Source organism: Sinohyriopsis cumingii, chromosome 17 (assembly GCF_028554795.1).
Source record: "Sinohyriopsis cumingii isolate HCF-2022 chromosome 17, ASM2855479v2, whole genome shotgun sequence".
NCBI lineage: Eukaryota > Metazoa > Mollusca > Bivalvia > Unionida > Unionidae > Sinohyriopsis > Sinohyriopsis cumingii.
This window is the reverse complement of record NC_142977.1, coordinates 91,806,678-91,878,766: the sequence shown is the minus strand read 5'-3', so window position 1 is coordinate 91,878,766 and position 72,089 is coordinate 91,806,678. Positions and strand designations below refer to the sequence as shown.

General features: G+C 35.6%; 1 protein-coding gene and 1 pseudogene across 2 annotated transcripts; one reads left to right on the top strand and one right to left on the bottom strand.

The window, feature by feature from the left end:
* Positions 1-14,709: 14,709 nt before the first annotated feature.
* On the top strand, positions 14,710-48,936 carry LOC149779420 (INO80 complex subunit C-like). 2 transcript variants are annotated; one of them, XM_089940079.1, is made up of 5 exons: positions 14,710-14,812; positions 19,008-19,115; positions 32,497-32,605; positions 36,303-36,370; positions 45,346-48,936. In XM_089940079.1, the coding sequence occupies exons 1-5, from the start codon at positions 14,717-14,719 to the stop codon at positions 45,472-45,474; spliced, it is 510 nt and encodes a 169-aa protein (XP_089796205.1). In that variant the 5' UTR covers positions 14,710-14,716; the 3' UTR covers positions 45,475-48,936. The 2 variants fall into 2 exon arrangements, with proteins under 2 accessions (XP_089796205.1, XP_089796206.1); XM_089940080.1 differs by lacking the exon at positions 14,710-14,812 and adding an exon at positions 14,820-14,954.
* Positions 39,723-41,392, bottom strand: LOC149779421 (uncharacterized; annotated as a pseudogene).
* Positions 48,937-72,089: the final 23,153 nt, after the last annotated feature.

Genomic DNA, 72,089 nt, shown 5'->3' with positions numbered 1-72,089 from the left:
GTTGCGGCATTTATTGACAGGGTGTTGGATCAGCTGACCAGTGATGCCGCCATTAATAACGCTTTTTGTTCCACTTGTTAATGAATAACTGCTTCAGAATGGCATTACGATACCCTCGTCTACGCTCAAATACAATCTTGTTAGCGGCCAAATAGAAATAGACTGTTGGAACCACCGTGATGCAGCAATACCAATATGATGCCAGATTGGAGTAATCGCATTAATGCGGAAAAATGCCCAATCCTTGATTATGCCACCAGGCACGAAAACACTAAGGATTGCTTCTACAATGAGGAAGTGGAATTCACTACCGAATCCACCATGTTGCACATTCCAGTGAGTATTTTACATCAACATTGATTCAACTAAGAAATAAACGGACACGACTGTTATTTAACAAGGATGCATTTGTCCTTGTAACAGTTATTGGGCGAAAGCAAGAACGATCATTTAATACATCAGGCATGAGTCTGGACATGGCATGTCTGTCCTGCAGTTGTGTTACGCAATTACATTATTAATATAAGTCATATGATATACTCTCAATGTTACAGACGCGAAAAATATTTGAAATGGAATAAATCGCGAAGAGATTTTGAAATACAAACAGAATGATGTGATTGTAGATCATATTTGCTAGCATGATGAGGCAACACCAGTGGTCCGAGAATCACTACAACGAAAATCATCATAGGTGTACCAATCGAAATTATTGTCCGGGTTATATCCATAGTAACATGTGCCTCTCGTGGCGCCTGCAAACTGTAAAATATTTCTATACGATTACATTCATGTATACGTATTTATTCAGAACTTCTCGCAGCAGCACAAACTTGTCTCAGTACGATTACTAAACTGCTTTCGGTGCCTTTTGAAGATGAACTAATTAGCATGGCCGAGTTCGAGATTGTGTTGGCTCAAATGGAAAATCACGCGCGACTCCGAGCACAAATTACGAAACAGTGAGGTAGTGGATTTACAGACAATAAAAATTGAGTAATTTCCTTTTTATAAAGTGTATAAATACCAAACACATTTTGTCACGTCACAATATCAAACACGTTTACCTTAGAAGTGCGAGAATGTATATTTTGTGGCTACTGACATGTGGGTCATATAGGTCACCGCCTTCAATTCCCCATGACCATGACTGTTCTCGGTTTCGGTCACATATTTATCACTTTAACTGATTACAATCCCTGGGTAGAGGATACACAATGGCTTTTTCCCGGATGAACAGAGGACATGGCTGATACAAAGCCGTGACCTATTATCAATTCTATGTCACTAACTTTAGTCTAAAACATACATTCCCACACTACTTCATGGATAGGTTTTTCCACTTTAATTATTATTATTATTATTATTATTATTATTATTATTATTATTTAAAATTTATCGCACCAACTGTAAGCTTACGTTTTGAAACTGCATGCTAATAATCGTCGATCACCCTAACTTTATGCCCATGTTCTTTGCTTATCTTCACCTGGAACGATACCTATACTTCGCAGTGACATTAAGTGTTGATTAAGAAATCCTGGACGAAATAAAATTAAAATACATATGTTACAAATCTATGGTCTTTATAAGTAACAGAAAAATAGTAAAACCATCAAGATTTGTTGTTGTTGTTGTTGTGGGGTTTAACATCATTTTTCAGCACACGATAGGCTATACATGACGGCCAGTATTAATGGTGGAGGAAGAACTCGGGAAAACCCCAGAAAGAACCACCGACCCACGAGAAGTTACAGGCAAGCTTTCTCACATACCCACATTGGCTGAATCCGAGACTCGACCGGCCCAGACAGAGGTGAGATGGCAGTGATCCGTAACTGAGAGCGCTTTAGACCACTCGGCCACTCAGGGCCCCCATCAAGATTTGTAAAATTCAAGAAATAATATTTTCCCCTGGAATACAAAGTGAAAATTTAAAAGGAACTTACATTATTGCGAATTAAGTCCCAAAACAAGCCTAAAAGTTTAAAATAAGTCCAGAAATATAGTGTTCCGAATACATTCCAGTGGTGTTCAAAAATAAATTCCAATCTTGAATGTGCTGGTGTGACAATTGTCTTGAATGTGATAATGTGAAAACAGTCTTGATGTATCACGATATTATAATGCAAAATGTCCTTGAAGGAAATCACATTAATTCCAAAACGATGACTTAATCCTGAAATCAATGAATACTTTGTAATCCAATGAATAATTTGAATAAATAAATCCCCTAAAATTATAACTGAACACAACTAAAAGAATGATTCCACTGCAGACTTTAAGATAGGAATAAATAATTCTGATGTGAACAAACCTATCATACAAACTTAAGACATAATAAGAAGATTATGATGAGGGTAAAGCTTCCATTTCCTGTACATTGTAAGTTGTAAACAAAATCAGGTCTTTTGCGTAAATTTTAGTAAGCTACCTGGCAAAAGTCAGGTAGACCCTGTTTTTTTCTAGAGGAAAACTAATACCCTGAACCCAAATCTAAGTAAACATTGTTCTAACAAATGACATCAGTCACAGAGGTCCAAAATCCTACCTTCAGTTATTGACAAAAATTAATCTCACAATACATATTATATATGCATAACACATACTACACTTGAAATGAAAGAAAACACAATGGGAATGTCCAATTTCTGTAATGCCATAGTTTGTGATCCTTGAGTGAGTGTTAGCTGTTCATATCAGGGCCGCTGTTCACATGTCTTTCATTAACCCCCCACTGAGATTTTTGTGAATGCAAAGGCAATGAGCGGCGGTGGGGGGATGGGTAACTCCGACAAGGGTACGAGCATGGTTATGCACAAACAATGGTTGGAATCCTATAAGGGTACGAGCCTCGTTTTCGAAAAAAATAAGAGGAAGCAGGAGGGGCTCCAATAAGGATACACAAGCTTCGTTTTCACAAAATGAGATGAACAGAGTACCATTTATAAACTGCGAAGAAGGTATCACCTGGTAGGTGTTGATAAAAGGTTTTTGTTGTTGTTGAGTTTAATTATAGTGGCGTGCGCACAATTGTGCATGTGCCACTTTTTTCTGACTGCACCGCAGCCTGCTAGTTGTTCCTGGGGAAGGGAATGGTGCCACCTCCCCCCAGGCTTTTATGGATTATAGGAACCCTGATAGTTTGGCCTCAATCTGTGGGTCCATAAAGATCCCTTACAGTTGAATGGTTGGCTGTCATTAGTGGGAAGGAGAGCTCGGGAACAGTCCTGCTTGCTTTACATCGCTGGTTTCTTGTTGCATTTGCCTGGTGTTTCTTACGATTTTTTTTCGATTTTTTTTCCCTTCAAAATGATCTAAAAAGGGGGGAGGGAATGTTCTATGCTGTTTATAGAGGTTCTTAGTAGAAATCATGTATGAAGAGAGATTTTCAAGATTATTATGGTATTACTCGTCGCGGTGTTTAGGGTGTGCTTCCTACGTTATGTCATTTATAAGTTTTTAGATATTGCCTCTTTAAGTTATTTATTTATTAATGTTTTTAGAGATTGAATGTTATTTATACTTAGCAAGAGACCGGAGTCCTAGCCGATTACACGGTTCGTTAAGGACATCTAGGACCGGAGTCCTAGCTGATTACTCGGTTCGTTAACGACATCGAGGACATCCAATTTTGCGGTTTCCTTAGTTTTTTATATGTGCTTCGTAAGTGAATTATTTATTAATACTTTTATAAAATTGAATGATATGTTATGGGGTTTTATATGGTGGCTTCTAAATTTATTTAGCTAGTTACTGGGCTTTTGGTTTTGTGGGAATAGTAATTGCATTTTGTTCCTAAGTCCTGCTGAGTCAATGAATTTATTTATATTTTTATATGCTGATTGTTTATTTTTATTAGAGTCCATAAGTAACTCTGGGTATGTGTGTTGTGATCCAATCTCTTTTTGGTTTTTGATAAATATTTTCCGAGCGGGTTCATATTTTGGGCATATATTGAATACGTGGTGTAGATCTTCGGTGGTGTGGCAGTTAAAGCAGTTAATGGTTGCTGGTTTGGGTCCTGTAAACCTTCCAAAACTGCTTGCTAATTTAGTTTTTCCAGCTATTATCCTGTTTATGGTTTCTGTTCTAAATAGGTACCCTTAGGTAGCTGTATGTTCCTATCTACGGTTTTTGGGGTTTCATGGTGCTTTTACCTTTTGTGGAGGAGTTCCAAAAATCTTGCCATGTTAGGTCTATAGATGTTTGTGCGAAGCTTATTGCTTCTGTAGAGCTACAGTTAAGCTTGATATAGTTTTGATCTCTTAGTTTGGTTTGTTCAACTTTGTCTGCTGTTTCGTTGCAGAGATTCCAATGTGCGACGGTATCCACATGAGCTCGACTAATTGATGTGCTGTGGTGATATCGTCGATTAATTGGCATGCTCTGTCGAGGAATTGTTCCCTAGTGTGTGTATTGTGATTTTGGATCGATTTGATAACGCTTAGGGAATCGCTCATAATGACTGCTTTTGGTATTTAGTTGTCTTTGATCCATTGTAGTGATTCAAGTATAGCCCAGAATTCAGTGGTGTAAATGGAGCAATAGTCAGATAATCTGGATCCCGTTTGTATATTGAATTCAGGGATGACTATTGCTGCTGCTGTTCTTGGTGGGTTGATTGTTTTTGATCCATCGGTATATATTTTAACATAGTCCGGGTATTTTTGGTTGATTTCGTTTACCAGTACAGGTTTTAGTAAGTTTTCTTGTCCTTCTTTATTGCCTAATTTGGTCGCTTCAATGTTAATCCTTGGTGGTTTTTGTAACCATGGTGATTTGTTCTGGTCTGTATTGTTTGTTACCTGTTTTTTTAGTACAGGTATCTTTTCTCTTAGTTCAAGGATTACTTTGCCACTTGGTGTGGTGGGTATGATTTTGGGTTTGAAGACAAGTTTACACTTATTTATATATATTTTGGTGGGATGGTTGTCTGGGTGGGTATATCTAATCGAATAGAGTATCGGAGGAGCAGTTCTTGCCTACGTAATTTTAAGGGTAGTTCTCCTGTTAGTGTTTGTAGTTCTTCTAATGATGTTGAGGGGAGTGTTGCTGTGCATAATAGCAAGGCTTTTCTCTGGATATTGTCAAGTTTTTGTAGTACAGGCTGCTTAGCCGAGTTATATGCTTGGCAACCGTAATCCAGTTTTGATCTAATTAGGCTTTTATATATCGTGAGGAGGGTTTCCTGGTTGGATCCCCAGTCAGTCCCTGTGATGTTCCTGAGTAAATTGAGATCTTTGTTGCAATTCTGGGTGAGTTGTTCAATGTGCTGTTTCCATGTGAGGTGGTTGTCAAAGAACATTCCTAGGAATTTGACTACTGTTACGTATTTGATTAATTGATTTTGTATATAGAAGTTTGGATAGACTAGGTTGTTATTTCGTTTGGGGGTGAATATGATTGCCACAGTTTTTTCATGAGATATTTTGAAACCCCATTTGTCCGCCCATCTCTTTATGTTGTCTAGGCTCTGCTGAATTTCTTTAACTACTGTGTTATTGGCAGGATTTCCATTCCTCCATATGCCACTATCATCTGCAAATTGTGACAAGTTTATTTTTGCGGAGGTTGTATTCAGGTCAAGGTCATTTACCATTAGGTTAAATAGTAAGGGACTTATTACACTGCCTTGCAGTGTTCCATTTTCAAGTGAAAATTCTTCCGAATGGGTGTTGCCTATTCTTGTGGTAATTTTCCGGTCTGCGAGGAAATCGCCAATCCAGTTGAACAAGCGTCCAGTTATTCCAAATTGGCTTAATTTGGCCATTAGTCAATTGGTCCATACTAGGTCGAATGCTTTTTCTAGGTCTAGAAAAACCGCTATGAGGTTGCGATCGATTTTCCTATGTGCGTTAAAAGCGAGTTTGATGTCTGTTTCCAATCTGAGAAGTTGGTCAGTGGTGGACCGTTTGTTCCGAAAGCTGCATTGATTTATGGAGAGTAGGTTATTGGTTTCTAGGTGGTGTTTTAACCTATTTGCGATTATTGTCTCCATTATTTTGCAAATATTCTTTGTAAGTGAGATGGGTTGGTACGAATTTATGTTGTTGGGATCTTTACCTAGCTTGGGGATTGGTATTATTATGGCCTGTTTCCATTTGGTGGGTAGTTGGCCTTTATCCCATATCCTATTAAAGAGTTGATTATGGCTATTGTTATATTGATAAGTAGCTTTTTGTAGATAATGTAACCTAACTGATCCTTACCAGGGGATGTTTCGTTTTTTGGATCGTAGGGCTATCTCCCATTCATGTACTGTGATGTCGCTATTTAGGTGAGATTCTTTTGTTCCTTGGTCTTGAAACATTTGAGGTTGGGTTTCCTCCATTAGTTTTTTTGTGTTCTTGAAAGTTTCTGGTGTGATTATTGTTGCCACTCATGTTCGAAAAATGCTTCGCTAGGAGGTCTGCCTTATCTTTATTTGTTATGGCATTTTTAATTTTTGGGGCTGAGGTAGTTGCTTTCCCTTTGATGGCTTTTATCTTGTCCCATATTTGTTTTGAGTTTGATTTTAGACTCAGTTTAGAGCAAAAGGTTTGCCATAGATTAATTTTAGCAGTTTTTTTAGTTTGTTTTAGTGCTTTTTCTTTATCTTTATATTGCTGGAAGTAGATAGAACTTTTGGTGCGTTTATATTTATTTAAGGCCCTTTTTATGTCTTTATGTGCTATAGTGCACTGTTAAGTCCACCATGGTACAGGGCTTTTATTTTGGATATTAGTTGTCTTTGGGATGCATCGGTTAGCTGCCTCTATAACTGTGTCTGTTATGTTATCATAATACATGTCAATACTTGGGTTTTCTAAATTATCTGGATTTACTCTAGTTAGTAATAATTGAAATTGGTCTCAGTCTGCCTGTTGGTACCTCATTTAGGTGGGGTTTCGTTTGGAATGTGTTGAGTTTTTGTTTGAATATTGATTGTGATGGGATTATGGTCACTTCCTAACGTATCTTCTTGATCCACCCACCAATTTGTGATTTTAGCCAATTTTGGGGTAGTGATGGTTAGGTCTATGGCTGAGAGAGTGCCATCCTCATGGTTTAATCTAGTGTTCGACCCGTCATTTAAGATGACCAGATTGTTCTCAGTTATCCATTTTTCAACCATTTTCCCTCTTTGATCTTTCTTTTTACCTCCCCATAATTCACTGTGTGCGTTGAAGTCGCCACAGATAATTAGATTGTTGTTGTTGTTATTAGTGATTGCCTTTAGTGAGATTAGGTTGGTAGGGCAGAAGGTACCCCCTGGATGGTATGCATTTATTATTTGAATGTTTGTGGTTCTATATTTATCATTACTGACATCATTTCGATGCTATTATTGATAAAAGATAGTAGCATGTTGATCAATGATGTAATTTAGTAGTTGTATCAATTACAATGAGTGATTCTGCGTTATGGAATCTCACACACACACAGAGCTAAACTATCTCTACAGCGTTTAGAGGCAATTAAGAAATATCTTCCCGTCCGTGATTCTGTGAAACAGCAATTGCAGCAACTTCAGTATAGAACAGTTATTTTAAACCAATTATCGAACCAACCAAGAAAATCTTTACAGTAGCTTAGGCAACACAAATAGCTCTTGAGATAATGCCTGCGGGCATTGTTGGTCGTCTTCAACCCGCTCAACTACCACCCCAGCAACCTCTTCAAGCACAGCCCGAAGTTCAACCGCCACCCCTACCAAGGTAGAACTAACTTAGTACATACATTTACTGTAGAAGGCTACCATGGATCCAACCCAAATAATTGATAGTGTGCGTTTGGATGGGGCCTAATAGATCAAATATGTAAATCCCGAACATTCTGACAATCTAAAATTTGCCGATTGGGTCAGAGATGTATAACGTGTTGATTGTAATGTTTAGCAAATCATATTTTAAGCTCTTTAACCAAGCAGTAGATGAATATGTCGAAAGAGTACAACAGGAAAAGGAAGAAAAAAGGGAAGAAATGAAGCGTCAACTTTAAAAATCAACAAAAGGAAGGAGAAAATCCTGCGTAAAAGCTAGATCTGAAGCAAAGATGAAAAGCTGCGTCAAAGGTACTCAAGCATTGCGCTCTGGAACCACAACCAGATATGCATAATTTGAAGATATACAATTACAATTTAATGATACAAACAGAAATTATATTTCGTGTCCGCTATGGCATCCTTTCCGATCGAAGGTCAACTTCTGAAAGCAGATAATACAGGACATGGAATTGGAAATCGAGTTGGTTTTGTTAACAATGGTATTATGGCGTTGTTTAACAGTGCAACATAAATAATTGATGAAAAGAATATTGAATCATGTATAGAAATGTTGATATTGCTTCGACGATTATCGAGCTAGGGTGATACAGTGATAATTATTAGCAGTCAGCTGGTCCGTCAATGATGTTTGCCAAAAATACCACTGATCAACCAGTGAGTTAAAACGTAAGAATGGCCGCCATTTGAAATGCAGTCGCATCGATGATTGAAAATGTATCCAATGACTCGCACCATGTTGATCGATGTTAAACGATAAACAAGAATTTTCATGCGCGATTCCACTATCACACATCTTTGGATTTCGCAGAAATGTTAGAAAAGTTATTTTCGGTGCTAAACATACAGTTGTACTTCTTCCAAAATCCTCTAACAACGATGCAGTCTGGCGCCCCGATACCGTTGGTGCTAGTATAGTAGGACTGACAAAACTTTCGTTGTGGATGCCAACGGCTGTTCGCTTTTATTTATGTATAGCGGCGGCAAGTAAGCATTGCCATGGTTTACGATGACCACAGACAATATTCAAACGTAACGTTGCTGGTTTATTCACATAGCAATTACAGAAGAGTTTCAGCACTACGACATATATTCATAGCGCTTCATGATAACGCCAGAGTAGATTCACAGACGCGAAACCCAGTGGTGTTTGATACGCACGGGGTTAGTGAAATTTCTCTGAGAATAAATGGACATCAAGAACCATCCGAAAAAGTGTTACTGAATTTTGAGAATAATCATGTTGGACGTGCGTATCATCGTCTGATGACATTTAATGGGTGTGATCAGAATTTTGATTCTGGTTTGCAGATAACACAATGAGATTTTACATCATTATATCCTATTCATTATTTCTCACTGAAACACTTGGATTTGTTCAAATAATCAGTCGTTGACATACTTTATTCGAGCTCGTACAGCACCACCAGCTATTATTGCTAATTATAGAGGAATCTCTTAATATTTTTAGACAAAACAATGCTGCTCGAAGGTGTCGTTGGACGAATTAGAGCTGCTGATGCACCAGTGGAAAATATGTAATTGGATCGCAAGCTATTTGCAATTAAATCATTCATAATGCTGTATAAATGTCATATCAACACGTTAATGTTACCCTGACACCTGATCAGAATAAAAACCACAATCAGCGGTACGGTATTTGCATATCGAAAACAAATCGAAGCATGGTTACCAAAATCGGATAATAACAACATCGAAGTATCACTCGGCAAGGGCATGGTTTGAAAAATCATTGGAAAATGTACACATGGAGATCATCAGGTAATAAGCGCTGTTGTACAATATTAATCGTGCATCAAGCTGAACGTGATTTTATGATCGCAGATACAACAAGAAAGGTTAATTCGTGGATGTTCAACATGTTCATGTAAATGATGTTAGAGCGGTCGTATCATTAGATATTATGATGATGAATGGTCCTGGTGGATCTAGTAAAACAAGACGTGCCATGGAGTTATTTATGAATTCTAATTATAAAGATATTATTGTGCTAGCCCCCACACATCGATTTGCCAGAGAAATGGAATAAAGGGGTATTAAAACACATACTTACCATAGTTTCTTTCGATGGAGCGGCAGTACCTGGACGCCGAAGAGAATGGGTGATAAACTTATTCCTTGGAGTATCACCTGCGATAAACAAAAATTGCACGGTGTCTAAAGATACTTGTTAATTGTTTATTGATTGGTTATCAACGAAATCAGCAGCGAATATTATGTGCACAGTTTATGGTCAACCTCCTCCATATACAGGTGAATCGCCACATTTTTGGTTAAAAGAATAGTTGATTATTACGAAGAGATGTTGGACGATAGAAGGTGCATCGATGATTCATTGAAGCAGTTGAAAATGATGCTGAAACTTAAATCCGACACGACTCAATGCGAGAAAATGTGCTGTGTCATTCCAGAGATTGTGATCAATGATTTCTGGAATCTGTGTCACCCTATTCATCTGATAGCTGCATCCAGCAAATGTTTCGTGATTCACTTCAAACTAAATTATTTAAGCTACATAAGGAGAAATTTACAGATCTGCCATTCCCATTATGTTATCGCCCAGCGGTTACATCGTAAACAATATACTGACTTCCGGGATTCATAGAGAAACAAACAAACGTTCATAATGATATTAATACTGTTCCCCTTGATGCTGTCGATGAAACTTTAAAAGAATCATCATGATGGACTCTAGTATATGCTGTAACCATTCGTTCGTCGCAAGGACTAACAATCTCAGATAATAATGTCTGGATCGTCGATGATTGTATCGAATTGTCAATTTTAGGGTATTTGGCAGTATACAGAGTTACCCGAATGTCTCAATTACACATGATAGTTTATACCGTGGACTATAATCAATGGGTAACTAACGAGACAATCCTGTACATTGTAAGGAAAAATTAGCTAACCATCAGAGAAATTACCGGAAAAAACCGAGTTTGATCTTGATCCTGAATTCTTCACAGAGTTGAAACAACGACAAAACAAACATTGCGCGATTTGTAACACTATAATGTCACGACAATATTCTCCTAATGACCCACGACAATTTACTTTTGACCGAGTTGATAGAAGTTTGGGCCATTCACGCGTGAATGTCATACTGCTCTGTCTTGGATTAACAGACGTCGAGGAGCTAGTGCCCTTCAGCTAGATCCATGCAGGTGGCAATTGGGTATCTTCAGAAATTACATGTAATTGTTCACGGACAAATCTACGTTGTGGAGCTTTCGAATCTAGTCTGTAGATTGTAGGGCTACCCGTAGATGTAACCACACTGGAAATCGTATGTGCAGTTACACTCCAGATAGGAGAGGTCGCTCTCTTTTTACCACCTTCAATAAATACCCTACCGTCACCTTACCGACTAATGGTTTATGTGAGGTAGAGTCGCGCTGCATAACATGTATATGTTTTTTTCGCGATTGCATCTATGGGTTTCATAACGCGGCTATTACACTTGGTAGACTTGCAACCCATTCATGAAATGTCGTTTCTGTGAAAAGTTCCTAAGCATACTGATGACCAAACAATCGCTCAGCATATGTCCGATTAAACAGCTCCACGATGTATTGCGGTGTGTCCACTTCTGAATTTAACATTATTTTGTTGCATCAGCGAATATGCTGCACCAGGAAATTCTTTGCCAAGATCAGCCTGTAGCAATCGTGCACATCGTAAAGTTCACGCCAATAAATTCGTTCAAACTTCAGGTGCTGTTTTAGTTGTTAATGGTTCCGCTTATTTGCATCTACTTGCAACGTCGACAACCATCAATGCATATTTGTATGTGCGTCTCTGCCGTTCGAGTTTACGTACTGCGCTAGTTATAATAGTATCATGGGGTAAAAACAAGATATTTGCCTCATAAACTTTGTTTTGGAGTGCTAACATCAAATCATCCATATTTAATTGCTGTATGTGGTGGTAGATATATTTGCCGTATTGCCAGTCTAGTGAACCAGTCTGATGCAACCTTACGCCTGACACATGCGGCATCAGCAAGTTTGCTAATCGCTGATGTGCCTTTCTAATATCCTCTTGGACTATAATAAATCGTTTCCGTTATTAAATTATCGGATAATTAATTCTCCGCGGAGGCTACGCCCCCACCTCTAGTTTTACCGTTCATCGTCGATCTTTTCAACCATTTGGTGAGCAATTCTCTTTTAGATTTTTATTATAGACTTCAACGTGTGAATCAACTTGACATCAGCAATATGTCGTTGTTGGAGGTCATGACGCACTAGAAATTCACCAGCTTTTCGTTGATTTTCCTCGTCGAGTCTAATATCAAATCGAGTTTAGGGCCACAATAATTATATCCCTAAAAATGTATGTAAGCCAGGATACTTAGCCCATGATGTTCCTGGCAATTTATCTAGTGTCGCGGCGTTTTGACGTCTTAGGATACGCCACAGATTAGTAAACAAATGTTGGTACCCAATTTCAAACATTTAACTCTAAGAGCCCGTCTACGATTCTTTGTCGTTATTGTTTTTAATCCATTTGTATCAGTGAATGTCGTACAACGAACAAAATATAAACTTATATACATATCATATTTGTACAACATAAATGTGATTGACTTTTCAACAAGAACCAATCAAACATCATCTGTCATTGCCAAAGTCTATCCTTGCTATTATCGTTGGTCCATCTGGATCTGGTAAAACTCAGTTGTTGCTTAACCTGATAATGAGATGGCTTAAATGGGATAAAAAAATTTAGTGGCGGAAGATGACCAACGATGCAATAATGTCCTCAAGGAATTCAATGAATTGCAAAATCTTTAGAATCCAAGGATAATAATGATGTTATTGAATTTATCACTGACATTGATGATGCACCATGAGTCGAAGATATCGAAGGCGATATCAATAATCTTGTTGTCTACTATGATGTTATACTTGACAACAAACAGATCCAGTCATAATAGACATAAAAACACAGACGGCATTTACGTTATGTAACGAGACGAACAGATCCCCAAAGTGATCAGATATAATTGTATTTATTTAGTTATTTTTAACGGTGTTGATACACATACGCTGCGAAATATTCAACAGACTTGGTGCTGTGGTGAACTGTACGTGGTTAGGTTTAAAAACTTCTTTGAAAATGCTCAGAGAACCCCATATGGATTTGTCACAATAAATACACACGATTCAAGAACACGATATCACATCGGCCTCGAAAAGATATTTGGTTAAGTTTTACCATAATACCATTATATTGTTCTGTAATTTTCTTATTCTCGACCTTCAAATGTTTGATTTTATTCAAACGTTTTATTTATAGGTTGTTTTTAAATCATCAATCATCTTACAATACTTATAAAACTTTGTGCCTGGAAATTCATCTTTGCTTGTTCAAGTTCTTTTTATTTTGATTCAGATAATCTAGAGAGATTTTTTTAATCGAATCATGATGCCGCTGTTCATAAAGCGCTTTGAGCTCCCTCTCCTAATCAACATAATTCTTCGACGTTAACGTTTCAACGTCAGACATAGCAGGACGTTGCCCAAGTTCTTTGATTTTTCTGTAGGTATCTCACGCGATGTTTCTTTGAAATATCTCTGACTATTCGGTATAATCGATTAATCCCAATTTTATACTCATGTGTGATCGCAATCATGTCTATCTTTCCAACACTCGCTTTGATCTGAGCGATATCCTTTCACTGAGTTCGATTCCGCGCGGCATATTATTTGTTTATTCCTGATAAAACAAATATTTAAAAATTAAGAATTGTTAAAAATTATGAAATACGCAAATAAATCGCGATTAAGATGTTAAAGTGCGTTTAGATAGCAACAAATATGATTAAGTATAAACTTAATAAGAATCTGACTATTATAAACATACATAAAAATCCAAGTACCTTTACAGTTTTATTATTATTATTATTATTATTATTATTAAAGGGTAATATTTTTTAAATAAAATTTTTTAAAATATAACTTAAGGAATATTTTATCGGATATATTTAGAAATATTCTCAGATAATATTAAGATCGATCAGAAAATATGCATACTTTCTGGGAATTATCAAGAACATTACCTACCTGGTGATACCTTTTTCGAGGTTTATAAATGGTACTCTGTTCATTTCATCTTATTTTCTGAAAACGAGGTTTGTATACCCATATATGACCCCCTCCTGCTTCCTCCTTTTTTGTTGCAAAAACGAGGTTGATACCCATATAGGGTTCCATCCTTTTTTGTGAAAAATCATGCCTGTACACTTATCGAATTCACTCCCTGCTGCGCAATGTACAATATTGGATGCGGTAAGATGTACTGCTTATGTAATGGTAGGAAAAATGAATCTAGTGGAAAGCTATACAGAATGAAATTTTGCATTGGAATATTTTAACCGGAAAAAATCTGTTATGAAACAGTATGGAAAAATTCTTTTAAAGTTTTACTTCATCTTTAAATATGGTAATTTTATTAAAAGCTTTAAAGAAATTAAAATAAAAAGGCATCGCATTTTTTGTTATTGCTTTTTTGGCCATCATTCTTTTACAAATTTTTTTTGCTGCTAGTATGCGTGTGAAAGAAATTAATATTACGTATGCGAATATTAATAATACATGGACATAAAAAATGATTGATTTACACATTTTGGCTTCATTGTCTCATTCCAATCTTGCGTCAAATGTCATTTATTTCAGAGGCGCGAACCATGGACGTACTTCCGGAAATATACAAATTTTGACACGCTTGGAAAAACGGTACCTGGCAGAGCTTGGTTATATTATGAACATCTTTCAATATTGAATAAATTTAACAGATATAGTTTAACACTTTCTATGGCGAATTTAAAGGTTTCACAAATAGTATAAGCTTTTCAATTCATACTAAATATACGAGCCATGGTTGTTGAGGGTATAGTTATGTCCCTTGGATCGCTCTTTCAACATGGCGTCAACCGGCAAAAACAAGAAAGTTACGAAAAATCGATCTTTAAGTCCTGCTTCAACATTGACACCCTCAAAGAAGAAAAGATCCTTAACTGTATGGCAATTTAAAAGACGTGATTTAATACTTGCGTTCAATAGCTTGTAAATATAATCTTCTATGATAAAAGTGGCCACCAATCTTCCCAGGTTCAGTGCACAGGGATTTCGATCATGCAGGACCGAACATTTCATTTTCAGTGAGAACTAATTATATCCGTTTTATAAGTTGGTACAAATTATCTTGAGGTATAAAAAAAATCCGGTGGTTCAAAAGAAAATTCCTAGCCCCTCCCCTAAAATTCGATGGACAAACCTTACATGTGCCTGACACGAGATTAATGTTGAAAAAACAAACCAAACATACGCAAACCAGAAGGAAAGAAATATTCATACCGAGTGACAAATGTACCTCAGATTACTTCATTAACTATTTCTGACACAGCACCTTTTATTTTATAAAAAAGACCTGTATCAGAGCGGGTCATCAGAGGTAATTTTGTTATTATTTTCTGTTAGATTATTGCTCTTTTTTTCAACATTAAGCTGGTGTCAGCTACCTATGACAGTCCCTGACTGGCTGGATTTGTAGTACAAGTTTGGGTGGGATTGGTGGTGCTCTATGTGCCATATGGACAGAGCATCCAATCTACCTTGTATGGCCGTGACCCATGTGGGTCACTTGTTGGCAAGGACTATCTCTGCAAGCACATACTTGCAGGCTTTTTCTTTTTTTCTTTCATAGATGATGTGTAAAAGAAAATTAATGTCATTTTCATTGGTAGAAGTGGTAAACTACTCTCTGTCTCTCGGTTCGTGTGCTTCTAATTCTAACCATATGTTTCCTTGAAAGTATAAGTCGTACAGATTGTGTAGGGTGTAGTAAAGACTGTTTTGGCTATAATTTACACATTGTTGCAAATAAAGCGTGGGTCCATGGGTTTCCAACAGTTTTTTGCATCATATACCCCAAATCTTGACCCAGTGATGCATGTCATTAAAACATTTAATTAGTGGATGTCCACCTATTTCTCTGTTTGCTCTTGCAGTGTCCAAAGTTGAAAATGGTGATAAAACTGTAAAACTGTTAATATGTGTTTTAAAACAATGTATCTCCTCTGTAAAATATTATTTATAAATCTCCCATTCCTTGAATCACACAATGCAAGCTACATGCACATAATAGAAGAGGGCCATGTGAAATAAAACAAAGTGGTTGCTCATGAGGAGAACAGATTGTGGCCACTTTGAACAAGAGTGTCTTGAAGAAGTTTGAACATGAACTATCAACTTTTTGTGAGTCCTGTTTATGGAATACAGTCGTTATTTTGAGTTGATGCTAATGAATAATAAGTTCATTTAGAAACTGAACTGGATTCCATTTTACTTTAGCTAAATCCATAAAATTTGGCAAAATCTGTAAAAATTTGATTATGGTAGTCTGACGGTTAATAAAAAATCCTAATTTTTAGTTCTGCTGTGTACAAATGCACTTCGACAAAATGACTTTGGTGGATCAGGGTTACAAATACTAGACACTAAAACTTGAAGGAAGTATGATCAGAGTACAGGTATTTCACAGACTTGCTTGATGTCAACTGATGTGAATTTCCAAAAATTTCAAGTTGGGAAATTTTCAGTTACTCAACCACTCTTGGGAATGCAAGTACTGTGTAAGCTGGTCCTTAGATGTACCAAGTTTTCACATCTTGAATATAACACTTCTAGTCTAGAAAACAATTTTAGGATTGAAATAACCAAATTATTATACCCAGATAAAATAATAAGAGAATCATGTCCTTCAAGTAAAGCATTCTGAACCATTACAGTTCACCAAGCATCATCTTTAACACATTAACCCCTGGAGGTTTTTGTCATTTTCGTCTCAAAATCGAGTAGGAAACACATTTTGAAAGCTATTTCTGAATAGATCTGAAAACACCAAATCCCAGGTGATCTTTCAATAACATACTGCCTAGTTGTGTTAGAAGCATCGTTTTTCATTGGCTATTTGGCTCGCGCATGAGCAGAATGGTAAAAATTGGACTGCTTTCTTTTTTTTTTCTTCTTTGCTAAACAGAGCCATTAATTTTGTATCTAGACCACTCTTTATTCCAAATGCCCATCTTATCCTACTTTTTGCAAAGGTTCATCTGTCTGTTTGCAGTTCATACTGGTTTGCCTTAGATCTGAGACCAAAAAGTCTAAAATCTGGACACAAAATCTGATTCTGACCACAGTCGAATTTTGGGTAGAAAAAAATCAGGTCCAAAAATTGAGGTTTTTTATCTGTATTTTGTAGTGCAACTAGATATTCCAGATTATTTGGTATCAGCGTAGAGCTGCATCTGTCTGCCTGTCTATAATACCACCCACTTCAGTGTATCATGCATGACCATGACACTACAGAGCTCGGCAGTAGGCTACTACCTCCTGCCATGTTAACTCGTCGCTAGGAGTTAATGTGTTAAGGCAGTCACACCTTACTATGCATAATGTTATAGTGACCCATGTTTACTTGTATAGAACCTTGGTTCTGCTTAGTGCCAACCAGACATAGGCCAGTATGGATCGATATTAAGGCCAATATTGGCAGTGGTCATCAAAGTGGTTCTGGATACAGATTTTTTTAATATGTGGATTTTATTTAAATTTATGGCTTGACCATATTATATATTTAATACCAATAGCATCATCTTTAGGTATCTAAATACAGACAACAATATATTGATGTATCACAAAAGAGGTATCTGGGTGTTCATAACTATAGGATTTAGATACCAAGAGTCCTGGACCCTCAGGCTGAGGAAACTGAGGGTCCAGCTGAAAACAATTAGAGTCCCAGAGAGAGTCCAGGAGAAAAAATATATATCACATTAGTCAAACAAACTGGACGAATGAATGACACAGAAAGGGCTGTTCAAGTATCATTGTGGTGTTTTTCAGTTGATGACTGAGGGGTAATATAAAATGATTACACTTGGATTGCAAATAGTTGTTTTAATTTTATTCATCATAATGTTGCTCCATAAAAAAGTACATCATTTAAATCAATTCATGTAACAACAAATAGCAGATACAAACACTAGCTTTTGTCTAAAACATGGGTAATTTCTGTTTATAGACATGATTTAGGGTCCAGATCTCACTTTTATTGATCCAGGATATGGGGACATACTCTACTGATAGTTGATATTATTTGCAATGTAATTAATTCAGCTCTCGAATTAATATAAAGGTTTTCCTAACACAAGCTGAGGGCTACATTACATCAAGGCAGAACTTTTTAAATCTGCAGTTTTGTGTATATATTTGGATGTCAGTGTGTTGTTATTCATGCATTGGTCCATTTGTTATTTGGGTTTTCATTGTGACATGAACCCATTTACACTGATTGTAAGATGGTGTTCCTATTGGGAATCATGTTTTTTGAGGATATGAAGATGAAAATTAAAAGTTTTGAATCCTGAACACAGCCTTGGGGTTCGTGCGGAGATTGGGGTTGAAAATGAAAAGTGCAGATATTTGTGATAACTTCCTTCTCTAGTTAATAGGGCATAAAGTACACTGTGATGCTGTCTATCTGTAAGTATTTGTCCATCCATTAGTCCACAACTCTTATTTCCGTCAAACACTGGGCTGAGATTTATTTAACCAGGTACTGTAATAGTGTATATAATTTCGTACAAGTTGATCCCAAATGCAAATAAGATAGACCTTCATCTGCCATCTCATAATATGCAGGCAGATCAGGGTATGTGTCTTTTTGTTGTTGTTCTGATAAGTCCTAACAAAGTGCATAGTCCCACATCTGCTGACAACTGTGAGGTTGCAGTTGGATCAGACTTGTACACAAGTACATGTATATGCAATAGTGTACTTGGGAATTTAGTAGCAGTGTGCTGAAAGATCCATATTTTCAAGCACACATGCACACCAAATTCTGGGAATCTTAGAGGGGTTGAAAGATCAGTTGTACATGTACTTGTTTAATTTACATTCAGTTAAAGTTAAATTTGACATTATTCAAGCATTCATCAAGATTTAACTAAAACATTGTATATTTAGCTACAACAGCTGACACCAAATGGGTAAAAGATTTCAGGTTCCAGTCCAAGGGATAGGGAGGTAGGCTGGTGGTGGTGGTGGTGGTGATGGTATTCTATCAAAGTCTAAATTGATGTTTGAAAGACAAGACGTTAAAATAGGAAGATTTGCAATGCATTGAGTAGAGTTATTTTTGTATCCTTCAGCCATCAAGTGTTGACAATGAAGCTTCAATGGATGTTGAAGACAGCACAGACAGTTCCAGTGTGGCTGACACTGACAAAATTCCAGTCTTCAAAGATCCAAATTTTGTGGTAACTAACATATTTACACTTTATAACTATTTATCTTACCAGACAGAGGTAGAAATACTTTTCTTTGACACAAATGTAATGGAATTTAAAAAACCAAAACAAAACAGGAAAAAAACAAGACAGGCTCATTTCCCAGAACTTATAATTGGTTCATCAGCCAGATTTTAACTGAAAGTACATGACTAACCTCAGGCTGGAGTGGCAGCATGAAGCAGGTTAAAGCCCCCTGTGAGTGCTGGTACCAATTTTTGACTGATCCAGTTTGAATGAGCAAGTTTAAGTGCCTTGTTGAAAAACGTCGTATGGTAGTAATATTGAAATAGAGTATGGCTCACATCGGCTATGAATATTGATGTACTTTATACCTTGATACTCATGCTCATGGATTCCAGCTCTGTATGGGGATTTGGACTTGTTGAAATAAAGTTGAAGCCGCATGATTGTGTTAGATGGTATCTATTCTCATTGAAGATTCAAAATATGAAAACCCAGCAAAAAACAATGCATAGTCATTTGATGCTCCAGAAGATTAAGTGTCCATTTTTAAAATCCACTTGACAGTCTATTGACAAAATTTGGAATTGTTGATAAGGAATCCTACAATATTCAAGATATTCTGTTGATAGAATAGGCAGGGAAATTTTGAATGGGATGCCAATACTTGGACAAGATATTTATCAGAGGCCTATACCTGTAAACATAAAACACTCATCAAACAAGAAAGTATTTAGAAAACTTGAGAAATTATACTAGGTTCAGACATAAAACAAGTGCGCTCCTGAAAATCATAGGATGATTCGCAGTCTTTAAAAGGAATATATAAACTTAACACAGTCAGATAAGAAATATGATATATTTTTATTCTGTTTTGTTTTGTGTTTTTTGTTTTTGTGAATTAAACGTTGTTCTGAAAGTTGTATATGGCCAGAATATTATTTCAAAACATTCCATTTGGCCACCAATTTGGCATATGTGACACCTGTCAAGCATGTGATTAAAAGAATATAAATATAATTATATTTGTAATATTTAAAACTAAGTTGTGACAGCTACAACTGATTTACAAAAAAGGACAATTTTTTGAGCCATATTTTTGTCATGAATAATAAAAATACACTGTTAGTATCATTAAAATGATAACAAAATTACTCAGGAATTTCCATACATTCCTTACTAACAGAAACTACCGACGTACCAGTACAATGAAAAGTATATACCACCGGGAAAAATTCCTGCAGTAACTGGTATACCATTAAGACAGCACACCTCTAGTAAAATGTGAAATACATTGAAACCTGCTATAGCAAAAGGTCAGGGTCCACAGTGTCATTGTGCAAGTGCAATAATGCAGCAAGGAAAGAAAATGATGTATGCATATCCTGCATATTAAATGAGAAACAGTGAAAATGCAGTGAATACATATTTAATATTTGATTTTAAGTAGAGTACCATGCATGGGTACATACATGTATTAGGATGAATACTGTAGTTAAAGTATTGATACATGGTACATACATGTATTAGGATGAATACTGTAGTTAAAGTATTGACACATGGTACATACATGTATTAGGATAAATACTGTAGTTAAAGTATTGATACATGGTACATGTATTAGGATGAATACTGTAGTTAAAGTATTGATACATGGTACATACATGTATTAGGATGAATACTGTAGTTAAAGTATTGATACATGGTACATACATGTATTAGGATGAATACTATAGTTAAAGTATTGATACATGGGTACATACATGTATTAGGATGAATACTATAGTTAAAGTATTGATACATGGGTACATACATGTATTAGGATGAATACTGTAGTTAAAGTATTGATACATGGTACATACATGTATTAGGATGAATACTATAGTTAAAGTATTGATACATGGTACATACATGTATTAGGATGAATACTGTAGTTAAAGTATTGATACATGGGTACATACATGTATTAGGATGAATACTGTAGTTAAAGTATTGATACATGATACATACATGTATTAGGATGAATACTATAGTTAAAGTATTGATACATGGGTACATACATGTATTAGGATGAATACTGTAGTTAAAGTATTGATACATGGGTACATACATGTATTAGGATGAATACTGTAGTTAAAGTATTGATACATGATACATACATGTATTAGGATGAATACTGTAGTTAAAGTATTGATACATGGTACATACATGTATTAGGATGAATACTGTAGTTAAAGTATTGATACATGGGTACATACATGTATTAGGATGAATACTGTAGTTAAAGTATTGATACATGGGTACATACATGTATTAGGATGAATACTGTAGTTAAAGTATTGATACATGATACATACATGTATTAGGATGAATACTGTAGTTAAAGTATTGATACATGGTACATACATGTATTAGGATGAATACTGTAGTTAAAGTATTGATACATGGGTACATACATGTATTAGGATGAATACTGTAGTTAAAGTATTGATACATGGGTACATACATGTATTAGGATGAATACTGTAGTTAAAGTATTGATACATGTGCAGGGATCATCCTGGGCTTTGCCAATGTCGCAAATTGTATTTTTTTGTCCTTATTGGCGACAAAATATACCATCTGGTGATTATTTTGGCGACAGCCTTTTTTGGCTGTTTAATTTGTACATACAATCATGGATTTGGAATGGAGAAATTCAAAAGAAAAGAAGCCACAAATCTGGATACACAATGCACTTGAATCTATCTGTTACATAAATAAATCCTTTGTTCATATTGACAAACCCATCTTTACAGTGCATTGTTACATCATAATCCACTTATGTTGACATCCAGCCTGAGTACTGTATGCTGTGATACACTCAGTCATGCTACTGCACTATACCTACAATCGACCGACTTCTGAAGATGTGAACAGAAACAGCTAGATTTAATTGAATGCATAGCTGCCAACCCTCACGAATTTGGTGTGAATTTCACGACTTTTTCAGCGATTCACGGATTCACGCCGTAAGTAAAAAATTCACGAATTTTCCGATCCTCAATTATTTTAAATCTTTAATAAAATAACTGATTTCCCGTTAAGCGCTAGTCGTGATATTCGCAGTTGCCGAAATGGTCCGGTACCGCTGGTCACGATATTAGTAGACCTACAGCCGATTAGTACAGTTGGCCCGGTCGCAAGCATTTTAGCCTATTTTTATCTATATGTATAAGAGTAGTTTTACAAGTGCTTTTGAGAGAAACTGGGGCCTAACCGGAAATTTGCTCCGCGCATGCGTCAAAACACTGATTCGAGTTACTGTTCAGCATCGCATTTAAGATTTTGAAAATGTCTTCACCACCAAGGAAAAAGAAATGTATTACTCAAAAAGTGAAGTTTAATTTGGAATATATCAAAAATTGGCCGTGCATTCTGCCATTAAACATTGATATTCATTCATGCTTTTTGCACTCAGTGTGCCATCGCAGAGACGATGTGAGGAAGAATGTCGGTTGCAAAAAGCACGTAGAAGTTGGGAAAATTAAGAATTCGCAGATTTCAGCTCTGGAATATTTTAAACCATTGGCGGAAGACCCGCATGCTACCAACGCTTAAGCATTATTTGTGAGTTTTCTTGTGTTGAACACAATCTACCTTTATCAGCTGGAGACCATGCTAAACATTTGTTCTGACATGTTCCCGGACTCGAAAATCGCTTCCAAATTTTCCTGTGGAAGAACCAAAAATGCTGCAGCTCCTGTGCATTCCTCACAGCAACAGTGACAGCAAAAGAGTATTTTCTTTAGTGAGGAAAAAAAGACAGACTTTAGGGCCTCCTTAGCTGCAGAAAATTTGTCAGCAATTTTAGTCCCCAAGATCAACCAGCAGGCAAGAAGTCGGAACTGTTTAGAAAACAAATTTACGATCAAGCAGTTGAGGAAGTTCAAGTCTGCCACAGTATCATGCCTTGATAAATAAATATTTCTGCATATATGTAGTGTTTTATTTTTATTTTGCGAACTTGATATAGTGTAGTATTGACGGTCGGAATAGTCAGAGTGGATGGAGTTATTGTCATGGTATTTTTCACGAATTCGTGTCCATATTCACGACTTTTTATCTCTATTTTCACTAATTGTGAGTCTGGAAGGTTGGCAGCTATGTGAATGACATTAATCCTTTTGTCATCTTTTTTAATGTACCAATGAAATAGTTTTGCTGAAACTTAGGTGAATCCTGATTACCTTTGAAGTACCCATTGCTGTGTCTAAATACAAATCAGATGGAAACAATCTCAATCAGAATTATATACTGTCAACAGTGCAACTTTATCATGGGTAAACGCAAGTTAGACGTTGTGAGTTCATCGTCTCATCCTAGGAATAAGTTAACAAAATTAACAGTATTTGGATTTAGTGCAAATTCCTCAGACAACACAGTCACTGAACCTGATGTTATACCTGACAGTCCAACGTCATCTACATGTAGTGATGGTAGTAATGTTTCAAGGGCAATGCCACATCATGATGAATGGGTCAAATGTTTCTGAAAATTTCTTGACAGCTGGAAATTTGGGCGTCCTTGACTAAGATATGATACAAAGTTAAAGCAGATGTTCTGTGATATATATAAGTCGTCAATTCATTTACAACTGATAGGTGATATTCTGAAGAAGGAGTGTGTCACCAAGACATGAATCCAGGCAGGGTAAGTAATATGTTAGCTTTGCTCACTGGTCTTTTACTTTTGTCATCAGTCCCATGTTACGACTCCAGGGACTTAAACTATGCAACAAGAAATAGCAAAACAAACAAGTTTTGCATAATTGAAAATAATTTCTCAGAATACAGGAGTGAAAGAATTAGGTTAACTTAGAGCATGGTGAATGAATTATTCCTATTTCCAAAAGTCCTTTCAATTCCAATAGTTCCAAGAAGTCCAAATATGTTTAAATGAAAAATGCCCCTTCTGTGTTGAAGTTTCAAATGTACACAAAGATTTCCAAAGAATTCAAATAGTCGTTGAATAAATTGAGTTAATACTGTACAGTTATTTTAGCGTGTCATGCAAAAAATAAATGTTTTCAAAAACAGTTGGGAGATTGAATCTGAAAACACACAAATTGAGACTTACCATCTGGAATTTTTTTGCTACATATTTAAGCATTGTTTTCAACAAATATTCACTGATTTTTAGGTTCCAATACACGTGAAATTCTCAAAGGATGTGCCGTTTCTCCCTGTGGAGTGCGTTATCCCTCCCCCCCCCCCACAATGTGCCCCCATTTCATATTCTGGTCAGCTGTGCCAAAACTGCACAATAGCTAACGGTTAGACTCAAGCCTCTTTGACATACTTCAAAGCAACCGCCTGTCTTACAGTGAGTGAAAGCACTAGCAATTGATTGACAAATAAACAATGCCCTTTTTTGTTATAACTAGCAATGACTAAAATGGGTGTGAAGTTACGTTAACTGTTCAAATGTGACCTCAAGCTACCATAACTGTTTCTCACAATTTATATCCCACCATGTTTTCTTATTGTTAACTCATATATGCATATAACACTGCTTGCTAAATAACATGATTATTCCGAATTAGTTCTGGAGGGCACATATGCTCTGTGATACGTTTCTTCATTCCTTCTTTTAATTTAATGATGATAATTAATGCTTATATATACGGTACATTAATGCCAGGTGTTGACTCTTGTAAGTTTCATCAGTGGGAATGGAGATCCTAGTTTCCTTGTCAAGAAAAAAATCTACAACATTCAGTGATCATTATATGTCATGTAACATTACATTGCAAAGTACGATCATAGGGATTTTGTATCAAAATGTCATTAACTAAAGTTCCTTACAAAATTATTATGTGGAAAATAAAATATAAAATACATAATATAGATTTGCTTAATACCTGATTTTTCAATCACAACACTAAGAGAGAGAGACTTTAGATGTCAGGAAAGTCGATATTTTACATTTGATTATAAATGCATTTATTTGAGGTGATAACAGTCATACCTGTTCACTAACGGTGATGTGGGATGCAAAGATCATGGAAGTAATGCAAAACAGTAATGTAATTAATTATTTTGTAATATTATGGATGTATTGTTTGTTGTTAATAAAGTAATAACTATCGAATCTTTTTCGTTTTGCATTGCCTGTTACATTAATAGACTTTTAAAAAATATTCACTGTTTGATCTGTCAACATTTTTTGAAAATTTGCGACAAAACATTGAGGTTGGTTTTTTTTTGGTTTGGTGACAATTTTTAAAAGCCAGGATCATCCCTGCATCATGACCTCACTGTCAGATGTTATTGCATCTGTAAAAGTGAATCCATAATAATTCCATCACAAATATGCACAAAGAAGCATAGATATGAGTAATTTTAGCATAGATCATGATCTGTATAAATTAACTGCAGACAAATAATCCACAACAAATAACATGAAGAAAGACAAAGGATATTTATGGTTTAATATGTCTGTATGTGTACATGTTAAGGTCATTAAGTGGTGTTGGTATACATTTCAAACTGCAGAATTTTGTCTGCTTTACTCCAAATGAATCTGAATAATGTACTTAATTCTATCGAGTATAGTATGAATAACTGTTAACAAACAAATGGGTTATTTTGTTTCTTTTTATGATCAATGTGTTTTGGTTTTTTTAAGGTTTTTTTAAGGGAGGAGTGGTCATTTTAAAGCATTGTTTTATAAATTCAACAACTTTAAGCTGCAAGATTGACATAGATGATTATGAATTGCCTAATTAGGTATGTAAATTAACTGATTTATAAATTTTGGTTTAAAAAAACCCTTTTTCTTTTTTACCACTGCATTGTTTGTTGCTAGGCTGTGAATGCCTGTTGTCTGAGTAAGCTGTTGGTTATTATTTACCCTAGTCTGAGCAACAGTTAAATGAATGAAGGCCAACACAGAGAATACTTAATGCCCTTATTATTGATGGTTTAGTAATAATTAGCTTAAACATTATTAACTTTCTAAAGAACTGACATTTTTCATATATAAGCTAAATTTAAACTCTAAAGATTGATTATTGAAATAATTGAAATGAGCATTGACAAACCGAAGCGTTTCATGTCTTTATTCATGTGAAGAATGGTGAAGTGATAATTATTTTTTGCTATAATACAACACATCTTGCTAGATAAGCAAGAGTCAGATTTAATATCCCAATTATTTTAGCATGAAAACTTTGTGCAGGTAAATTGGTGTAACATTTTAGAAGCCACTTAAAGAAAAAATTTCTTTGACACATGCCTAAGGCTGATGACTTTACAAAATTGTTCTTAAACACATGCCTAAGGCTGATGACTTTACAAAATTGTTCTTAGACACATGCCTATGGCTGATGACTTTAAATGTTTTTTCAGACACATGCCTAAGGCTGATGACTTTACAGAATGTTTTTAGACACATGACTTTACAGAAACCACACTCCCTGACCAACATTCCACAATCCTTGACTACAATTTCCATATGCCAAAAATTGACCCATTTTCTTTTTTATGTTATTTGTCATACAGTGTTGTAGTTGCTGTACTTCAAATATGAAAAGATAAAACAAAAATCATATTATATTTATCTTGCATGTTTATTCCTACTTCAGTATTTCAAAGGCAGAGTTTTCCTCCAGTCAGCCATTGTCCAATTGATCTATCAATGACCTCCTTACATAGTGGATCAGTGGTGTTTATGTTCATTAGCATCTGAAGCATGTCTTGCTTTTTATCGGGTTTTTTCTTTACACCTAGGATGTTGTCCAGTTAATGCATAATTATTGGGGGCCCCTAGTGGTTGAGTGGTCTAAAGCGCTCACCGTTATGGATCACCGCCATCTCACCTCTGTCTGCGTGGGTTCGGCCTATGTGGGTATGTGAGAAAGCTTGCCAGTAGCTTCTCATGGGTCGGTGGTTCTTTCTGGGGTTTTTCCTGGGTTCTTCCTCCACCATTAATACTGGCCGCCATGTATAGTCTGTCTTATGGTGAAAAATGGCATTAAACCCCACAACAACAACAACAACAGCAAAATTATTATTCTTTAAACATTAACTTGAAATGTCTTGAAGAATGCAGTAGCAATTAAACAAGACGAATAAAAAATATAAAAAATACTTCAAGGTGTTTGCCAAAATCATTTTAGTCTGTTTTTCCTTTTGATCTCAACTCCACCAAAGAACAGCTGATTTTTAATCAAAGACTCAAAAGTCATAATGACCAAATTTGATCCCATTATTACTTATTAAACCTCAAAATAACATCCAGCATTTGGCCTAAATTCTCTACATTATACCAATAAAGTAATCAGCTTGATGTGTATACATGCTAACCTTAATCCCATTATACAGCAACTCATCACTGCAACAGTTGCAATGATTGCTGGAACAGTTCTGGTACCTACTAGACTGGTGCTTAATGGTTTCTGTACTGCAAAAAAAATGTCCAGAATGTTATTTTGGCCTACCACCAGTAGTATCACATGTAGGTTAAAACCAAGTGAGCACTTTTTATAGACAAGCTAGGCTATCTGTTCCCCATTCATAGGTCACATGCTTAATTTTTTACTCAATGTTCACAACTTCAGTAGATGTATAAGTAGGTGATCTTCATAAGGGTAAGGGGCATACATGGGGATAAATATTAATAATTTCTTTGAACATCTTAATAATTTTCAACATTGCATCACCGTGATCGAAGTTTTCTCAGGCAATTTATATTTTTGTATAAGCTCCATGGGCACTTTGCTTAGAATACAAGAGTGGCCTGATCTGAAATTAGAGGGGCCCTGGGCATCAGGCTGTCAGATTGTTTTTAGCACCATGATTGTGTTACACATAAATTCATGTTGTAATAAAGCATGCTATAGCAAGGTTTCACTGTACAAAGCTGTTTCATGAAAATCTGCATTCTGGGTATGCTTTTATTCCTTCAGCCCTGAAGAGACAGATAATACTTGTGCTATGTTCTGTTTTCTTGCCTTGAGATCATAGGCACAATACAGAGATTGCTTTCCCACAGCATTGTTACTGCTGTTGATGTAGGTGCCACTTTAGTTTTTGCATAAATTTCAGTTTCCTTGACACTGTTGCAGATGCCATCATGAAACTTAAATATACCATTCATTGTGGAAGGTACTACATTACAGGCAAAAGAAACTCACAGCGACCTACTTTTAATGAACCAGTGACTTTGCTGGGTAATTGGAATATACCCTGGTGGAGCATATATTTCGGCAATATCCTTGCACTTAAGCATATTTTATCTTGTGTCAGATTTTACATCTTTGTTTATTACAGTAACTATATAGTAATGTAACCAGTTCAGTTGAGTATTTTTTCCAGAGGTCCCTTTGCATGATGCATTTGAATTAATGTTACAAAACAATAAATATTTTCCAATACCATATTGGGGAGCTTAAATTCACATTTGTGTAGTATTATGACTCTTTGGTCTTAAACTAAATAATAGAAAAGTGCAAAATTCACAAAGTTTAGTAAAATTAAATAATTTATTTCCCTAGAATACAAAGTGAAAATTTGAAAAAACGAACTTACATTAATGTGAATTAAATCCCAAATAGTCCAAACAGTTTTATCACCAGTCCTAATGAATACAGTTCTAATTAAATTCCACTGGTGTTCAAAGTAAGATCCAGCACTGATGGTGGTGTTGATTTTCCTTTAGTGGCCTATGATGTGGTGATGTGACTAGTCTTTTGATGACACACACTAATATAATCCTGAACATCTTTGTTTGAATTCACTATAATTTCTAGTTAATGCCACTGTTCAAGAATATTATTGAGCACTCTCTAAATCCAGAGAATAATAATTTGAATAAATAATTCCAGCCCAAATGAAATACTGAACACAACAAATGATTCTGCTTCAAGATCTTACAGCATGAATGAGAAATTCTAGATAGACAAGATTATAAAGCCCTCTACTTGACCTTCATGTAGGTCACAATTAGCATTTTCTATAAATAAATTAAACAAACTTAATGGAAACTTCCAGTCTAGAAGATTCTGTTACTACAATTATAATATAGAATGTGGTAAACATCAGGTATTTTTATGGTAAATTCCAATAACAATGACCCAGACCCTAATAAATATGTTTACTTCTATTGATAATGATCCTAATATTTAACCTACACTCTTAGATAAAATATTTGCTCTGTATTATTTGTTCACTGAAATAAAAACATCATTCTCTAGACAGGGACAACATAAACATGGTTTTGGACAAGGTCAACTCCAAATTACAGTTATCCATAGTATATAATGAATTTAATTTAAAACAACTAACAAACTATGCAAATTAAATATACATAACAGTAGTATATTGTGATAAATCATCATGAATGTGAAGTCTTACCACAAATTTTACTTATAAGGATGGAAGCATATTTTAGAATGAAGACATTTATATATATTTGATATGTATTATTTGTTTCCTTTTCTTACTAATTGTATGTTGTGTATTATTTGTATTTTGTAGTTGACCTAGTCCAAGATCAAATTATGGTCTACCTAACCAGAGATATTTCTTTTGTGAATAACATAACACATATTTCTTTTGTGAATAACATAACACATATTTCTTTTGTGAATAACATAACACATATTTCTTTAAGGTTTAATATTCAGCTCATTGTATTTGGAGGTAAACATGTTATTTGAATCTGAGTCTTGGACAGTTTTTCACTTGGAATTCTTAAACTTGATGACAACTTTGAATTTTTTAGAGAGGAGGCTGACCTACATCATGGCTTTATTGTTCTGTTTTAGCTTTTTATGTAATGTTGTTTGGGTGATAAATTACTCATTCTTGCCTTAACATCTAAGCAGAATCATTGTTGTATTCAGGTTTTGATTTGGGTGGACTTTTTTAATTCAAATTATTCACTGGAAATACAAAGTGCTAATCAATAATGTTCTTGGACTAAACCAGGGGTCTCAAACACACGGCCCACCAAGCCGTATCCTGTGGCCTAAAAAATTATTGGTATCACAAGGTGTCATGAGAGATAACAAAGGTGGTGAGGTCCTTGGGTCATCGCAAATGTCCTCATGTGGCCCTCAGGGTGGTTTGAGTTTGAGACCCCTGGACTAAACATTAATTTGGATATATAGTGAATTCAGGCATTTTGGATTTTATTATTGTGATACATCAAAAGAATATTAGGTCATAGCATTCCAGGTCACTGGCACATTAGCACATTCAAGATTACAGGCACATCAACACATTCAATATGGGAATTTATTTGGAATACCACTGAAATTCAATTGGAACTTCATACATATGGACTTGTGATAGAAACTTCTAGGACTATTTGGGATTTAATTCACAATACTGTAAGTTCATTTTAAATTTTCACTTTGTATTCATAGAAAATAAATTATTTGTTGAATTTTACAGAACTTGTTGGTTTATGCTCTTTTCTGTTACTTAGTTTAAGACCATTGAATCATAAGAAGTAAAGTGTAGTTTTATTTGGTGTTAATTGCTCTTTTAACACATTATTTGGCTATATTATGCGAAAGAAATGGGATCTAAGTACCTTTCCAAAGAACAAGATGAGGTAGGCAAATTGGACTGGCCTAGGTGATTAAAAAACATGCGACATTAGTTACAATTGTGATATTCTACCAGCTGAACTGCCACTGTTCCCTTATATAAAGTATAGAGTTATAGTGCCATATGACAATGTTACAAGGTTACCATGGCCCTTTTGTATACAAGATTTATGGAACAGAATTTACCACCTTGCACATCCTGATAGTTTCTTTAACCTGTAGATCTTTATAAAATACAGTGGGCAGAAAATTTTGGTCAGTAAAAGATATGTTTTGCAAGTACTGTTTTGTAAAACAATTAGGATAAAAAAGTTGACATATTTTACTGCAGAGAATACTTTAAACACATGTTTACATGTTAATAAATCTTATCACCTACCTGGGACATAGAATAGACCTGTTGCATCTAACTGCAGGTTGTATACTTGAGGTGACTAATGGAAAGCAACCTTTTTGAGCATGATAAAAAGATTCTTGCGATGATGTTCCACACTGAAAATGTCCTTTTTTTCTTCATTAAACAGTTTGACTTGTATATGAATTCAACTTTGTATTTTTAGGATTTTCCCCCTTTTTGCATTAATCTCAGTTTTGTATATCTTTTTGAAGGATGCCTAAGTTACTGGCCAGGATTGTGCTGATGTGCTATGAAACTATACCTACCTACCTACCCACCCACTCACCCACCCTACCCTACCCTACCCTACCCTACCTACCTACCTACCTAGAGTACCAATAATTTTCACCCCTATCATGATCAAAATTGGTAAATGAAACCTTGGTAAATCATTCGTTTTATCATCAAAAATGGCTGATATGACCTGAAAATTTGAGTCAACATTATGAAATTATTGACTTTTAATAAGAAGTCATGTATTTTGTTAAAATGTCTTTCTAAACTACATTCTTGGTACATTGTAAATAACAGTATGCAACAAAATTTTAATCAGTGAAAATGGTGATAACACCTACTTGAAACAGCACTATAATAAATAAATACCAGTTAAATAAGTTTTTTGTATGTTTTATTTATATCTTTTAGTTATGTTTAAGTGAAATGATCATAAATACAATGTGCAATGTTTTATTCAAATGTGAAATATGTCAATCTACTGTAACAGCTATGGCCACGAGTGTTTCTATGAGAACCTAAGTCCCGATAATGTTTTGATACCTAATTTGCTTATTTAGTATTTGTTGCAATCATATTGATATTTGTTGTAATGTTGCACTGAATTAAAAGCTTACCATGTTAATTAGTCTTTTGTAACAAATAAAGGGGTTGAAATAAATGAAAAGTTAAAGGGCATGCAAATCCAACCAGCGTAAGAGCTAGCGGCCCTGGTAGAGTGACAGGTCATTGAACACTGTCACTGGGGCTCAAACTTTAGACAAATTACAAAATGCAAAAATTGTGCCATCATAAGAGAGGGGGTTTGACCATGTGGGCCATTATCTAACATAATTAAATTTTGTACGTGATCAAGATGCATATTTTGTAGTATTTTAAATTTCAGCCTGATATTTGTATGATTAGAAAAGTTAGTTGCATTTGATAGACCCTGCTGTAAACCAACGAATTTGCGAGTGCAACACCATGCTACCCCTCCCCACTTCAATTGACCATAGCTTCATAAGTAATTGGAATTTATTACTGAAATATTTCTTGCAGCCATCATTTACATGATGTACATATGGAACAAATTTTATGGAAATAGCAGGTCACTTGGGGACTCGGTGTAACTTGGCATTGAATGACTCTAATCCATTATCTTTTTTTTCATTCAGCATTCTAACAAGGGAACCTCAGGAAACAAGAGAACTAGAGTTTGGAAAAACTTGAAGCAGATCATAGCAGCTGAGAGAGCATTGCCATGGAAACCAGAGGATGTTACATGTCTGTATATTTGAATATCAGTAAGAAGCTTTTAACTGAGCAAGATAAGGGAAATAACTCATGCATTAAAGACACTCATACCTGGAAACAAAATTTAGTGTGCAATTTTTGTTTGTTGTAGTTTTGGACAATTTAACTTCACATGGAAAGAAAAGTTGATGACATTTGTTTGAAATATATTATTATATGGTAATATAGATAGCATTTTTTTATTAAAAAAATGAAAAATTTGTTTAAAAGTATATACTTGGTGGGCAGAAACTTTTTTTGTGTTGGGCCCTGATCTAACACACTTGTTTGTTTGCAAGACAGCTTCACATGAACCTGATTCTGTCTTCTTAGACTGTTGCTGAATTGCATTTACTGTTATTGATGCCATTTAAATATTTGCAGAGTACATATTTAAAATAGAAGTCCCTGATATTAGGATACCTGAAGCCAACATTTAGTGTTCACAAAAGAAAAGAAATTTTGTTTATTTGAAAATCCATGCAAAATCCTTAATACTAATTTTTCTAAACATCTGAAGAAGTATCTTGGATTTGTACTTAAAGGTCAGAGGTGGAGAAAATCTTCAGCAAGTAAATTTGTCCTGATTCTGAAGAACAATATTTGTAAATTAAAAACTGGCTTCTCTGGCAAAATTGACTTCCAACAGATTCATTGAATTTGCCTCTAGATCATTGAAGGGTTGAATTGACTAAAATTACTGTTTTTCGATGAGACATTGCTACGAGTGTTTTGTTATAGGTTATGTCATTCCATCCATCCATTACCATAGATTTTGATTGAATGGTCATTTTGACATGTTTTGATTGAATTGTCACTTCTTTTTAAATGAACAGGGTTTATGGCTTGTTTTTTGTCTTAGAACAAGTAGGATAAAAGTTATGTTTTGTAATTGCTATTTTATAGGGTGAAAAGTGGGAAAATATGGATCCATCAAGTTAGAATGTGTCCATTGCAGAAGTGTCATACAGAGCTTGCAAGTAGTGCTCATTTTGAATATTTCTGCAGGCTATTATAAGTTTCAAATTATCAAAAATCCTTCTTAAGATTGAAATAGGACATAGACACAATGTTGGAAGTCAGATTGGGGAAAAATGAGAGAGATCGAAATTATTAAACAAGTTGTTCCTTTTCATGGTGTACAGAAATTTAAATTAAAACATGACTTATTATAACCTATGCACTTATAGATTGATGAAGATCTGAAAATATGATGGACAGCATTGTGAAAGATTATGTCAGGAGATAAGGGGTGATATTTAAAGGGGATGGGGTGGGTGGGTGCAGAAATCTGCCAGTTATTGTCTATAATTTTAACCAAAACTCTGTGTTTGATTTGTTTATTTTCTCATACCCTATGTCATTTGAGGTTTAAAAAATACACAACCTTCAAAAAAAAGTGAAGATCATTTTACTCTATTAAATTATGCAATATTTTTATAGTTTTTCACAGCAAATGCCAACATTTCAGTATTCTTTTTCTCTCCGTCTAAGATGACTGTAGTATCAGTTTCTTAAATTTACACCGGATCACTGTTCGTTTCATCATCATATGCAGATTTGCAGAACTTTAATCTCTACCTTAATGAAGTCTTCATTCTAGCGTTTTGTCACTTCATACATGTCAGAATGTTGGTAATGTCTTCATCAACTTTTGTGAAGGTCTTTGTTTAAGTGCATTACTTCACAGACTATGCAATATAGTTTTATAAAAGCAATACAGATGGGGTTTTCATGTGTGGAAGATTCGATATAACTTTAAATATAAACCTCCATTATTTACTTTTTAAGTTTGTTAAACATATAAGAGTTTCATTGGGAAACTTTAGACCATACAGTTGGGATACAGAATTTGAGCGGCAACCATTAGCAGCATTTGAACCGGTCTCTATGGATTTCGTACATACAATCGTGATGAAGAGTGCACCAAAGTCATGTGAACTTGATCCAATTCCAACATCACTGCTGCTTGAGTGCTTAGATCCAGTATTGCCTTCACTAACTGATGTTATTAATACCTCTCTCTCATCTGGGGAATTTCCATCATTTTTCAAAACTGCCATTGTAATGCCTCTGCTGAAGAAACCAACACTAGACCATAACGATTTAAAGAACTACCGCCCAGTTTCTAATCTCCCATTCATTTCAAAAATCTTAGAAAAGGTTATTCTATCCCAGCTTGTATCTCATCTAAGTTCAAATAGTCTTTTCAGCAATGTACAATCTGCATATCGCCCTTGCCACAGTACTGAAACTACTCTTCTAAAAGTAGTTAATGACATTCTCTCTGCGTTGGATAGTGGAAAGATTACAGTCCTCACCCGCCTTGATTTGTCTGCAGCATTTGACACAATAGACCATGATATAATACTTCACCGTCTCCAGCATGTATTTGGCATTCATGATACAGCCTTACTGTGGTTCAAGTCCTACATGGTCAACAGGACACAAATTGTATCTGCAAACGGAATACACTCCAGTCCAGTTGATCTTTGTTGTGGTGTTCCACAGGGGTCTGTTCTTGGACCTGTTCTCTTCATTATGTACACTCAGTCAGTCTCAAGTGTCATAGATCATCATCCAGTGTCTCACCAATTGTGAGCTGATGACACCCAAATATACAAATCTAGCCACTCAACTGAAGTTGATGCTACCATCCAAGGTGTAGAGAGGTGCATTTCTGATGTGAAATCATGGATGACTTGTAACAAGCTGCAGATGAATGATGATAAAACTGAGGCCATTCTGATCACAACACAAAGACTTTCTCATTACCTCAAACAATAAATATCAGCAACGCCAACATTAAATTCATACAATCAGTATGAAACCTAGGTGTTACTCTGGACAGTACTCTCACATTGCACCAACATGTCATGAACATATGCAAAGCTGTGTATCTTGAGCTGAGACGCATCAGCTCAATTCGCAAATATCTTTCAGTTGATGCCACTAAAACACTTGTGTTCATTAGTACTTTCAAGACTGGAATATTGTAACTCAATTCTGTCTGGTTCATCTCAATATCTACTCCAGAAACTTCAAAAAGTACAAAACACAGTTGCTCGGATCATACCTAGAGTACCACGATCAGAGCACACCTCCCCACTGCTCTATACCCTACACAGGCTCTCCATTCGATCCAGAATCAAACACAAAATTTGTTCTCTGTGCTACGTTTCACTGTCGGACTCTAGTCCAACATACCTATCCGACCTCACCCATGTGTACACACCAGCAAGATACTTACGCTCCTCTTCTGACAATCATATACTCATTATTCCCACTATGAAAACAAAGTCATATGGACAATGTTCTTTTGCATACCAGGGCCCAGCAGTGTGGAATGAATTGCCCACTGAACTTAGACACAAAGACACGGTGATCACATTCAAGAAGGCTCTCAAAACTCACTTATTTTGACTGCAAGAACAAACTTAAAGACCTAATAATGTTTCCTACCGGAAAGATTCTCAGCATGTTTTTTATTTTTTAATGTTTTTCTAATTTCATGTTGTTTGTTTTTGTAATAATAATGTTATGTTTCTTATCTTTTAGGTGTTGTCTAATGTTGTAAAGCGCTTAGAGCTTCTAAAGATTAGGCGCTACACAAAGTCCTCATTATTATTATTATTATTATCATGCTTTTACTGTATATTTATGAATATTCTTTATTTTAATGCTGCAGATGGAAGCATTGATGGACCACCATCTTTCAAACCAGCCATGAAGTATTCAGATCTCTCAGGTTTGCCTGTAAGTTATTGTTCTTTTAATTACTGTAACAATGTTGAGATTTCCCTCACACAAATAATCTATATTCTACAAATGAATTACCAAATGGAAAATGATACAGCGATCCTCTTGTTACACATCCCTCTTTCAAGAGATGCCATTCTACTTGATACGGCTACCTTGTCTGTGTCATTTGTCCCCATCATGAAAGAAATTATTGCTAATCTGCAAATCTGAGATCAATAAATTTGCCAGTAATCCTTGTAAATTGATTGGATCAGTAAAAATAATTGCCTCACACTATCTTAAGTTAATAAGTAGTCCTGTGTTAGAGTAATGAAACATACAGTGGCATTCTTTGTCATGGTTAATTGATCTCATATTGTTTATTGGGTTAACTAAGTACCTGTGATAATTGTTTACTTGGTGGAAATGGCTGTGTAGTTTCATGCAGTATATTTGCTGATTGTGAAGACAAAGCACTGATCTTATTTGGTACCCTGATCCAGTGGACCAATTTCAAAACTGATGACTTAAAATGATCAGAGTATCAGGTTGGTGTCTGAACTTGTCTAGTTGTTAAAGATCATATTGGCTAATGCAATGATGAATGCAGAATTATAAAGAATGACAGATTTTGTTGTTAGATCATTGTTGACCAACATTCATTTCATTGTGAGGTGACAGCTGTAAAAATGTGGAAGTTCTTGCAAGATGTGTAGTTGCCACAGAAGTATTAGAAATTAGATGATGATGAGAAAAAGTACAGTCATATATATGAGTGGGGGGGGAGGGGCAAAAGTGCCTGAAATCTTAGGAAAAGTATTACAAGTGGCTGAAGTATAACTCGGAAAAGGATTGGTGTTGTATACTTTCTGCAGTGGGTGTTCTGAGAAATATGAAAGTGTGCAGAGGAGTGAAATTTTGGCAGGATCATTAAAAATATTATTATGCTGATCCTATAGATTCATAAATTATTATAATTCCAAGACATTTAAGGCCCTATTTTATTCACATTTTTTAAGATAGAAATCTATAGCAAAACTCATATAAAAGATATGTTTTCTTCATTCAGTTATTTTGTTGTGTTAAACCTGCACATAAAGGTTATATTAAGCCTTGACATTAAGGTTATATTAAGCCTTGACATAAAGGTTATATTAAGCCTTGACATTAAGGTTATATTAAGCCTTGACATAAAGGTTGTATTAAGCCTTGACATAAAGGTTATATTAAGCCTTGACATAAAGGTTATATTAAGCCTTGACATTAAGGTTATATTAAGCCTTGACATAAAGGTTATATTAAGCCTTGACATTAAGGTTATATTAAGCCTTGACATAAAGGTTGTATTAAGCCTTGACATAAAGGTTATATTAAGCCTTGACATAAAGGTTATATTAAGCCTTGACATTAAGGTTATATTAAGCCTTGACATAAAGGTTATATTAAGCCTTGACATTAAGGTTATATTAAGCCTTGACATAAAGGTTGTATTAAGCCTTGACATAAAGGTTATATTAAGCCTTGACATAAAGGTTATATTAAGCCTCTATGTACATTCATCTCTAAATAAAGTATAACTGTTAACAAATGACAAAGTTGTGTGGTTCCTTGAGTGTCTTTCATGGATAAGTTTTACTGTAGTGGAAAATGTTTAAAATGGGCATCAATATAACCATTGTTCATACTTAAAGAAGTACTGCAGGTACAGATCACTGGTTGTTTATAATATTTCAGACTCTCTAATTATTGGTTCTGTAACATCATGAATGACTAGCTTACTGGATTTTCCACAAGAAATATATACAATTTTCCCTGGAGCAAATTAGCAAATATATAATTTTGCTCTGTCAGTAGACATCAATAATGTTATGACCAAGAAATTTTATGCCATTTTGACAGTTATGTTACTAGAGGATTTGAAAACACAGCCATCTTCATTGCATGGGATACCATAAGATATCTGCAACTTCAGTCTGCTAAATATGCTTTCTCCAAGGGAATAATTATAGGCTATTGAATTTGTATGGGAAAATAGGAATGAGTATTTCTGAGCAGTGCTCCATGACCTTTGCAGTAACCTTTCTATTATATACTCAGTTTTTTTTTTCAACCTAAGGCTTAATAATAAAAAGAACATACTACGAGATGAAATGTAAATGAATTTATTCTGTATTCCAAACTAAGTACACAAGTATAGATTCATCAAGATATAAAACTCTATATTAATTCACACCTAGCTCCACCAAGTAGCAACCCCAGTCAAAATTACAAAGTCTTCATATTGCATAGAGCTCATTCAGACCTTTTCAGAACAGTTTTAATTTTTGAAATGTTTTGATTAGTTCAGAAGTTATGACTATTTGAATATTGGCAAAAATTATCTTTTCAGTGAAGTTTAATTCATTTAAGTCACGAACCTGACAGGTTTAATAAAATATATATTTCCATCATAACTTTTGGTCTAAAAAAGATATCTCCATGAAACTTGGCAGTCTTATAGCATTTTTCCTGTAGAATTCAAATATCTACAGTAAATTAAACCATGTCCACTAGATTTCAATGTAGGGAAGAAAATAAGGGGTTAAAATCTTTATTTTTCTTCTACTGGACAATTCAGACACTGGACAACATATTTCTTAACAAGTCATTTAATTCAGAAGAAAACATTGGCATACATTATAAACAGTTCATCAAATTTTCTATGCTCTGAGAATGCCCACTGACGTCCGGAATTTAGACATTCTGGAAGCATTCCAGTTGCTATGACAAATTCAGGCATAACTTCCTGAACATTGTTTTTGCTGGGCCATATAAAAACTCCTGCTTTCCTACATGGTAACATGAATTTAACTCTCAAATTATTATTATTGTTGCTTTTAATTTCTTGAACACATCCAGGGTACCAAGCATCCTGGTATGCTACGGTAACATAATCATTTTCCTAAAGCTGGTCTAGAACAGGCAGCCATTGACGTACTGTATTGAGTTCATCTATTTCACTTTCATAGAGTTCATCAGTGTCATTTGGATTTCGTTTTCCCTTCTCTGGTGGCGATTCACTCATTTGGTCCAATATTTCATTGCACACACATTTCTGGTGTTCTTTATGTTTAAGAAGCAAATCTTTTCCACCATGGCATGCACTCTTCCACAATGACTCTTTTTCTGTGGGAGTCATACTGTCATACCACTCTTTCATTCTGAGATGGTTTCTCTTGAGTAGTTGAATGGAGGAGTGGTGGTGCAAGGAGGCATTTGGTCTAAGCTTCTGACTGCTATCAAGGTCACCAAAGTGGTGTTCACAGCCAAGATAAGTCACTTGCGCAAACTGTGTCCTCATCATTGTCTTTGGATCGGCTGCTTCTCTCTACTGCCTACCAGGCAAGAAATCAGAGAGTTGTTTTTCAGTAGTTCCTGCCACTGACTTACACATAGAAGTAATAACTTGATTCAGTAATTTTCTGTCAATCTTGATAGATTTTGTCACTTCATCGAAGCGTTGCTCAATTGCAATGTCATACACCTCTCCCAACCAATGTTCATCACTTTCAGTCAGTTTGGGTTTCTCTGCAAAATCTTTCAAATACTTCTGCAAGTTTTGAATGTATATATACAGTTCTAAGTATGGCGCTTTTCCCGATGTAATGAGTTCCCAGTACAGGCCAGTCACTCTAACATACCTAAGCATTAGGGCTAGCAACATAGTCACAAAATGGTCAGAGTTTAAATCTGCATCTACAGATAGAATTATTTTGTTTGGTGCATGTACAGTTCTGATGACTGTCTGGAAATTCAGGCGATGTACTAGAATCTCAGCTGCTGTTTGGAATAAACCATTGAACCTATTGTCACGATAGTTCCCAACTGTCGACTTGATTCCTGGAATAAAATATTTGTATCTTTAAATAAAAAATGAACTGAAGGCAAAAAATAAAAGATCTGAAAGCAGTTATACCAATTATTCCCAGCATGTCAATTTTCGATGTTGCATTTACCCAAAAATTGCAAAATATATAATAGTCAACATTCAAATGACTGAATTAGAAACAAACAGTTAAAATGCACTGCAACTCCAAGTTTTGTGGTACCATTAAGCATAATATGGTCACAATGGACTGTGGATTATAGCTTAAAATGAAAACTTTTCTCCAACTCCGATCAGTAAACAATATACCTTTTTCAGTACAGTAGGCATCCCATCAATTGCGTAGTCCAAGGTGGTCGCCAGCTGGCCCAAAAGTGTCTGATGTCGTATGGACAACTCGCTCAATGATGGTACCCACCTTGGACTAGAATTTAAAGATTGGCAAGCTGTCTCATCCTAATGGACCATACTGGTCTACCAAAGATTTTTCCAGTACTTTAATGTCATTACATACATATTTATGAAGATCCAATAAGACATGGACCATACAATGAAAGTTTTTAACAGACTGTTTGTCAATGTCATTCTCACAACTTCTTAACATTTCATCCCTCCACTCATTTAAAAGTTTGTCAGCCAGCTTCTCATTACTAGCACGTTCATTCATTGTAAATGCAAGCTTAGCAAGGGAATTAACAGTAAAATCCACATTAGGTTGTTTTCTGAATGATTTGCTTCGTATGTCAGCTATTTCACTGAGGTGATTTTTTGTAACGTCTGTGATGATTTTGGCTGTTTTTCTTGAAACATGAGTAAATCCCAGACTGGCAATCTCATCGTTGTCTAGTGTTACTGCCTGTGTCAATTATTTTCTGTTTACACCTGGTAGTCCCATCCCGATTAAGACCCCATTTTTCACGGTTGTCCATTTTTTCAGCAATGTATGCCTTCACAATGAAATGTCCTTCGTCTATTCTTGTTTGCACCGTTGTGTTATTTGGTAACTTCTTTTTGTCAAACTTTTTTTCAAAAAGTATTTCTGATACGACTTCAGTGACAGGTGTCACTTTCTCCGTGACAATTTCCAGACCTGCCAGCTGGATCACACACAACCTTAGTTTATCACTGTAAGTTCCATCTGTATTTTTTGTTTTGATTTGACTTTCTTTCATTTCTCATAAGTCTTCAATTTTATCCTGTAACTCACACACCATTAGGTCTTTTTCTGATAACTTATAAGTCAATGTAGCTAGTTTCAGATTTGTGTCTCTTTTTTTTATGTCATATTTTTCATTGTGTGATCATATTTCATTTCAGATATAGACTGTTTCAATAGTGACACATTGCTTCTGAGCTTACTGTTTGATTTTTGAGCAGTTACTTTTTGAGACTTTTCATTGTCCATTTTTTTGGTGAGAAGTTGATGCTGACCTTGAAGTTCCTCAAGGTCTTTTCTTAACAATTCTATTTCCTCAATGTGTTTGCGATAGGCACTTTCAGCTTTGTAAAGCTTTGATGTTGTTTTTTTGTTAAGTCGCTGAAGTTCACGGAAATGATGATTATTGATTTTTGATGTTTAATCTCTTTTGTTGACATTTTTTACAGAATAGTGACCGATTTGATTATTAATTGAATCTAATTTTTGTCTGTATTGAGCTTCCTGGTTTTTTAATACATGCAGTTTTCTTGATTGTTTGTTGCACAAATACTTTTTCATGTTCCACTGTTTTGTGACATCGTTTTCATTTTCAGTTTGTATGTTAACATTTTTAGAGCTGTGAGTAATATATGGCAGCTGAACTTCAATTGCTTTGACATGCTGTGTCTGACTCTTTCTCACTGCAGCATCTGTTTTCTGTCACATGATAGGAATTTTTTATTGGCACTGATGTCTTGAATTCCTTCCCTAGAAGTTCATTAATGTTTTTTACACCTGGCACTTTTTTTTAACTCACAAGTTTTTTCTTCTGGTCAAGTACACTATTAACTCTGTTGGAAAGAGTAGATTGATAAATTGACTGACTCCCATCAATAAGTAATGTTAGGGTGTCGCAAAATTCTTTTTCTTATAAAAGTTGAAAATTTCAATCACAATTCCATTTGACAATTTGTCTATTTTTTATACAAGATTTGGAAGATATTGTATCAACACGTATTCCTGCTTTTTGGCAGTAAGGACCAGGAAAACCCATACTCATATTTCTACACTTAAAATGAAAAAAAGTTATAGGTACAGTTAAAAAATCAAACAACTTATTTCATCATCTAAAATTGCAGAGCAGTACTTTATCATGGTATGAAACGTCGATCGGTAAATCACATTTTCGTACTCTATTCGTACCATCAATCTTTGTGAGTTATTGGTTGAATTTCGTTTACATAGATTTCATTTTATAATAATGTGTTTAAACATCATTTGCATACAATAATTTGGCATTAGTTTGTATTTAGTTGCAAGTTTTAAAGAAAAGTAAACTAAATTAATTTGAGAGTAAATCTGTCAAATCTACATACATGTCAACATGTGGACGATCATTAATGATAAAATTTATGCGATATTTCACAAAATATTTAACAAATAAATAAACATACAAATGAATTCCTTACCGATACAAAACATTCCAACAGTACACATAAATCACAGCATTTGTCTTGTGATTGCCGATTTTTCACATCGATGTTATGTTTATCGTGAAACAAATATGGCAACTTCACCCGCTTGTCTTATGGAGGTCAACTTGGTGAAAGGCGTACTTTTGAAATTAAGTGCAGGTACTTAACTATTTGTTCTGATAAACAAATTTGGTATTGAAAGAAAGATTAGAATGTGTTTTTGTAACGATATATTGAAAATTGAAATATAATGTTTGTGAGTTGAAAAAAATTAGTGAGACTTTAGGGGCTAGTTTTTCAGCACAGGGTCATCATATGCAAATTTTCAAGACACCATCAGAAACATCATTTATTCCCCATTCAATTGACGAATACCTCATTAATATTCATGAGGTCCTAGTGACCCACTTATTTCTAAAAATGTTGTTATCAGTATTAATTTTAATACAAATTTAGTGCACACAGTACAAGAAAAAGTCGATTTTTGCCCAGTTTACCGATAAGGAATAGGCACTATTTGGGGTTGTTATGCTAAGCAACCTTTGAACTTGGTCACGTGCTTGTCATTAGTTTAAAAAATGATTCTCGTTTTGGTCTACTTAAATTTGAAATTTAGAGTCGTATTGTGAATGGATGCACATAGAAACTTTTCCAGTTTGTCTGGAATGGATGGATTTTGTTTTTCTGTCAATCCAACTCAGTTCTGCCTTTCTGCTTATGATTTACTGGATTGATCAGCTGGGTCAATTCCATATGATGCACATACGATTTGAGCAGTGGAGAGAATGGCCTTGAATCAACTGCACTTGTATTTCTGTTTTGTCATTGATTGTTTGGAACCATAATGTGTCAAAGATATGAATTCTTTTAATTGAAATTATCAAAAAGACGCTATGGAATATCACATTCATTTCATTTTGATTGCAGTTAGGAGAAAGTGATTTCTACTTCACAAAGGTTCCCCAATCACATTATACTAAGAATATTAGCCTGCTACCTTGCAAATCCAGCCCTACTAACAGACAAAAGAAATTTTCTTTTTCCATCTAACTCTTATAGACAAAGGGCAATAACTCTTGTCCATTACCTCCACTTGCCACTGCCAGCTATCATTAGTTTTTAGCTTTGCTGCTGTGCTGATAACATCGCTCATTTTATCTCCGGTAATCAAAGCCATTTTATTGTTCAGACTGGATCATTCAACTTTGACTTTGGATTTATTGTGTGGGACAATCATTCATCTGCAGATTGCATACATTATTTTTACAATATCAAGAGAACTTTCTTAAACTAGACAAGTTACAACTAGAACAATATCAATCTATTCCATCAGACTGGTACAGTAGCTTTCCTCAATGCAAGGCAACCAGTCACCACATCACTAGGCATCAAGCCATTCTTAAAAGGCATGCAAATCCAACCTGTTTAAGAGCTAGCGGCCCCGGTCAAGTGACAGGTCATCGAACACTGTTACAATTTTTTTGTGTGAACATAATATAATTAAACTACCTTAAATTAGCATACTCATTCACAACTGTGATCAAATTTTGCAAGACAACCAAATGAAATGAGAATTTGATGACACAACGTTCTGTTTCACGGATACATTTTATTTTTGAGAAGCTAGTTTCAGAGTTTGTTTTTAATTTGTAATTATTGAATTGGCACTTGGAAATTTCCTGATGGATCAGAAGTTTCACTATTACTTGCAATTAAATCATTGCATCAATATTTTACTAATAGAATTTAAAAAATGACTTTCTACAATGACAGCTGTTTCATGAACTTAGTGTTGTGTTTTGTTTTTGTGTTTTTTTTTTTTTTTTCGTTTTTTTTTATAAATAAAAGGAATCTTGTTTGAATGTGAATTTGACTCAGAAAGTAGTCTGGTTCCCTGATTAGTATGCTCCTTGCGTTGCATTCATAGTTAGCAAAGCAGGGAGCATACAGATCAGCGACTTTAAAGCAAGTATTTAGCAACTAAACACCAGTTCGCTACTTCCCCCCTTCAGGGTTTTCTCTACGTCCAGTGAGGATGGCATCATTTCATATTGTTATGGAGGTCCCTTAATAACTCACGCCTTCACTTACAGTGCTGTTGATGTTTTTGGACCTCATTGTGTGCGAGTTATCAAGGGAGAGGTGTATTCAGAAAAACCATTAATGTGTTTCTTATCAGCTTATTACCTCTACTTACATAGGATAAAAAGGAATGTCCTTCTGTACTCTTTTGTCTGCCAGTCCCTGTTGCGGTTGGTGACCCAGACCAGTACCATTTCCACACCCAACCCCTCTCTGGATCTAACATTGTAGTTATTTAAGTCCCAAAGTCTAACAGTACTTGGCTATTTATAAAACCATACACACACTGGTCTTGAGAAGTTCATTATAATAGTTGTTAATATAGTTTAAATGGATGTCAATAAATTAGTTATTCCATTTTTTTTCTTTCAATTTCTGTACAGTAATGCCCTTTACTAATGCTGAAGTATTTCTTCATCTCTTCTTTTAGGCAAAATACACTGATCCACAGACGAAGCTTAGATACTCAACAGCAGAGGAGTATTCTAGAATCAGCTTGATGCCTAGTGATGTGGTGACTGGTTGTCTTGCATTGAGGAAAGCTACTGTACCAGTCTGATAATTATAGACTGATATTGTTCTAGTTGTAACTTCTCCAGTTTAAGAAAGTTCTCCTGTCTGGTCTAATGGATGGATTCTAACACTGCTATCCCCACTTGTATCAGAATATATAGGACATAGGTAATTTACCTGGTAATCTGGTATTGAGGTAAAGCTGTTTGATGGGAAAGAGACTGTGACATGTCATTCATTGCATGAATGGTGTATATTTAGAGCCTGATGGGGAAGTGACTGAGATGTTGTTATCCAAACACTTTTGTCAATATTAATTGTTGTGGTGTGACAATGTTTTGTCTCAACAAGAATGACTGGAGGTAAATCTGATGGGTTTTTCATGTGCTAAGCAGATGATATAATAGCTGACTGTTCAGAATTTGAGAATGCTTTTTGTCATATTTATAAGAATAGTGACAGATTTTTTTGAGAAGAATAAACTTCCTTGTTTGGTCTGTCTATCAGAAACTGATAAACTGTGACTCCATATTCCATAATTGTAGTCAGTAATACAGCTGTAACACTGATGGAAGATACAGAACAATAATTCTATTAACCAGATGGACTTTATCTTATTGAGTTTTGACACAGGTATCAAAGCAACACTGGTATGATAGTGTAGATAAAGGATTCTAGATGTACAGGAAAGCATACAGTTTAACAGTGCCATTCACTGCTGTCCTCACTTGCTGTCCAGTCTTTGAATGACCACTCTGACAGTCTCCTTACTCTCTGTCCAGTCTTTGAATGACCACATTGATTACTAAACTGCATCCAACATATGTAGCTCAGCTTCATTAATGTTTGTAATACACCTCTCCCTCAATAACTTGCACACATCGGGGTCCCCAAACATAGACCGCACTATAGATGAGGCATGAGTTAATGAGGGACCTCCAAAAATTGAAAAAAACAACTTTGACATTGATAAAACCATGGGGGGGAGTGTTGTTAGGGAACTGGGCTGTTTAATGACTGAATCCTCATTTTACGATCATGTCGATAATAATTTTTAATAACATGCTTTTTCTCATGAAATTGTTCATTATTCTGTTTAAATAACATTTTTTTCAAAATATCCAAGATATGAAAGATCGTTCCAACTGGTTTGAACAACCGTCACGTGTACGCAAAAAATCTGTGTATTATGTCACTACTTTTTGTTTTCTTGATGAATCTGGTTCCCGTAGTGGTGTTTTATAGTATCTTGCCAAATCGGTAGTCCATAATTTGGGAACTAGACTAACTGCTGATACACCACCAAACAAGAATCCTTTTTTCAAAAACATGCGACATTGTTTTCATGACACGTCTACGTCGAAACTCAATTTGTTTTTGTTCAGTTAGTACAATGCTAATGTCGTGATTTCAGTGGAAGTAATAATTAAATTTCTTATCATCGCTGAGGATATCTCTAAATGCCAGTTCAAGAATTCTCTGAAACTCACTTGCCCACAATGGTCCATATCTGTGAAATCAAGCTCTGTATTTTACGATATATTCATTTCGCTTGGCTGCCTTGTTATCTTTGACCACAGTTATGAAAGAGTCGGTAATTTAAGGTAGTCTCTGTTACATGCACAATAGCGTTTATTACAGTGTTTGATTAATGAAATGAAGTAAGTTCACCCGACATAACGACCGAGGCCGCTAGATTTTAAGTTAGTCTGACTTTTGTGCCTTTTAACTTTTCTTTTATTCCACCTCCTTTTTTTATTGTTCAAAATACATAATTAACGTGATAATACAAAGGAGGCCAGCTTTTAATTCATTGCAACAATACAACAAATACTTCTGCAAGTCAGTTATCAAAAGACGGTCGGCACTTAATTAGGTTCTCTGAGAAACGCTAGTGGACATAGCTGTTATGGTAGATTGATGCATTTTGCGTTTAATTACAAGAGGACACATTGCATTTATGACGATTACACTTAAAAGGAACTAAAAGATGGAACTAGAACACAAATTTAAATTGATAAAAAAAATTATTTAATTTGTATTTATTTATTAAAGTACTGCATCCACTCGGCGTAAGTGACATTTTCATTGATCAAAATTTCCTTACATATTGTTAATTGCGGTGTACTAGGAATGTTGTTTGGAAAGCAAATGTAAAAAATTGTATGAGCTATTTTCAAATTTGATATTTCTTAGTGTTGATTAAAATTTCCAGGTCCTGTCTACCGTTTTCAACGATAAAAAGAGCGATACATCAAAGTTTCCGTTACCAATTTTGGTCGCGATTTTCTTCAAGTTCAACAAATAGGGATACATTTTTGGGGCATATTTGGGTTTAAAAAATGGGATCCATGCCCGATACCGCGTTATAAGCGGGTTTGTGAGTTATCAGGGTGCGAGTTATCAAGGGAGTGGTGTAGTCACTTTACAAGTTAAAAAGGAGATGGTGTCTCATAGGAGTTTCATCTGGGTAATGACCAGTTGCCAGACAAAGACTATTATACCGGTGGGTTTGGAGATTATGGGCTACTGCACTGCTTTGAAACTTTATATAGAAAAAATTCTGGATTCAGCAGATTACAATTAGTCCTGATATGAATCCAGACTGATTGCCTTATTCAAAGGAACTTATGAACTAGACTGATAAATATTTTGATGCTTAAACCCAGATGTTTTTTTATCATACTGTTCTGGTGTAAGTGTTGATATGTATCAGGAACCTTATCATTTCTTCTGAAATAAAACCATCCATATTTTGTTTTACTCTGCCTTAAAGCTTATCGAGAAATTGTTACAGATGTTTTATTTCATTGTAGTGTATGCAAGCATTTTGGTTACATATGCAGAAATGACAGTGGAAACATGTTAATAAATTGTGACATTGTTCCATTTCACAAAACATCATTTATTCCAAATACCCCCTAACTATAATAACTTCATAATAAGTCAGTCCCTTTTTATGAGGCATATACAGTGAAGGATCCCATTTATTACATAATAGTAATATTGTGTATAAAATATATATCATTATATGGTAGTATCACTTATAAAGTGGTCCACTTTATAACTCCTATGGACAGCCTGAAGGATTTCCATACCATCAGGATTGGTAAAACATAAAATGACCTACTTGCCCAAACCAATATTTCTTTCTTTCATGACTTGGCCCAGATAACTGACTTTTTTTCATATTCTGTAATAAAAAGTCTGGACAAGTGACCACAATTTGTTTTTAGCCACGAAAATGATCATCTTTTCTTGAATTGCCCTACAGTGGATTTTTCTAACCATGACTCACACAATATGTATAACCCTTATAAGGGCCTTTGACTTGCCGAACTAATCATTAAGGACAGCTGTAAACTTTAAACTGATATTAAAACTGAACAATAGGGAATAGTGCTGACAGTTCTTTAGTGATATATTATGTGACACATAGACAGTAATGAAAATAAACTTGGACTCTACATAGTTTAATGAAATTCTGAATAAACTTAAGTTCCCACAATCACAGAGTTGATTTTGAGTTTAATCATGATTCTGCACCATTTAGAGTATAGAATGTCATAAGGGTATTTTCTTTTCATTGATATATTACTTCAGTACAGCACAGGAGGTCTGGCTTCTCAATTCCTTTGTAACTTTATGTTGTTTATGCAAACACATAAAGGTACCTATCAAGAAATACAAAGTAATGATAGTTGGATTCCTGTACAAAATGCCTATTTTGTTTGTGTATCCCAAGAGTGTCTCAGTGAAGTACTCGACATTGTTGATATAATAATTTGTGTTTGTGTGTGTGTATATATTATATATATATATATATATATATATATATATATATATATATATATATATATATATATATGTATGTATGTATGTATGTATGTATGTATGTATGTATGTATGTATGTATATATATTGATTGATTGAGACATATCTTCTGAATTCTTAGTTACATCAGTTGTTGATTATGCTGTGACAAATACTAACATTTTTATTTAATTACAGAACACACACTAAACTGTACATGTATGATACAATTGCAATCTGTGCACCTAAACACAAACAGTGTTGTGTTGCATTGACAAGCAAGATTCTCATACTTAGCATGCTGATCACATTCCAAGTTAAAATGAATAGTGTACAGAATGTCCAATTGAATCGGCTTTCAGCTTCAGCAGGTGACTTTTAGATTATTTTTTTAAACTGTCATTTTAGAGATTTGATAACTATTTTGTGTGCACTTGCAGTGAACCAGTGTTTGCTTAAAAATCTGATATTTGTGGGAGCCAGTTTTGCTATTTCAGTCAAGGCATCTTAGGGTGTGACCTATATCACTAAATCAGTGGGAGTCATTTTGGGGATAAAGGGTAGGTGGCGGGGTCAAATTACACAAGGGCACCAAGTGGCCGAGCGGTCTAAAGCGCTCTTCATTACGGATCACTGCCATCTCACCTTTGTCTGCGGCGGTTCGAGTCTTGGATTCAGCCAGTGTGGGTATGTGAGAAAGTTTGCCAGTAGCTTCTCGTGGGTCGGTGGTTCTTTCCGGGGTTTTCCCGGGTTCTTCCTCCACTATTAATACTGGCTGCCATGCATAGCCTATTGTGTGCTGAAAAATGGCGTTAAACCCCACAACAACAACAAATTACACAACTCCATTAAACATTATGTGTTAAATTCTGATTACCATTTAATTGGCTTCTAGTTACTATAAAACTATAAATGATCAGAACCAATCAAATAGTCTACAAATTTTGACGGGAAATTTATTGTTCCTTAAATACATGCACACAAAAAATTAATGCTGTCTGGCTGACAGAGTTTTTAAAGGCAAATCTGGTACATTACCTAATTTCTGTAAGTTTTTTTTATATACACCATTTAGATCCTTTTGAACCAGGACTTTTTTATATATAAACAAACATTATATTAGTAGGATTTGGTTTAAACCATGTAAGGGTATGCAGATTTGGTAGGTATATCTGTGTTAATTTGTAGATAATATGATTATGTTTTTAGGCCATTGCAGCTACTATTAAATGTTTAAATTTTGTGAACCTTGGTATTTTGACAGAAAACTTGTTAACATTGTTTAGCAAAGTCACTTTCGGTAGATATGTCATAGGAATTGTTTAAAACAAATTGGCTTTTACCTTTTTGATAGCTCTGAGTTAGCACTAGTGTATTATAAACACAAAGCTATTTATTTGATATTTTAATAAATAAGCAAACTTATAAGCAGGGTCACTTCACCTTCAGATTTTCATGGAATATTCAGATTTATGACAAATTTTTGCAATTTTGTGGTTTTGTTCTATCCATTATGAAATTAGTATAATTTTACACTTTATGGAATTTTCTTAAGGCTTTTAGCCAAAGATAATAAAGATGATGTAGATAATGCTAGATTGTATACAAAAGTTATGTTTCTGGAGAATATGAACTTTTTCAACCCTGTTCTTAAATAATGACTATTGCAAGCTACAATTTACAGGTATTGTGCCACCTGTAAAGCACAGGTGAGATATAGGCTCACTTTTCTTAGATAAGTTGTTGCATTTAGTTCAGTTTCTCTGACACCACTGATTGTATGGTCATAAAATTTGATGGATGTATTCATAATGAGGTTAATACTCATCACTGTAAAAAGATTACAGTGACATACTTTTATACTAAGTGATTAAGTTTTTGCATTTAGTTCAGTTCCTCTGACACTGTTTTATGTAGGGTCATACAGCTTGATGGATGTATTTTACTTGGATCATACTAATTGCCATGGGTACAAGTAGGTTACGTTAATCTTTATAAACTATGCCAATTTTGTTTTATTTCTATATGGAGGTTATTTAAAAAAAAACAACACACAACTAAACAAATAAATCTGAACATTCAGATGGTGTAAGATGTTTCAATGAAATAGTTTATACCATTCCCTATAAATTCCATTAGGTTGAGTACCACAGTAATTATTAAGATGAGTTGATGGATCTATTAATTCATTTAGGTGATGATTCTAGTTCATACAAAATTACGTATGTGACTAAAAGGTATTACTCTTTAAGCACAAAAATGTATGGCTTACATAAATACTATTTGTGTAATATAGATCTCAAAATATGCGCACTTGATAATTTTAAGTTCCATAATATACGCCCACATCAAATTTGGCTCATTGAAGACAGTGCCAAAGTGCAGACTTAAAAATATACATTTCTGGTATTTACATCTTTTCTTTCATTTGTCTAATGAGTCAAAGGAAAAACTTACTATTTCCATCAGATTTTAAGAACTAAAAGGGTTTACAGAATTTCTTTCCGTGAAGTTTGAAGAAAAAAATGATGATTGAATCTATCATTTAAAGGAGGCTTGACCCAAATGGTTGATATCATTTCTTCTTTTGTTATGATAATGGGTTAATTTGAAGCAGGGTATTATCAAAACTGTTGCCATAAAAGAACAAAGTCACTGTAATTTATTGTCCTTGAAACAACTATGTCCATTGCCATGACTTTTATGGTTTGTAATTGTTTAATAGGTATATTGAATCTGAGTTGTGCTAATGCAGCAATAATATATTGGACTCTATAAAACATGGAATAAAATAAAGCAGAATAATAGGAATACAGCAGGAAAGACACAAAAACCCAACAAAAGCATATGACTATTAAAACGCAGAGTAACGGAGCAAAAATTGGTCATTGCAACAAGATGTACGTTTAATATTTATGCTGCACCATCCTAATAAAAATGTCATACTTTTTCAGTCTACACAACCCAGCAGATTTAATGATTTGTATCAACTCTCTAAAGAACAGATAAAGTACAAATATAGTATTATGACCGTGGTCATATGATCTACAGTAATTGCAGGCTTGGATAACAAAATATAATTTATAAATTGCAAGAAAATATACTGTCTGTAAAATATCACCCAAGAATCAAACATTTTAATCCCAACTGTCATGTCATTGTTATTAAATACAAACACACAATTAAAAGACATAGGCAGGTGTAACAAATTTCCTTACCCAAAGATTCTCCTGTGATGATAGTATCTAGTTCCTGTTTCATATCATTTGACATCCATGTGAACGAAGAGGTGATAAAATCAGTGGTGAACCATTTTGGAAAACAGCGAGAAATGTAGTAACCTACATACAGAAGTGACTTTTGTTTAAATGAATAGCTGTATGGCTTAGATGATTTATATATCCCTTTATGTGAATCCTGAGTGATAAATTAAGACATTTGAACCAGGTTCTAGCAATGCAAAAAAATTTGGAGCAAGGAATGGAGAAATTAAAATACTCTTTGATTTTAAAATACAGATCATTGTGCACAGTACCCTTTCGTTTTAGTTCCTTGGATTTAATTTACGTTGTACTCTTGTTAATGTGTCTGATGTCACAGAGGGGGTTACCTCAAAGTGTGTGAGGAAAATGTATGACATATGATCCATATTTTTGTTTCGTTTGTGATTATACTAGAAGAGAAACAAAGAATTGTCAATGTAGACGTTACCATCGCTTACTTGATTCTCTATGCATTATTGTCAAGAATATTCTTATTTTATTGAAGATGAATAGATCCAGTAAGGTATTATTTCAGCTGTTAAATCTAGTAAGGTATTTTAATTCAGCTGTTAAAAAACTTGATATTGCTAACATTAATTCATTCTTAATTGGTGCAACATATTAAAACAATTAAAAGAAACTAAAAGTTATTTCTAGAATGAAAGCATGAAAACAAGTAGAAAAAGTTACATTAGCATGGAGAACTTATACGGATCATCAGCTGGATGGAATAACGAAGTAAACAGAAGTACAAACTCTACTGGTCAGGCTTTCACTCCATACCATACAATGATAGATCCATTTACACAAAGGGCAGAAATGAAAATATCGGTGCTTAGAAACTTAATGAGTTTGATGTGTCCAACGAAACGAACACATTGGTGACATTAAATTATCCAAACAGAAGTGACATCAATCCAGGCAAGTTTGTGATTTTGTAAAATCAAACTGGAAAACTTGCAATGTCTAACATGGACACTCAAGATGTTGTTTTGAAGATGTGAGATGCTGTTGCAGAAAACCAGGAAAAAATCAACAAAACTGGGGGGAAAAGGCACTTTGGTTTGTCAATTGCATTTATCAAACTCCATGTCAACACGAATAGGGTATCGAAAGTGAGAACGTGAGTGGAGACTTTGCAAATGGAAATTGAATTCAGCCGATTTAAGAGCCCAGCAATGATGCTGATGTTGCAACAAAAGAATACATGGACGTAAAGATTGCAGACATGCTTTTGCCACCACACATAGTAACATGATGGCTCCAAATTCAATACATATTAACCAAAGAAGGGGAGGAAAACGTTAACTTATTAACTTTAGCAAATGGTCCACTTGTTTTCCATCATCTTGAAAATGGTTTAGATAAACCAAAAGCTCATATTTTGAAGGTGCATGAATCTGGATCATACTTGTTTATCTTAACCGGAATTAAAGGCTGGTGGGATAGAATGGTGACACTGATATCTGGTAAGTAACATTTTGGTTTTTGTCACCAATCCCATGTATTGACAGACCCAACACTGTTGTTGCAGAAAAATAAACGTATAGTACCAGTATCATTAGTCACCGGAGATGAAATTCAGTTTGAAGGGCTAAACATTTATCCAGATGAGTACTCAAAAATCTCTTGAGTTGGTGTTTAAGATTAGATTTAGCATTACATAAAAGTGATGGATACTGGTTGCGTTGATGAAGTTGCAGAATTTACCAATGGGATGGTGATCGGGTGACCATTGATACCAGTGTCGGTTGGAATATTTGCTTCAAAAGTATATCAGAAAAAGATCTTCATATAAACTGAAATGCAAAAGTTTGGATCACCATAATGTATCAGTACCAACTCAAGGGCAGATTGGAATCATTTTCATTAGCATGCAGTGGTGCAGGTGGTCCTGGTAAAATAATTTCAATATGATTACATTCAATAATTTGCATCTAATCAGAACTTCTCACAGAAGCACAATGTCAACTCAGTACTATTAGCAAACTGTACTCAGTGGCTATCGAAGATAAGATAATAACCATGGCGGTGTTAGAGACTTTATTTGTGGAAATGGAAACCCACAAATGACTTATTGTGCGGTATGAAATAGAGGTCCACAAACGACTTCATGTGCAGTATGAAATAAAGGTGTTAGCAACCCACAATAGTTACATATTGACAAGCAGTGAAAATATAGTAACAGTTTCCCAGTGTATATTGATCTGTACATTAGTGTATTGGCAAGTGTGTGGCAGCTATGGTAGTAACCTTGCCTATGGGTGCCCGCGAGGGGAAGGTAATCACAGGTTTGTATAAATTATGCACTACCCAATGATTTAAGGGTAAGGTCATGGGCTATTGAAGGCTATATCCAATGTCAGTAACAAAAATCCATAAGCCCAATAAGGACACTATTCATCTTGCATGACTATTCTGCATGAAATAAGTCGCATTGAAATGGGCTTTCTGTGAATAGACTTATGACAATCTCTGTTTGGTTGCAAATTAAAATAGTGCCAATTGGATATCCAATATGGTCACAATGGATGCCAGCCTGAAAATCATTTTAGTGTTATTCCTCCAAAATCGAAAGTAATATCAACATAGGGGTTTTAACCAGAGGACTTCTTATAATATTTGGTTGGTTGAAGAATTAAAATTGGACGTTCAATATGGCCATCACTGTAACCATCTTGAACAAATTGCTATCTCTGCTCCAACCAGTTAGAATTCTATATCGGCATGGGTTTTGACCAATATAATTTATATGATACATAGCTTGTCCAAACTGTAAATGATGTCAATCATACATGGCTGCCACAATAGCCTGTCTTGAAAATCTTGTTGATAATGTTTCCCGAGAATGGATGGCCATATTTGCATGAGGTTTACACCACAAGACTTAATGTTTACGTGGGCCTAAATGAACTTGGTGCCAATATGACATCTAATATGTCCACCACAGCAACACATTTAAAGTGAGTGAGCCAGCCATGTGTATTGATGTTGTAAAGTGTATAATATTGCCTCTATAGTATATGTGCAATAATCATTTTATTTGGAAGAATGAGGAAATTATAGTTGGGCTGCAAATTTAAAGATATTGCCAGTGATTGTTTATATAAAAATGAGTGACATTGAAACTATTGATTCACAATAGTGACACCAGTTACGGAATAGGCGCAGGGATTGAAAAAAAGATTTTTGAAATGCTGAAGAAATACACCAATACAGGATGGGGATGGATACTCAAAAGATGTGGCCAAGTCGAGGATCATTTCTCACCATATTAACCATTTCGTGGATCCAGTGCATATCATCACGAAACTGGGTCCCGCCAAGGTCAATGGTCAACGTGAAGAATTTTGACAACAGATGTTTTGATTGGGTAATCTTGTCGGCGCTATACGCGGACAGTGACAATCAAGGCATGAATTGAAAATACCGGCAACACCTAGGTAAACTCATGAGTTTCCCATGCATGTGCCAAAAACTGCAGTGAACTTATTTGAAACACTAAACCCAGATATCGCTGTTAATATGTTTGCATATGACAACGGATTTTATCTGCTGCACTATCTATCCATGGACAGAACCATGGAACCCAAATTGATTTGTTGTTGCCGAGTCAAATGAAAGAATCAGAATTGGTCCCGCACTACATATCGATAAAAACTCTTGGCTGGCTGCTTAACTGGCAGTTAGTACACACACAAAAAATATCCGTGCAGACGTTGCATGTATATACTTATACTCGAGAACTGCTTACCAGTCACGAAGTTTACTGCGGCGATATCAGTGATAAAACTACAGTGCACAATTATTCCTGACCTTGGTAGAAACAGTCAAATTTACTGCACTGCAGTGAAAGTCTCGTGTATCATCTATGTGGATTTTGAGTGCCTGAATGCACCTGATATCAACCATATCACCCAGACAGTGCAAAGTAGCGAAAATAATGACATGCTGATTATGTTATATTGTGTTTGGATGTGATGGAAAAACAGTCACCAGTCCTTTATCGTACCCAGGGTGCATGCTTGCTGACACAGTGGAGGTATTTCTCAGATCGATCAAAGTCACAGGAAAATGGATTCTGCTGAATCTTGATTGAAAAGCACACATGATTATGACTGGTGATAACATTCATGAGTTTGCTGCAGCCACTTCTGGATTTTTGCAGTCACTGTCATATCTCTGGCACATACAGAGTTGCCACATACAATTCGTGTAATTTGCAGTTGAGAATTTATTACAATAAAACTAAAATTCCTGTGGTACTTTATAACATGTGTGGGTATGTTGGCCCATACATGCCAACCATTACGCTTTTGGCGTAATCATAACACTTTTTTTCCCCCACTAAATTACGCCTTACGCATATACGTATATGGATTATGCGATTTTGGTATATCCACCTTCCAAAAAAAGTCAATGATTTGTTTTCTCGTTTTTATTAACATCCCAATAATCCCACAGAGCATATTCTAGAAAAAACGGCTTCCACATAACTATGATATAAGAGTATGCTTGTCCATGGACTTGCATGCACTTTCCTAACAGTATTATGTTCTATTTCCAAGAAACCTGCTGGTTCTGCTTTCAAATGTGTGACCTCAGATTCTATTTATAGCATCTGTATTGCTTAGTGAGGAGAGAACAGACTGGTTTTCTAACTTTTAATCTTTACTCGCAGAATCTTTGTTCTAATTCATATTTGGTACAGAACCAGTATGTAGTTATTTGGTGCTATAACACTTGGGATAATGGAGAAATCCTGCCAGTCATTAAATATTCATTTATGCAAATGACTTTGGTTGAAACGATGGTTTTCATTGGACATTGTGGTTTTTAAAAAATAACATTGACATTGAGACTTGTGCTACTAGAAATTTATTATGTTTATATAGTGTATATACATTAACCATTACTAATAATTCATTGTACGTTTGATTTCAGCGCTGGTAATTACATTTTATTTTGTTTACCGTTACAATTTTTAAAGTACTATTGGAAATTAGACCGCCATTGGTGGCATTATCAATTTTTGTGGATTGGTTGAATTGCAAGGTTATTTCGCTAGTAGTTTTAATATTATTATTATTATTATTATTATTATTATTTATTATAACTGTATCTATGAATTCTTTGTACAGTTATATTTTTTAATAGACACGTTTTTAAATTAGAATTGAAATTAAACAATACAATATATGTCTCATACCCAGTTATGACCGTTATCAGTTTTCGTGGTTTAGTAATAAGATCGCATTATTTTATCTGCACGGCAGTACTCGTAGTAGTATGTATACTGACACCATTACTAAGAAATAAGTTACATTTTATTTGGGTACTGCAATTACATTTCTTTCCGATTAATCCACTTTAAGTTTATTACCGTTATTAGTTTTCGGGGGACTGGTAAAAAAAGATCATTGAAAAATCCACAGGGGCTCGTATCATTGCTTACAATTGACCTGTCATACATGTGCTATATAGTAGTTATTATATAGTATGTTAGTCCGAGTTTCCTCTGACCCTTGCCACCCCATTTTTGATATTTGGACAGTTATATTGGGGTGTAAGGTCCCTACACCCCAATATAAATATCCAAATATCAAAAATGGGGTGACAAGGGTCAGAGGAAATTCTGACTAATAGTAAATGTATGACAGGTCAATTGTAAGCAACGATACGAGCCCCTGTGGAAAAACCAATATGGTGTGGCCTAGCTTCCGACGATATTGGTTCTATGGTATCTTGATATTTGAACTTTTCAGTATTTATTTTATCTATTGCACCACATATCGTGTACTTATATATACCACATGACCATAAGTTACTAGTTCTGCATCACCAGTTTATTTTGGGAAAATGTCAGGATTGCTGACGAGTTCACTATTTTATAAATAAACCCATGAATATTACTGTTTCAAAATAATATCCGTAACCTATGTTCTCAGATATAATCAATATCTTCTTATCACTATCACTGTAACAAATTGTTTAGCCAGTTTGTTGTCTGATAATGTCCAGTGATGTTATACAAGAGTTAGATCACATGATTACTGTGATGGTCAAGGACTAGTAAATCGAATCTAATATAGCAAATAAGAGTCAAAATGTGAAGCATGTTAATGTCATATTTTGGTGGCTTTCGCAGTTAACAGTGTTGACTTGAAAGCTGCATTGTCTTAGGTTGATATGTACTTTCATGCTCATGTTGATTGTTCATTCTCAGCAACAATCCCAGAGCAACTCCAGTCATCATGGGTGGTTATTTACAGATGCATTTCTTTAATTCTTTCTTATAAGTTTCTGTTGCTGTAGGACACAGGTGGCATAATGAGTGCCATAGAAGTAGCATCCACTTTTCAAGTTGATTACACTTTGTGCAACACATACGTTAAATTTCCAACATTAGTACAAGTATATGCCATCATCAGATTATTTTTTTGTTGTTGGTCTTACTGCAATATCATTGTAACTCCCCTTTCATAACTAGGACTGTACATAACGTCTGTTTATTGTTTGTTTCCCACAGTCATTTGATTTATAGTGGAAAATAAATTCATTTTAATACAAACAACAACAAACAGACTTAAATTATATCTTGAGGGTCATTGTTTTTATTAACTTATTTGCTGATTGCAGACTTTATGACCTGAAATATCATAGCACTCATGTATAGTAGAGAACAGAAAATGAAAACAAAAGGAAAGAAATAATTCGAATTTTGAATCATTTTAAATCAAAAACTGAATTGACTGATTCTCATAAATTCTGTGACATAACTACACAAGTTTTAAGACCCTTTTTGGTCTGCTTAAATGATAAATATACATTATACAGCTACATCACTCAAATGTATGTTACCGTAGTAGTTGTAAAGACTTTGCTGGGTCTATATACTGGTCCAAATCTGCCCATATCCTATATGTACCAAAATCCATCCAAAAATCTAAAACAAACATTTTACAACCTTGATGCATTAAGTTGAATGATAACTTTGTCAGTGCTCATCCATATCTGATGACAGTAACAATCAGTACTGTTCGAGTTTTACGAATAACATGTCCATATAAATGTACATTTGCCTGTATGTTATAGTATGTGTTTTAGATTTTTAACATAGCTTTAACAATTTTTAAGTCATATCGCTATGATGTCTGCAGTGGCAGTTTATAGTGATGTCTAGCACTGGTGCATCATTCCCCAGACATGTAGCATCATTTCCCACCAAGTCACATTATCCTGACACCAGGCTGACCAGTCCTAACACTAACCTCTTGATGCTGAGCACCGATCGAGGCAGCTGTTAGTACCATTTTTTGAAGTCTTTGGTATGACTCAGTTGGGGTTTGAATCCAAACTTTCCACATCTGAGGCAGATGCTCTAACCACTAGGCCACCAGAGCGGTCACTTGTATATTATATAATAATATATGTACTGGTAAATCTTGTGATAATGACATGATTTATTAGTTCATTCTGTTGCTTTATTTTTTCTGTGAGACCAATAGCTCGTGCATAAAGTATGTATTCATTGAGTGGAGGTGGGGGGTGTTGAAAAAAATTCAAAAAGCATTAGCCTTTGTATGTGGCAGGGTGACTGCTAGTATGTTCTGCAGTGGTAGGGGTCAGTATTCCTTGATAACTGTGATGTTTATGAAGAGTAGTCAAGTCAGAAACATGACTAGCAGATGAGTTAGATGCAAAGTGGCTGGTATGCCATGTTAGGCAGAGCCAGTATCTGCTTAAAATTATGAAGGGTGATATGTTGTAGTTTTATTGCACATGGGGCACTTTGCGGAAGACATATTTTCCTCTTCATTTTCTGACATGACCAGTTCTTTTATCTCATGATTCTGACAGATTATGCATTCCAGACCCTGGTGCCTCATGCGAATTTGTGAAGCCATACCTTGCCAGACTGGGACAGTGTATTGTATTTGGATAGACACATGGATTGCCTTTTGGACACCTATTGTCCTTTACTTTTATAATAGTGAGATTCAGAAGCATGTCTTTAATTTATTACTCATCCTAGGCCAACATGAAATGTCACATGATTGTGCACACCTTACAAAAATTGTCACCCAAGAAAAGAACTGTTATGGTTCATGATTTGGATGATATCGAAGCTGATGATACAAATTTGAGGTCCAGTCATTCCAAATGATGATAAGGCTGATAATATTCCAATTTTCCACAGTTGATATCAACATTTTAGTCACTGACTGATATTTGACTGTTAAAGTTAAAGTCTACTAAATATTAGCTGCTGTCACGTGTTTAAAACTATTAAACTATTATTATAGATAAATATTTACATTTTCCTTAGAAAAGCATTGGTTACGATTTCTGTAAAATTCAGGCTATGTATTACTATTATACTTGATGTTAATACTTTCCGACTTTCATTTTCAAAATTTGATTTACATGGTATTAATTTAAACCTCTGCTTATTTTTAATGACTGTACTAATAACTTCATCTTTTAAAATTCAGCTATTCTTGGAAAAGGGGTGGTGACTCAGCAATGTACATACACAAGGGTGGGATACAAAAATGTATGCTTTGCTATGAGTAATGGGAAAGGGGGTAAAAAAGTCACCAATTGTTTGCATATGTGCTTTATGGGCACCCCCTAACATCATTATCAGAATATTATTATTGCCAGCGTAAGGCTGACATTGCCCGGAGTGGGAGTGGGAGACAAGCGCCCCAATCCTCCAAAATGCCTCATACGGCTTGCGTCTCTGATTGCCGCTGTCAGCTAAAATCCAGCTCCTGGCCATCGCGAGTGGCTTAGATTTGAAGTCTGGCAGACCACGTTTTCCACTAACAGGAGAAGGGGTGAAGGTGGGCCACTGGCGCCTTAAAACCAGTTGCTTCGGGTAGATGGGACTTGTAAACCCTGGATGGTAGCTCATCTAGGAGAAGGAAAACTCCGATTCCAAACCTCTGCTGCCTTGTGGCTATACCCACTTATGGGAAAGGCTAAGGGAGTAAACCCCGACAGAAAATCCGGAGATGGAGTCCCTAAGGCAGTCTGACATTGACTTCAACGTCATCCTGGCAACTCCTGCGATGCCGTTGGTGCCAAGCTGTAGAGGGGGAATCTGCTGCATGGACAACAGCTGATTCTCCATACCACCCTGCCCAGGCTTCATAGCTCCACTGGAGAGGACACTCCAGCATCATCGTACAGTGTTGGCACAACACGAGAAGTAGCAGTTTACCGGTTCTAAGTCAAAGCTCGATTGGCGTAGAGCTTGGCGCCAGGAGTTACTTCTGATGGTGGGAGAGATCACCAGGCTCACTGGACAGCTACCGCCCACCTCAAGCTGGGCAGCCCCCAGTCAGTAAGGTGCTGCCCGCCATGGCCTGCCTGCTTCACTGGGTGCTTGGAGCTTAGAGAACCATCTCGACAAGTGGGCCACAAAACTCCGCACCAGGAAAGACTAAAAGAAGAAATAAGAAAACTCCAACTCTTCGTTTTGCAACCTGGAACATCAGGACCATGTGTCCTGGATTGACCGCTGACCTACAGCAGATCAACGATGCATGGAAGACTGCCGTCATTGACAGAGAACTCTCCCGACTGAACATTGACATTGCCTGCCTCCAGGAGACCCGACTGGCTGACAGCGGCATCATCACGGAAGCCAATTACACGTTCTTTTGGCAGGGGAAGCCCTCGGATGAACCTAGGCAGCATGGTGTAGGCTTTGCCGTAAAGAACACGCTAATCGCCTTCATTGAACCTCCATCAACAGTACTGAGAAAATCCTTGCCCTCTGGCTGTCAACATCCTTAGGCCAGATCAGCATTTTCAGTGTGTACGCCCGAACCCTCTGCTCCACCCACAAGGAGAAAGACAAGTTTTATGAGGCTCTGGATCAGGCAATATCCAGTATCCCCAACAATGAAAGCCTTTACTTACTAGGAGACTTCAATGCTAGAGTGGGAGCTGACCATGAGGCCTGGTCCACCTGTCTCGGCTTTTACGGAAGGGACAAGATCAACGAGAATGGTTAGCGACTGTAGGAGATGTGCTGCTCCCACAGCCTATGTGTGACCAACACTTTCTTCAAATGCAAGGAGATCCACCAGGTGTCGTGGAGACACCCACATTCACACCACTGGCACCAGCTAGACCTCGTCATCGCCAGGCGTGCAGAACTGGCCAGTGTTCTCCTCACCCACAGCTACCACAGTGCCGATTGCGACATGGACCATTCCCTCATGGCCAGCAAGGTGCGAATATTACACAAGAAGCTGCACCACGCCAAGAAGAAGGGTCACCCACGCATCAACACCTGCTGTGCAAGCAACCCAGAGAAAACACAGCAGTTCAGCAGCAAACTGAAGGAAGCCCTTACCAAAGTGACACCTGATGACACCATTGACTCCAAGTGGTCCCATATCTGTGACACTGTGTACAATTCAGCCATCACAGCTTACGGGAAGAGGGAGTGAAAGAATGTTGACTGGTATGAGGCAAACTAGAAGGAGATGGAGCCCGTGACTGAGGCAAAGAGGAAAGCCTTCCTGGCATACAAGGCTGCACCTAGCCCCAGAACACTACAAGCCTCAGGATTGCAAGGAACAACGCCCAGAAGACCGCTCGCCAATGTGCCAACACCTACTGGCTGAACCTTTGCAACAGTATACAGACAGCTGCCGACACCGGGGATACAAGAGGAATGTATGAGGGTATCAAAAAGGCGACAGGCACTCCCCCATCTACAAGACCGCCCCCCTCAAGTCCAAGACGGGTGAAGTCATCACAGACCAGGGGAAACAACTGCAGCGATGGGTTGAGCACTATCTTGAGCTATATGCAACCCAAAACAATGTCACTGGAACTGCCCTGGACGCCATTCCAGACCTGCCAGTCATGGAGGAGCTAGACACACAGCCCACCCTGGAAGAGCTCGGAAAAGCCATCGATTGCCTTGCCTGTGGGAATGCTCCTGGAAGCGACGGCATTCTGCCTGAAGTCCTCAAGAGCGGAAAACCAGCACTGCTCCAGCCCCTACACATACTCCTCTGCCTTTGCTGGGAACAGGGATACATCCCACAGGACATGTGTGACGCCAACATCGTCACTTTGTACAAAAACAAAGGAGACCGTAGTGACTGCAACAACTATCGGGGCATCTCCCTCCTCAGCATCGTCGGAAAGGCTTTCGCCCGTGTTGCCTTGGTGCGCTTGCAGATCCTTGCCTCCCGCGTCTACCCAGAGTCCCAGTGTGGATTTCGAGCTGGCAGGTCAACTGGAGAAGTGTCGCTAACAGCAGATGCCCCTCTACATTGCTTTCATAGACCTGACGAAGGCGTTTGACCTGGTTAGTCGGAGTGGACTCTTTAGACTCCTGCAGAAGATCGGCTGCCCCCCCCCCCCACGTCTGCTTGCTGTCATCATGTCGTTCCACGAGAACATGCACAGCACAGTGTGCTTCAATGACGCAACATCTGAAGCATTCCCAGTCATCAGCGGAGTCAAACAAGGCTGTGTCCTTGCACCGACGCTCTTTGCCATCTTCTTCTCCATGCTTCTCCAGTACGCATTCAAGGACTGCAGCAAGGGAGTGTACATCCATACCAGGGCTGACGGCAAGCTGTTCAACATCGCCCATCTCCGTGCTAAGAGTAAAGTCACAGAGGTACTCATCCATGAATTGCTCTTTGCCGACGATGCAGCCTTGACATCACACACGGAAGATGGACTTCAGCAGCTGGTATGCTGCCTCTCCCATGCATGTAAGAAATTTGGTCTGACCATCAGTTTGAAGAAAACGAATGTCATGGCGCAGGATACAGACTGCCCTCCCTCTGTCACCATCGATGGGTACAATTTGGAAGTTGTTGAGAACTTCACATACCTCGGGTTTAACATCTCCAGCTCACTCTCCATTGATTCTGAGGTGAACGGCAGGATTGCCAAGTCAGCAGCAGTGATGGTCAGACTTAACCAGAGGGTCTGGAACAACCCCAGCCTCACAGAGAAGACCAAACTGCGTGTCTGCCAAGCCTGTGTGCTCAGCTCACTTCTCTACAGCAGCGAAACATGGAACACCTATGCAAGACATGAGAGGAAACTCAACAGCTTCCACCTGAGATGTCTGCGGTGCATTCTGCACATCCAGTGGCAGGACAAAGTACCCAACACAGAGGTTCTAGAACGTGCCAACATGAACAGCATGTTCTCCATTCTCAGCGAAAGGTGCCTTCGCTGGCTTAGCCATGTCAAAAGAATGGACCCAAGCCGCATTCCCAAGGACCTGTTATATGGGGAGTTAGCAGAAGGTGCATGACCAACTGGACGACCACATCTGCGCTACAGAGATGTCTGCAAGAAGGATATGAAGACGGCAAACATCAGTGTCAACGACTGGGAGAGCTGTGCAAACAACCATTCCAGCTGGCATCTAGCTGTCAGGCAGGGAGTACAAAATGCAGAGGAAGAGAGAAAAATAAAACAAGCTGAAAATAGAGCTAGAAAGAAGGATAAACAAAAGTTTACTTTGGAGCTACGCCATCGTCTCCCATAGACGGACGGATGCCAAGAATTGTTATCATGTTTTAACAGCTGACCATAATGTCATTATAGTTCATTTGTGCATGAAATATTCTACATTATAACTATTTTCTCTTCTTTTTGTTAACTTTGTTTGCAGATTGTGTAGATTTCTGCTGCTTTTGGTAAATATATGGACTTTTACAAATGGGTCTTGTCACCTGATAGTCAAAAAGATGTTCACATGACCATTCCAGACCTCTGATAAAGGTGTGTAGATGAGTCAGTAGCTAAGGATAAGCTGAGAAATGTGATGCTGCAAAGGTATATTTTCCATTTGATATATCATAGATGACTTGTATCAGCATCCATACTAGAAGTATGTGTGTAACTGACTATCCCATATTCTGCATGAGACAGAAAAAGCTATCTAAAGTTGTCAGCCACATCTCATAACTTATATGATATACATTAATGTGTATAAGGGGAAATATTATTCATTTTGTAATAGAGTGGGAACATTTTAATTTGTCTTAAAAAATGGTACATTTTCCTTTCCTTAAGCTATGGATTGGCATTTTGAATTATGTATTATTTTTAACATTAACATGAAAAATTTGCAATATTTTTGTGATTTCTCCAATACACTAAATCATTTAACCTTCTATGAGCAACAATTATTAATTTTTCCTACAAAAACTAAAGGCATTACATGCTGCATTTCTGGATTAAACACATTAATTCCATTATGTCTTTGATATTTCACTTTGAATTGTTCGCATGTAAGTATAAGTTATTGCACACGTATTGTATTATTATATGCAGTATTAATTTTAATCTTTATTGGGGGGGGTATTCGTAGTGATGATTTAGTATCATTTAATCATCAGCTTTACATGCTGGGTATGATGATGAGTTTGAATGTTTATAAACCGCTGTTGCTTTTAACTACTGCTCTTCTAGTATATTGATAGTCTCTGTATCACAAGTAGAGCAAACTTTTACCTAAAGTTCGGAGTGAAAGCAATTTTACATTGTTGGTAATAAGTACAGAGAGAGAGAGAGAGAGAGAGAGTTCACAGGCACTGGCCAAACTAAAAAACAACTTAGTATGATGTATCCCAAAAGATTACAGTCTAGCAAAGAATCTTACAATTGCCAGTCATGAAAATATATCATGTGTTAATTCTACCAGAGACAAAGAACTCTTTTGTCCTATGTCCAGAAAGCTTAGAAATAGACAATATTGTAATAAGTCCTGGATGAAATCAAAGCACAAAGTACTGTGATAAAACTTCATGTAGCAACACAGTTTTGATTCAAAAAGATGCTTTGTTGCTGACTGTGCACAGCTTCTAACTTACAGACAACTGTATCAAAGTGACACTGTTACAAAGAGTAACTAAAATACTTTCAGACAATAAACAAAACAGTATGATTACACTACTGAGCCAGCAGGAGGCGGGTATGTGTTAAGAAAGGTAGGGACTAAATTCTGAGTACTGACTTAATGTTAACTCAGATGTAAATAGTAATCACCTAAATTTTCTGATAGTTACAAATAGACTTGGTACCTCTTTATGCAATTAAATGTGACCTCTGGTTTATGTTGGTGAAATAAATTATGTAAGATGGGTATGCTTTGATTCCTTTTTGTTTCCACCAATGGTATGCAAGGTGTTCAGACATCTAATGCAAAATGTTTCTTTTTCTTTCATTTGTTCAGTGATCCAATAAAGGCAGTGGTCAATTCCAGAACTTGCAGAAGGATTACATCATCAAAGGTAAAGCGAAATGCTGCATTACCAGATTACATTTGATTTTTTGGGTAAGTTATTCAGAATGACAAATTTTGATTTGGATGTTAAGATTTTTGTTTCATGAACACATTGGATACTGCACATTTTCACTGCAATCATTCAGGTTCAGTTGTATGGATAACACTCCAATTTCATGTATTTGAATGCAGTTAAAGCAAGTTTTGGTCTGAATTTAGGTTATGCAAGTTAGAGGCATCATTTGTCTCAATAGCAATGTAATGGGCATTGTTGACAGCACTTTGATTTTAGTTTACTTTTTTAACATCAATTTTTATAGTTTAAACTGCTGAAAAAAATTAGTTCAGTTTATCAGTTTTCAATGTTGCTTCATTACAAGGTATATATTTATGGGATACTTTTTGTCTCTGTATTATATAATCAAAATATTAAACTAACATATGAAAAATCGACTACATTTCACAGCATTTTGTAGAGAAAATTGGGATGGTTCTAATAAATGGATAATCTATTTTGAACATATACATTATTTTTATTGCAGAGGCTTCATTGTTTATCATTATTACTATAAATTAGTGCTACTTGACTTTTAATAATGACTATATATTGGACACAATAAAATAATTATTTTTTCCTGTACTAGAACTTATGGTGGAACTTTTTGACACCTAGGTCATATGTTCCAAGACTTAAAAAATGAAATAAATTTGTGTTTAATTTGTACCCCCATGTTGCATTAAAATTGATAAACGAAATGCTTATTTGATAATAAAATGAAAGAAAATAACATTGTATTGTTATCACTTATTCCTCTCTTTTTTCCATCATGAGCATTAAAGAAAATGTATCCACAAACTCCATATATGCAGCGTAGACATCTGTACTGTAGCATGTTTCAGTTGCATCAGATTACACAAGACACAATGTTTAATGACATGAACATAGAGAAACAAGTCGTGTTTGGTTGTACTCAGAGGTTTGAATGTGTTATCTGATTGAAAACTGGATCCAACAAAATCACAAACGAGAGTGAAAAAGTGAAATGATTGCTTGAAGGTATGTGCCATTCACACATGACGCAGTGTTGTGTGCAAAATAACCAAGCTTGTATTATATCCAGTTCAATTATATGACAGTAACTTGCAAATAAAAATCATCATTTGTCACTTTGCCAACAGGATATTGAAGACAAAGGTTATTTTTTATTGCAAAGCAAGCTGACCTTGGAAGCCGACTTTGGATACTTTTAAGTCGATTATTTTTTAAAGGATATCAATAAAAAGGTTATTTCTTTTAAGTGTGCTTATATATATATATATATATATATATATATATATATACACACACACACACACACACACACATACACAAAGTCGGCCCACATAGGGAAACTACTTTGCTTCCATTTGACCAGTATTCACAGGAATTTTGGAAATAAATTGAAACAACAAAACAATTTTTAAAGTGACATAATATAGTACTTCATGCATGGACATTGATGATCCAGGGTCACCTAGATGATTTGGAGAAAATAAAACCATTTGATGAATTTGTGAGGCCAGAGGAGAAGATGATTTTGCAGACAATATGATCATTAACATGGATGAAATTCCAGTGTGCGTTGATCTCATTCCTGGATGGACTGTCAATAAGATGGTGGTTGAAAGTGTGAGAATCTGCATGACTGGTGCAGATCTTAAATAAAATTACTTTAGTCCATGCAGTTTCCGCTTAAGGAGAGGTGTGCCTCCAACAATAAATTTTCACTGTATGACAAAGCTAAAAAGATAGTCATGCACTGAAAGAATGGATCATATATGTGCAGGAGAAGGGTTGGGTTGATGAGATGATGCAGCAATGGATTTTACAAAAAAGTACAGTTTTATATTTTTTAAAATAAAAATTAAAGTTGGAGTGCATTTTCAAATGATTTAAAATGTGCCCACAACTTAAAACTGGAAAAGAAACTATTTGTCTCAGAACATACAGTGCACAAAAATGTACCTTCAGAATTTATTTGTGGTGTCTCAACATATGCGGTAAAATATGGTAGATATAACTTTTTATGAATAACAAATTGTTGATTGAGTTGCTTAGCTAAATGTAAGTGAAACTGCCATAATGCTTCCATGCTCTTGCATACAAATATTAATACTGTTGTCACTGTATGAATTGTTTGCTAGTCATTTAAAGAGTGATATATTTATTTTATGATCTTTATATTATTTGGCAGCATAAAATTGATTTTTCAACACACTTTGATGCAGTTCACTAAGCTCTATAACTGTTACAAATTTCACCAAAATGTTTCCAAAGGTGAAAAAAAAGTTGTTGCAATTATACTGCAGAAAAAATGTTTTTCCTTTTCTTGATGAGATCCACACTAAAATCTATTAATATAACAATTTATTATATTTTTAAAAGGAAAACTGTTTGGGAATGATTTGAAAAAAATTCTTTTAAATTGATTCATTCCTTCATAGAAATTCAGAAAAAAAGAAATTCATTTTCTGTTTGCTAAATAAAATCATTCTTACTTTGTTCACATTATTTTCACCCGTCCAATCCTCCTTTCTGGGAAATACATATAAAATCTATGTTATGGTTTTAATCAAGACAAGTAAATCCCAGTCAAGGGGTTACATTATTTGTCTCCCGACAAGGCTTACTGACTGGGGAGACATATAATGTAACCCCGCGACTGGGATTTCCTTGTCTCGGTCCAAACCCTAACATAGTTTATTTTTCTCACCCAAAATTTTCCTTTAAAGTAAAAAGAACTCTTCACTAGTGTAATATAGTTCATGTGCAAATGTTTACATGTGGCCCATTAATACATTAATACAAATATGTTAATGAAGGCTGTGGTGTGACCATTGCATCCAAAGTACACAGTTTATATGTGTGAGCAAAGAAAAATAACAACATAAAACGTCACATAGTAATGAAGTATTATCACATTTAATATATGGATGTTATATGAAATTGCCAATAAATAATTAATATTTATTACAAGAAACTTTCATTTTCATCAGTTTCAGTTTTGAAAAGTTATATTGTAAATAATGAAACGATACTGGCTACTCAGCTCTACTGTTGTTATGCTTAGTACAAGCTGTAACGAAGAGTAACATCTTGCTTTAGATTATTCATGGGTAATTAGAGATCTGTGTCACTATCGTATATAACTCTCCTTTTCTTTGGAGGAGGTGAAACTGTTTGTGACATACTTGTGTTGTCCTTAGTATTGATTGTAAAAATACCCCTATGTGTAAAAGACCCTCCAGATATGGACCTTGCAGATAAACATGTGCTAAAACTTTCAAGTTCATGGATTCTTTGAAAATGTATTCTTTTGTTTTGGAAATATTGCAAGTGATACAGTGAAAGTTGCTTATGGATTAATGATTCCTTCTGGCTGCTAAGTGCATTATTTGTCATTAAATGTTGTAGGTTTATCTTTTAGATCCAGTGATGAATGTCATTCTCATGATTGAGAGGAACAAGGTTATACTCCACTGAAATCCATGTACCTGCTACAGATTGTGGATTTACACAGAGATAGCGACCTCTTCTATGTCTGTCAGAGCACAAGCAGAATTTTTTGGTCTTTAACAGGACAACTTTTCAAGAATCACCAATTATTAGTACTAAACACGTTATTTGTATTGGTAATTCAGTATACAGTAATTCTGAAAGGGATGTAAATTTCTGACCACACTTTCTACTGTTCCCATGATTTCACTCTTAACAAAGCAGTACTGGTTTACTCATGTTATAATGTTGCTCTGTTGCAGGAGCAATTAATAGAGCTCCATTTTTCATTAATGTTTACCTTTCTTGTTTAGCAAAGGCATCTGCTCCAACTGTATTTTACATGATTGTGTTATTGAGTAATGGTTAAGATGTTGCTTATTATTTCAGCTTGGTAAAAAAAGTAAGGGAAATGTAAAAAGCATATTACAGATTGCTTCTGATTGCTGATTAAACTTAAATGATGACAGCCAGATTAAGGACTATTCCATTAAAACATACATGGGACACAGGAAGGCACTTTCAAAGTGAGATACTCACCCATTGATGCAGTTTAGAATTTTCTTATCATTTTAATATGAAATCTGTGAAATCAATGTACATATATTTTTTTAAACTGCCTTCCCTGGGTACTATGTATGTTTAAATGGAACAGCCCTAAAAGCAAAGCTTACAAATATGGAACATATAGTGAATAAGCTAAATTTGAAAGAATCTTGGGGTGGTGGTGGCAAGCTCCACTATTTAAATAATTAGATTATCATATGTGCATGCTTTATATCTTGTACTTGTGTCAGTAATTGGCTTAAAGCACTAAATATGTATATAATTTCATAAATACATGAAACATGAACAAGCATCAAACCATGGGTAATAATTGTTGTCCAGAGAGGATTCACATAAAATATTTTGGTGGCTATCTGGGTAGAAAGTAGTTGCCTATGGGCACAAAACAGTGGGTAGTGGATGTGTTCCTCCTGTCAAGTAACAAAATGAACAATATGTGCAGGCATGATATAATGTTACCTTTGCAACAGTAAACCACTTTTGGATACCATAAATTTCATTTATTGATTTTATAGAAGAATGACATCCAAATGACCAACGTTTCATAGTGAAAATTTAGTCTGATGAATTTCCTAGAAAAATTGTTCTTTTGGTAACAAAAATCCATTTTGTATAAAACATGTACACTTGTTTCATAATTTACTTACCTAGTTTAACATGTTTTGAAATGTATATATTTTCTGTATCAGTCCAAACATTGTCATTGAGAATTTCTAATCGTGACTGCAGGCCATTTGCAATCGCAAAGTGTACAGTTCTTTAATGTAAGAGTACAGAATACATGTTAAGTGTTTCGCCTGAACGTTTTAAATAATGGTACAATGTACCTCTGCAAAAAAAACATGAGTGCAGATTAAAATTAATGAGGTACATTCCTTGTAAGTGTAAGTTTTCTTTTCATTAAGTATACAGTATTTGGCTTTAATTGCTTTATAGACTTTAAATCTCTACACAGTAATGCAGTGAAAGTTACATTGAGTGTTTGCAGATGAATAATTGAGGAATTAAGCTTAAAATTTGATACCCAATAAATGCAGAAGCTGTACTCCAATTTTACCTTTAGAAATATTTAGAATTAGCTTTTTTGTCACAGCCACCATTATATGGCTTCCCTGGACACTATGAAAGGCTTTTTCCCAACCTATAAGTGCATACCATATCTGTCCTTTAGGTCTACAACAGTGATTTATATG

Excerpts from the sequence above, each read along its gene's own strand:
- LOC149779420 (XM_089940079.1), top strand. The coding sequence starts at position 14,717 with ATGGCGTCAACCGGCAAAAACAAGAAAGTTACGAAAAATCGATCTTTA. Across the intron at positions 19,116-32,496 it reads TCAAAGATCCAAATTTTGTG|CATTCTAACAAGGGAACCTC; the intron begins GTAACTAACATA and ends TTTTTCATTCAG. Across the intron at positions 36,371-45,345 it reads CAGATCTCTCAGGTTTGCCT|GCAAAATACACTGATCCACA; the intron begins GTAAGTTATTGT and ends CTCTTCTTTTAG.